Here is a 72089-nt window from a genome sequence, read left to right as displayed (position 1 = left end):
CTCTGTTCTAAATAGATGACCCTCTCACCTGAGGCTGTGTCCTCTGGTCCTAGACTCCCCCACTACAGGAACCATCCTCTCCACATCCACTCTATCCAGACTTTTTAATATTCGATAGGTTTCAATGAGATCCCCCCAACTTCATTTTTCTGAACTGCTACGATTACAGGCCCAGAGACATCAAACACTCCTCAATCATTAACCATTTCATTGCCAGAATCATTGTTGTGAACCTTCTCTGAACCCTCTCCAATGCTAGCACATCTTTTCTTCGATAAGGGGCCCAATACTGCTTTCAATACCCCATGTGGTCTGATCAATGCTTTATACAGCCTCAGCAATACATCCTTGCGTTTTCATTCTAGTTGTCTCAAACACAAGACCCTTTGTGATGTGATTGCAGTTACTGTGTATTTCAGTACGTCAGCGTGGGATCTCCAGCAACTTGTTCACTCGTAAATATCAAATAATCGCTAACTGGCTGACATTTACTGTGCTGAGAGCCTCATATCTCGCATGGCACAGTGCCTAATCTTTGCGTGAAGGTGGCCCATTGTGCATCAGGTCACAGGGGAGTCATGGAGTCAGGCCATTCTTCCCTTTATGCCATGCTGACCAGCGGGCAGGGGATGGCTGAAGTTGGACAATTCTAACAAAATGCACCAATGAAAAGGCCACTTTATTCGTTAAGAGTCCGGTCAATGCAGTATCGGTCTCGAATATACCCTCTGACCCAGCATCACCTATCCAATTCTCCCATTTACACCATTGAACAGAACAGTATCGGCAGAAGTTGTCATAGAGTCCCACAACACATAGGTCATAGGTCATAGAACATAGAACAGTATGTACGGGCCTTTGCTCCACAATATTGGGCAAACCTCCATGATAAACCTAACCCGTCCCTCCTACACAGCCCATAACCCTTCAATTTTCTATCATCCATGTGCCTGTCTAGAAGTCCCTTCAATGTCCCTAACGTATCTGTCTCTCCCACCACCCCGGCAGTGTGTTCCACACACCCACCACTCTCGGTGCCAAAGCCTACCTCTGGCATCTCCCTCTTAGACACCCCCCACTCACCTTAGACAGACTATCAACTGTTGGCTATTTGCAAAAAATGAACCTCAGGGTTGTAGATGGATACATTCGTGTACTTCGATAATAAATTTTCTTGTTTTTGAACTTTGTACATGTCTGAAGAATTTGCTGTGGTGTGCTGGCATGTACTTTGAGCTTTGGTGAAACTGGTAGCACAGAGGTTGGCGTAACACGACTGCGGGGCCAGAGATCTGTAATCGGGGAGCATGGACTTGTTGGGTTGGAAGGGTGCGTCTCTAAAATTAAAATAATAAATAGTCTCTTGCTAACAACAGGAATTCTGCAGATGCTGGAAATTCAAGCAACACACATAAAAGTTGCTGGTGAACGCAGCAGGCCAGGCAGCATCTCTTCCTAGAATAGTCTCTTGCTGTCCACTCTATCGCTGCCTCTTCAAAGTGCAAAGTACATTTATTATCAAAGTATGTGTACATTATACAACCTTGAGATTGGTCTCCTTACGGGCAGCCAAGAAACTAGAAACCTAAAAGAACCCATTTAAACAAAAAGACAAACAAACACCCAACGAAAGTGAGTCCTCAGACATGAAGCCCGGAGCAGCTGGGGCAGGCCTCAGCCTCACCTCAGCACAGAGCGCAGTAAACATCGCGGAGCAGCGAGCAGAACCAGCTCAACCCTCGTCTCTGGTCCTGACACTCTTCCTCTTCAATCCATCTCGCCCTGTGTGAACATCATCCACACATCGGGTCATTCCTCACACTGAGATCAGGCCCTGTCGTGTCGATACGCTCTGCGACCGGACCCTGCCGCCCTGTTTCGGCCCCTACCCTTCCTTTCCAAACTGGTCTGGCACTTGGATCGATCCAATCTCACTCTCGGTTTACTTGGATGGGCTCTGAAGCTCCTCCACTCTGACGTCTCTCCGCTTCACATGCCCCGACTCCATCCCGAACATGTCTAGACTTCGCTGCTACCACTTCTCCTTGAACTTGCCCCAATCTCTCTCTAACTGTGCATTACACCTGCACGCCTTGACCCTCGAGTCATCCTCACTGCTGGCCTTTCATCGTTTGCGATGGTGGTTTAGCACAATTCCCCACAGAAAATGTGTTATTAATAAGGTATTTATCATATTATGCACCTCTATCAAATCACCTCTCAGCCTCTTGAATGGAAAGTCCTACAAAAAGTAGAGGATATGGCCCTAGTCCATCACAGGTAAAGCCCTCCCCACCATTGAGCACACCTACATGAAGCATTGTTGCAGGAGAGCAGCATCCATCAGCAGGGACCCCCACCACCCAGGTCATGCCCTCTTCTCACTGCTGCCGTCAGGAAGAAGGTACAGGAGCCTCAGGACTCACAACACCAGGTTCAGGAACAGTTACTACCCCTCAACCATCAGGATCTTGAACCACTGGTGATATACAGTACTCACTCAACTTCACTCACCCCATCACTGGACGGCTCCCACAACCTATGGACTCACTTTCAAGGACTCTTCATCTCATGTTCTCAATATTTATTGCTTATTTATTTATTATTATTTGCTTATTTTTGTATTTGCACACTGGTTGACACCCAGGTTAGTGCCATCATTGATTCTATTACAGTTGTTACTCTGTTATGTATGCCCACAGGAAATGAATCTCAGGCTCGTATATGGTGACATGTATGCACTTTGATAATAAAATTACTTTGAATTGTGAAATATCCTCATAAGGTATGCTCTGTAATCTTGGTGAACTTCCTCTCCACTTTCTCACCTTTACTCAGCAGGATTGATCCTGATTACCGCTCGGAGCAGCTCGCGTCTGCTCAGCTGGAAGTCAATTACAGAGACAGCAGAGTAACCAGTCCTGCCAGCCCTGAACCCACAGCCATGTGCCCAATTAATCCACTGACCTGCACACCGTCAGGGTATCGGTTGGTTAACCTCAGACAGTTAACCCCTGCACACTGCCAGGGTATCGGTTGGTTAACCTCAGACAGTTAACCCCTGCACACTGCCAGGGTATCGGTTGGTTAACCTCAGACAGTTAACCCCTGCACACTGCCAGGGTATCGGTTGGTTAACCTCAGACGGTTAACCCCTGCACACCATTGGAGTATCGGTTGGTTAACCCCAGACGGTTGGTTGAGATGTCTTCCTCCGCGGAACAGGTGAGAGACTCGGCAACCATCTTTGGAAATGTAAATACCCGAGCAGGTTTTGGAAGGCACAACCCTGTGTTCTCTCCCTCATCCCCAGAACTCGTTCTCCCAGCAACACGCACAGAATGCAGGGGGAACTCAGCAGGTCAGGCAGCGTCGATAGAGGAGGATAAACAGTCAATGTTTCAGGCCAAGACCCTCCATCAGGACTGAGAAGGAAGGGGGCAGAAGCCAGGGTAAGAAGATGGGGGGGGGGAGTACAAGCTGGTAGGTGAAAGGTGGGACCATGTGAGGGGAAAAGTGGGTGTGTGGAGGAGAGGGGAGTGAAGGTAGAAGCTGGGAGGTGATAGGAGGGAAAGGTAAAGGGCTGAAGAAGGAATCTGATAGGAGAGGAGAGTGGACCATGGGCAAAAGGGAAGGAGGAGGGGAACCAGAGGGAGGTGATGGGCAGGTGAGTTGAAGGAATGAGAGGGAAACCAGAATAGAGAATGGAAAAATGTGAGGAGGGAGGAGAAATTACAAAAGTTGTAAAAATCGATGTACATGTCATCAGGTTGGAGTCTACTCAGACGGAGTATGAGGTGTTGCTCCTGCACCCTGAGGATGGCTTCATCCAGCCAACTCATATTTAACACGCTGGAAAGCTTGGGCAACGTGATGGAGGATCCCAGCAGGTCAGGCTGAAAAGCTGGGAGGTGATAGGTGGAAAAGGTAAAGGGCTGAAGGAGAAGGAATCTGATTGGAGAGGAGATTGGAGCATGGGAGAAAGGGAAGGAGGAGGGGAACTTCTCAGGTGAGTAATTCATTGGATTTAGAATCAGTATGAAGAGATAGACATTAAGACCCTGGCTGGCTAACCAGGTTAAAGTTACAAGGTGACCATATGAATCCTCATAATGTGGGATCTGGACGGCTGGGAATGAAATAATCTGGAGATTCATGAATTTGCAGACCTATTGCAGTCGTGACACAGCGGCTCAGTAAAACAATTGCCCTCGTTGTGACCCTTGCTGCTTACAGTCCACTGGCACTGTACGATCTCTGTAAAAAATAACACTCTTTTTAATATTTTTCCACTACATCGGTGTACTGGCGTGTGGATTGATGTGTCTGAAAGGCAAACAAACAAAAGCTTTTCACTGTATCTCAGTACATGGGACAATAATCCAATACCAATGTTAAAACCGATACTCAATCCTTTCCCATTCTACTGGTGCACAGTGGAGAGCACCTGACACGCTGCATCTCTGCTCGGTACAGAAACAGCACTGTGGCAGACGGGAAGACCCTACAACGGGTCGTCAAAACTGCCTAACACATCAACGGCATCAACCTCCCTGCCAGCAAGGATATGTACACAGAAAGGTGCTGGAAAAGGGCCAGTCACATCATGAAGGATCCCACCCACCCTGCTCATGGTCTGTGTGTCCCAGTTCCTTTCCCCAAGCAGTAAGGCTGATCAACACCTCCACCCACTAACGTCACCACTACTTTATTACTTCCTGTCAGTCACCTTGTGTACAGCCCAGCCTCACTCTATGGACAGACAATCGATCGATGTATAGAAGCTACTTTATGTATTTATATTTATTGTGATCACAGCAGAAAGCAGAAAGTGAGGGGAGGGGGGATTCCGTGCACATCTGCTCTCACCCCATCCTCCCACCACCCCACCAGGGATAGGGTTCACCTTGTCCTCACCTACCAGCCCCTCAGCCTCCGCATCCAGCACATAATTCTCCACAATTTCTGCCATTTCCAATGGGATCCCACCACCAAGCACATCTTTCCCTCCCCCCCCCACCCCAACTTTCTGCTTTCCACAGGGATCGCTCCCTACGTGACTCCCTTGTCCATTCGTCCCTCCCCACTGATCTCCCTCCTGGCACGTATCCTCGCAAGCAGAACGAGTGCTACACCTGCCCCTACACCTCCTCCCTCACCACCATTCAGGGCCCCAGACAGTCCTTCCAGGTTAGGCGACACTTCACCGATGAGTCTGTTGTGGTCCTCTACTGTGTCTGGTGCCCTTGGTGTGGGGTCTTGAAGATCAGTGAGACCTGACGTAGATCAGGAGACTCCCAGTGGGCACCCATTTTAATTCCACTTCCCATTCCCATTCCAACACATCAGTCCTTGGCCTCCTCTACTGCTGCTATGACACCACACTTAGGGTGCAGGAGCAACACTTTGTATTCCATCTGGTCAGCCTCCAACCTGATGGCATGACCATCGACCTCTCGAACTTCTGGTAATGCTGCCCCCCCCCCCCGGCTCTTCACCATTCCTCATTCACATTTCCCCCTCACCTTATCTCCTTCGCTGGCCATCACCTTCCTCCGGTGCTCCTCCCCTTTTCTGTCCTCTCCTGGTAGACTCCCCTTTCTCCAGTCCTGTATCCCTTTCACCAATCAACTTCCAGCTCTTTACTTCACCCCCCCCCCCAGTTTCACCATCACCTTGTTCTTCTCCCACCCCCCACCCCACCTTCTAACTCTAACTCCTCATCTCTCTCTCTCTCTCTCTCCAGTCCTGCTGAAGGGTCTCGGCCCAAAACGTCGACTGTACTCTTTTCCATAGATGCTGCCTGGCCTGCTGAGTTCCTCCAGCATTTTGTGTGTGTGTCATTTGGATTTCTCATATGTATCTAGGGAGAGGAATAAAGAATTGATGTTTTGGGCTGAGGACCTTTATCAGGACTGAAACGTCGACTGTTTATTCATTTCCATAGATGCAGCCTGGCCTGCTGAGTTCCTCCAGCATTGTGTGTGTGTTGCTCACATTCTATTCATCGGCCTGCAAAAGGAGGAATACTTGATCTTAGCCTGTTTTAGTACTGGTTCTGACAGGGGAATAAAAAGATGCCGTCTCTCCATTTCCTGTGAATCCCCTCTTGTGCCCTTTGCACCTCACCGGGTCACCACCCCGGGCTGTTAATTGAGCTGCTTTGTGCTGAGGTTAATAATTTATTAATATCTGTGTGGATCGGAGAATGGTAATGTTAAAGTGGTTAAGCTACAATAATGCCAGCACTTTCATTCTGCTTACTGACTGTCCATCACAGCACTGGCGCCTGGGGCAGCAGAGAAGGCCCTCCCTTCACCTCTGCTAGTGTTCACCCTTCCTTCATCGGCCAGTAGCTTCCTCATGCTTTTCACTACTGTCGGTCACACAAATCCCGGGTGGAGACTCAGGAACGCTGTCACACTGAGCTGTAGAAGGATTCTTCAGTGCTGTTTCTGTGACAATTTTGTTCGACCAGTCGGGGTGTGAGCCCGGAGCTGAACTCCCGAACATGGAGGACCGGTGGGCCTCGCTTGGTCTGGCTTCCAAAGCAGCCAGAACCAGAAGTGACGCTGGGGAGCTGGTGACATGCGCTGACGTTGGGCTGAATCCATTTACTGTAAATAACTATGTGCTGGCAGTTTACCCGCACTGCCTGTCTTTATTCAGAACAAACATAACATGGTTTGAGATAAGCAACACACATAAAAGTTGCTGGTGAACGCAGCAGGCCAGGCAGCATCTCTAGGAAGAGGAACAGTCAACGTTTCGGGCCGGGACCCTTTGTCAGGTCTCACGGGGAGAAGGCAAGAGAATGCGGTTCAGAGGGAAATGGGTCAGCCATGATGGAATGGTGGAGCAGATTCGAAGGGCTGAATGGCCGAATTTGGCTCCTATGATTTATGGTCATAGTCTCCCTGCAGATTGAGACGAAGGTTTATTCATCACGTGTACATACAGTGAAGTGTGTTGTTTCATTAACAGCAACACAATGGCAGTATGTGCTGGGGCTGCCCTCGAGTCATAGACAGTAGAGTCACAGGCTGTTCGGCCCATCGAGACCAGACAACAAAACGTGGACACAGGCCATTCGGCCCATTGAGTCACAGACAACGAAACACGGACGCAGGCCGTTCAGCCCATCAATACCATGCTGAGAGCTGAGAGATGATGTATCTCTGTAAAACCCTGGCTAGACTGGTTGGATACTGTGTTCAGTTCTGGTCGCCTCATTATAGGAAGGACGAGGAAGCTTTAGACTGGGTGCAAAGGAGATGCACCGGGCCGTTGCCTGGGCACAGAGCACATCTCTTGAAGATATTTGAGCGAGTGAGAGCCCCCACCACACAGTCCGGTTCCAACGTAGCATTCCCACGATGTTCGGCAGAGCAACCAAACAGAACATACCAACCAGCTCCAGCCCAACAAGACCTGTTCCTCCCTCTCACCCACACACAAACATGATACTCCAGTCCCAGGATCTGCCATCTGGGCTTCCAGCCCCAGTGGTCTCTCAGAGATTCGCAGGTTCAGCCTCTGGACATCAGGCCTGGGTTTCTGGACCTCTGATCGACCTCTGGCTCTCAATCTGTATTCCCAATTGACCTTTGGTTTTCGATCTGTATTACCGATTGACTTTTGGTTCTTTTTCCATACTTACGATGTCCTTTGGTTCTGGATCTGTATTACCGATCGACCTTTGGTTTTTGATCTGTATTACTGATCAACCTTTGCTAATCGATCTGTATTACCGATCGACCTTTGGTTTTTGATCTGTATTACTGATCGACCTTTGGTTCTCGATCTGTATTCCCGATCGACCTTTGGTTCTCGATCTGTATTACCGATCGACCTTTGGTTCTCGATCTGTATTACTAACCGACCTTTGGTTCTCGATCTGTATTACCGATTGACCTTAATCACTCAAATCCAGCTCTCTTCACTATGGCAGCCGCTTCTGGGGAAGTGATTAGGAAATAAGTCGACCAAAATCCTGTTTCATCCATGAGCATAAGTTGTAGGAGCTGAATCCAGCCGTTCTGCTGGAGTCTGCTCTGCTATTCCATCGTGGCTGTCTTACTCTCCATCCCTCTGCCTTCTCCCTGTAACCTTTGACGCCCTGGCTAATCCACCTCCACTTTAAATATACTCCACAGCTGCCTGTGGCAATAAATTCCACAGATTCACCACCCTCTGGCCTCCTCACTTCTGTTCTAAATGGATGTCCCTTTATTCTGTGACTGTGCCCTCTGGTCCTAGACTCCCCACTACAGGAAACATCCTCTCCACATCCACTCTATCTGTGCCCTCTGGTCCTAGACTCCTCCACCATAGGAAACATCCTCTCCACATCCACTCTATCTGTGTCCTCTGGTCCTAGATTCCCTACTATAGGAAACATCCTCTCCACATCCACTCTATCGAGGCCTTTCAACATTCGATAGGTTTCAATGAGATACCCTCACCCCCCAATTCTTCTGAACTCCAGTGAGTACAGGCCCAGAGCTATCAAACACTCCTCATACATTAACCCTTTCATTCCCGGGATCATCCTCGGGAACCTCCTATGGACGTTCTCCAAGCCAGCACGTCCTTTCTCAGACAAGGGCCTCAAAACTGCTCACAATACACCAAGTGACAATAAACCTGATTCAGGTTTTTTTTATTAACTGTTATTTCGTTATTAATTATTATGACAATGATTTTAGGCATTTCAACACTTGATGGGTTTCTGTGAGATCCCCCTCATTCTTCTAAACGACTCACAGAAGGAAATCTGATGGACGGCCTTGTGTTGATGCTGAATCTGAATCCTGTCACCATGAGTCAACATTTTTTTTTGTAAAATTAAAATGAGAAAATTTGCTGAAGGTTGGTATTTTCTTTATGCACTGTCATGTCGCCAGGGTTTTCATAATAATAAAAGATGTGGTTGTCATGTTGTAATATATAGAAATGACACAGAAAGCCTCAGCCTTGAACCGACTCACAATAGCTTTCAGCTTGAAAGATGTAACACTGGGAAGGAAGGCAGGAGAGAGGGGGAGAGAGCTGCTCACAGGTGATAGGACATTGAACAGGCCCTTCAGACCACAATATTCATCCAAGGTCAATTCAATCTCACCCTTCTCTCCCACAGATCCCTCCAGTTTTCTATCATCCATGTGCCTTGTACTGGAGCCCAAAGGATAAGCGGAGGTCTGCACTGAGGCCTGAAGGCCAATCAGAGGTCCAGGTCAAGGCCCACAGGTCGATCAAAGGTCTGCATCAAGGCCCAAAGTTCAACTGGAGGTCCAGACTGAGGCCCGGAGGTCAATTGAAGATCTGGATCAAGGCCTGAAGGTTGGTTGGAAGTCCAGATTGAAGCCTGAAGGTCAATCAGAGGTCTAGATTGAAAACTAAAGACCAATCGGAGGTCTGAATCAAGGCCCGAAGGTTGATTGGAGGGCTGGATCAAGGCCCAAAGGCCAACTGGAAGTCCAGAAGTTGAGGCCCAAAGGCTGGAGCCCTGAGTCTCTGCGAATCTCTGTGAGTCTGCTGGAGAAGTCGAAGCCCAGTGTCTGGAATACACAAGTCCACTGGAGGCTGGAGGCCGAAAATAGGCTGTGCTGGGGTTCGAGGACTGCGATGTTTGTGATGGCTGGATGGGAGGGAGGGAGGGGTGCGATTTGTTTTGCTGCTGCTGTGTTCTGTGCTGTTCTGCTGAACATTGTGGGTTAACATTTCAGTGTGCTCCCCCAGCACGAAGGGAGAGAATGGGCACGTTTTGCTGCTGTTGTTGATACTTGTGTTGTTCTGCTGAGCATTGTGGGTACACTGTGTCAGCACCGGAATGTGTGGCCACACTTGCCGGCTGCCCCCAGCACATCCCCTAGGTGTGTTGGTTGTTAACACGAATGACACAGTTCTCTGTACACTTCGATGTACTTACAAATAATAGAGTTTGCCTCTTATCATCCTGCAACCCTTCTGATCCTCCTTCAGTCCAATGAGAGAAGCCCGAGCTCACTCATGTTGTCCTCACCATGTGGGGGCCCTACATTTAAATTGGAGACAGATAGTTGTATGAAAGATCTAGGAATTGAGGGTGATGGGGAACTGGGGCAAGAGAGGAGTAGAGGGTGATGGGGAACTGGGGCAAGAGAGGAGTAGAGGCCAGCATAGATCAGCCATGATCATATTGAATGGTGGGGCAGGATAGAGGGGCCGAGTGGCCTGCTCCTGCTCCTATTGTTTTATGATCTTGAGTTCAAGATAAAAATGAGCTTTATTTGTCACATGCACATCGAAACATACAGTGAAGTGTGCCGTTTGTGTTAATGACCAACACAGTCCGAGGATGTGCTGGGGGCAGCCCGCAAGTGTCACCAGGCTTCCAGCACCAACACAACACACCCACCCCTGACCCTGACATGTAACACGGAAAACCCTACACATGGTCATCGATTCGGCCCAGTACACCACGGATAAAACCCTCCCAACCATTCAGCACATCTACATGAAACGCTGTCGTAGGAAAGCAGCATCCATCATCAGAGACCCCCACCACCCAGAACATGGTCTCTTCTCACTGCTGCCATCAGGTAGAAGGTACAGGAGCCTCAGGACTCTCACCACCAGGTTCAAGAACAGTTATTACCCCTCAACCATCAGGCTCTTGAATAGAAGGGGATGGCTACTCTCACTTGCCCCATCTCAGAGATGTTCCCCAACAAATGGTCTCACTTTAAGGATTCTTTATCTTGTTATTTCATGTTCTCATTACTTATTGCTATTTATTTATATGTGCATTTGCACATTTTGTTGTCTTCTGCCCTCTGGTTGATTTTTCATTGATCCTGTTATAGTTACTATTCGATAGATTTGCTGAGTATGCCCGCAGGAAAATTAATCTCTGGGTTGATAATACAATTTACTTTGAACTTTGAACATACATGCCTTTAGAATGTGTGAGGGGACTGGAGCACCCACAGGAAACCCAGACAGCCACGGAGAAAACGTACAAACTCGTTCCTGGCAGCAGCAGGATTTGAACCCTGCTCGGTGATCTCTGTCACTGTACAACACTGCAATAACAGCAACACTGGCCCCACTGAGGTACGGAATTCCTGTACGGAGGTACAGAAGGAGGCTTCTGTACCTCCCACCCAATGGCGGCAGTGAGAAGCCAGCACGGCCTGGATGATGGGGTCTTTAGTGATGGAAACTGCTTTCTTGTAGCAGCCCTCCTTGAAAAAGTGTTCAGCGCTGGTGAGGGTGTTTCCTGTGATGGACAGGACTGTATATTCACTATGTTCTGTAGACTTTTCCTTTCTTGGTCATTGGTGTTTCCAACCCAGTTCGGATACTCTCCACTGTGCAGCTATAAAAGTTTGTCAGAGCTTTAGGTGACATTCCAAATCGATGCAAACTCCTGAGAGAGTAGAGGTGTTGTTGTGACAGCACTGATGTGCTGATCCTGGGACATGATGGCAACAGCAGCAAACCACGGCCAGTGGACAACTTAGTCTCGTCACCAGATGTGGTAGATGTTCAAAAGAAAACTTATGAAATCTGGTAAATCAGACTGGCCACAAGGTCTTTTGTTCTGTGGCTCAGAACGGCTTTTGAAAATATTTTCTATATGTCATGGATATGAGAGGTCATTAACCTCTGTGCTACACCAACACATGAAAAATTAAACTCCTCACCCTGACCTTACCTTGTGCTGAAAGATGGTGAGCTGCTGGGAGAGTCGTCAGGCTGATGACACTGACTTATGTCTCAGTACGGTGTCCCAGCAGAGGGTGGTGAGCTGCTGGGGGAGTCGTCACACAGGGAGGAGGTAGAGACACTTGGCAACAACAACCTGAGTCTCAATGTGGACAAGACAAAAGAGACGATTGTGGGCTTCAGGAAGGAGAAATTAAAGAGCGCCAAGTTCCTTGGTATGAACATAGTAAACAATCTAACCCGGACTCACAACACCTCCTTATTATTCAAGAAGGCACAGCAGTGTCTCCACTTGCTGAAGATATTGAGGTGAGCAAAGCTCCCCACTCCCATTCTAACAACTTTCTACAGGAGCACCGTCGGGAGTGCCTGCTACAAATGAACCGTGGCATGCACTCTACTGGTTTCATCACTGCCTGGACTGGAGGGGCCACTACACAGGGTCAGAAAAATGCTGCAGAAAGTTGCAAACTCGACCAGCCCCATCATGGGTACTAGCATCTTCCGGCTGCATCATTGCATGTGTGGAGGCAGCAAACCATTAGACCACAAGACCCTACAGAGAACAGTAAAGCTCCCGAGAGAATCACCGGGTCTCTCTCCTCCGATCTGGGACATTTACCAGCATTATCCTCCGCAACTTCCCCCACCTTCAACAGAACCCCACCACTAAGCACATCTTTCCCTCTCCACCCCTCTCTACTTTCCACAGGGATCAGTCCCTCTGTGACTCCCTGATCCACACGTCCCTCCCCATGGATCTCCCACCTGGCACTTATCCCTGTAAACGCAAATGCTACACCTGTCCCTACACCTCCTCCCTTGCCACCATTCAGTTCCCCAAACAGTCCTTCCAGGTGAGGCAACACTTCACTTGTGAGTCTTTTGGGGTCATCTATTGCATCCGGTGCTCCCGGTGCAGCCTCCTCTACATCGGTGAAACCCGACACAGATTGGGGGACCACTTCGTCGAGCACCTCCGCTCCGTCCGCCACAACAGACAGGATCTCCCAGTAGCCACCCACTTCAACTCTGCTTCCCATTCCCATTCAGATATGTCCATACATGGCCTCCTCTACTGCCATGATGAGGCTAAACTCAGGTTGGAGGAGCAACACCTCATATACTGTCTAGGTAGTCTCCAGCCCCTCGGTATGAACATAGAATTCTCCAACTTCTGGTAATTCCCTCCCCCTCCCTTCCCCTATCCCTATGTCACTCTGCCCCCTCCCCCAGCTGCCTATCACCTCCCTCATGGTTCCACCTCCTTCTACTACCCATTGTGTTTCCCCTATTCCTTCTTCACCTTTCCTGCCTATCACCTCCCTGCTTCCCCCCCACCCCTTTATCTTTCCCCTTACTGGTTTTTCACCTGGAACCTACCAGCCTTCTCCTCCCCACCTTCCCCCCACCTTCTTTATAGGGCCTCTGACCCCTCCCTCTACAGTCCTGACGAAGGGTTCTGGCCCAAAACATCGACTCATCGTTTCCACGGATGCTGCCCGACCTGCTGAGGTCTCATTAGTGTAGAGGAGGCCGCATCAGGAACACCGGACACAATAGACAACCGCACGGGTGAAGTGTTGCCTCACCTGGAAGGACCGCTTGGGGCCAGAACGGAGGTGAGGGAGGAGGTGAATTTGGCTGCTTGCAGGGTTAAGTGCTGGGAGGGAAATTCGTGGAGAGGGACGAATGGACACAGAAATCACAAAGCGCGTGATCCCTGCAGCAAACGAAGAGAGACCATTAGACCATAACCATAAGGTAAAGGAGCTGAATTAAGCCATTTGGCCCATCAGGTCTGCTCTGCCATTTCATCATGGTTGATCCACTTTCCCTCTCAGCCCTGATTTCCTGCCTTCTCCCCGTAACCCCTCATGCCCTGACCAGTCAAGAATCTATCAACCTCTGCCCTAAATATACATAAAGACTTGGCCTCCACAGCTGCCTGTGGCAATGAACTCCACAGATTCACCACTCTGGAGGAGGAGGGGGGGTGAAGATTGGGTGAGTGTGGGTGTTCGGGAAATGGAAGGGATGTGGTTGATGGCAGTGTCGATAGTGGAGGGAGGGAAACCGTGTTCTTTGAAGAAAGAGAACACCTCTGATGTCCTGGAAAGAAAAGCCACACCTTTGAAGAAGGAGGCGGTAGATTGTCTCCAGGCCTGGCGATTGAGTCCCACTGATGCGCTGAGCTGTCCTAATCACCCGTTGGAGAGCTTTGTGATCTGTCCTGCTGTGGCTAGAGTCCCACACTGTCATCCCGTATGTCTGTCACACATCGATAAATACTTGGGGCAGATTAGCTCCCCCAAAGCTCCTCAGGAGGTATAGTCACTGTTGTGTCTTCCCTACTATCGAGGTCGTGTTGACGGACCAAGACAGCTCCTCGGTGACGTTCATCCCCAAAGTTCGAAACTGGAGACCCTGTCCACTGCCCCCTACCGATGAACAGTGGGGCTTGCCCGGGACCTCTCGCCTTCCCGAGGTCGATGATCATTTCTTGATGTTGAGAGGTAGCTGTGGTTCCTGCACTATCTGGACGGTTTTGGCACCTCCTCTCTATATGCAGATTCGTTATTGTTTATGCCTAGGCTGATCGCAGTTGGGTCGTTTGCAAATCAGATGATTTATTGATTTATTTATTTATTGTGATACATTGCAGAGTGGGACCTTCGAGCAGTGCCTCTCCATCCACCCCACGTCCAGACCTTTCCATGAGATCCCCGCCTCGTTCTTCTAAATTCCAGCAAGTACAGGCCCAGAGACATCAAGCGCTCCTCATATGTTAACCCTTTCACTCCCAGAATCATGTATGTGAACCTCCTTCTGACCCTCTCCATTGCCAGCACATCTTTTCTTAGATACGGGGCCGAAAACTGTTCACAATACTCCAAGTGCAGTCTGACCAATGCCTTATAAAGCCTCAGCATTACATTCTTGCTTTTATATTCAAGTCCTCTCGAAATGAATGCTGACATTGCATTTGCCTTCCTCACCACAGACCTAACCGGCAAAAATCCTCAAAGTTCAAAATAAATTTATCATCAAAGTACATATATGTCACCGTATACAACCTACGATTCATTTTCTTGTGAGCATACTCTTGTCTTGTCCATACTGCACCAACCACTGCTGCTGGGCTATAGGACACAACACGCTGCCTCAGCTGAGGCTCGAACTTGCGACCTTCAGATCACTAATCCAACGTACTAACCACTTGGCCACATGCCACATGCCAAGTGGTTATTTACTCAATCAATCCACTGACTATAATAGAATCAATGAAAGACCACCCTATCAGAGAGGACAACCAATGTGCAAAAGACAACGAACTGTGTGAATACAAAAAGAAAGAAATGATGATAATAAATAAATAAATAAGCAATAAATATCAAGAACATGAGATGAAGAGCCCTTGAAAGTGAGTCTATAGGTTGTGGGAACAGTTCAGTGATGGGGTGAGTGAAGTTGAGTATATCCCCACTGGTTCAAGAGCCTGATGGTTGAGGGGTAGTAACTTCCTGAACCTGGTGGTGTGAGTCCTGAAACTCCTGTACCTTCTTCCCGATGGCAGCAGTGAGAAATTGGCATGACCTGGGTGGTGGGAGTCCCTGGTGATGGATGTTGCCTTCTGGCAACAATGCTCCGTGTAGAAGTGCTCAGTGGTGGGAAGGGTTTACCCGTGATGGGCTGGGCTGTATCCATTACTTTTCGTGGGATTTTCCATTCAAGGGCATTGGTGTTTCCATACCAGACTGTGATGTTGCCAGTCAGTCTGCTCTCCACCACACATCTACAGTTGCTACACTGAATCTTTGCAAACTCCTCAGGAAGTAAAGGCACTGCTGTGCTTTCTTTGTGATTGCATTTACGTGTTGGGCCCAGGACAGATCCTCTGAAATGATAGCACTGAGGAATTTAACGTTGCTGACCCTCGCCACCTCTGATCCCCCAATGAGGATTAGCTCATGGACCTCTGGTTTCCTCCTCCTGAAGTCAATAATCAGCTCCTTGGTCTTGCTGACATGGAGTGAGAGGTTGTTGTTGTGGCACCACTCAGCCAGATTTCCAATCTCCCTCCTGTATGCTGATTCATCACCACCTTTGATTCAGCCTGTGACAGTGGGGTCATAAACAAACTTGAATATAGCACTGGAGCTGTGCTTAACATCACAGTCATAAGTGTAAAGTGAATAGAGCAGGGGGCTAAGCACACAGCCTTGTGGTGCACCTGTGCTGATGGAGATTGTGAGGAGACGTTGTTGCCAATCTGAAATGACTGGGGTCTACAAGTGAGGAAATCGAGGACCCAATTGCTCACAGAGGTATTGAGGCAAACATCTTGAAGCTTATTGATTAGCTTTGAGGGGATGGGAGTATTGAATCCTGCACAAGGTCCAGGTGATTTATCTACCTTCAGACTTATCAGTTTCCAAAGCCCCTTCTCCTCATTAACAGCAGTGACACTCACTTCTGCCTCCTGACATTCCTGCAGTTCTGGAATTCAGCTGTTGCTTCCGCAGTGAAGACTGACACAAAATACTTATTAAGTTTGTCTGATATTTCTTTGTCCCCCATTACTACCGCTCCAGCATCATTTTCCAGCAGTCCGATATCTTCTTCCTCTGGGAGAAGGCTCAGGAGCTTGAAGACTCGTACGGCCAGATTTGGGAACAGCTTCTTTCCAACTGTGATAAGACTGCTGAACGGATCCTGACCCGGATCTGGGCCGTACCCTCCAAATATCCGGACCTGCCTCTCGGTTTTTTTGCACTACCTTACTTCCCATTTTTCTATTTTCTATTTATGATTTAGAATTTAAATTTTTAATATTTACTAATTTTAACTATTTTTAATATCTTTAACATTTGTAATCCGGGAAGTGTGAAGCGTAGAACCAAATATCGCTGTGATGATTGTACGTTCTAGCACCAATTGTTTGGTGACAAAAAAGTATAAAGTATATCTACTCTAGGCCTCTCTTCTACGTTTTATTTATCTGGAAAAACTTTTGGTTTCCTCTTTAGTGCTATCGGCTAGCGTATCTTCATATTTCACCTTCTCTCTCTATGGCTTTTTTAATTGCCTCCTTTTGGTTTTTAAAAGCTTCTTAAACTTCTAACATCCCACTAATTTTTGCTATATGGCCTATCTTTTGTTTTTATGCTGTCTTTGACTTCCCTTGTCAGTCACAGTTGCATCAGGCTCCCTTTAGAAAATGTAGTCATCTTTGGGATGTATCTATTCTGCACTTTCTGAATTGCCCCCAGAAACTCCACCCTGTGCTTGCCCAAGCCTGTAATCGCCGAAGTCTGTTGAGCCAATGTCGGACCACTCTAACAACTGGTCCACTCTTACAATAGCTGTTCCGTTTACACTTCCCTTCCTTTCATCGGCTCAAATAGAACTCTCCTGATGAATCTTGTAGTTTTCAAGTGACTCCCACCTTACAACAACGTTGGTCTCTCATTTGTTACTTCAAACAATAATTCACTTCCAATGAGACTTACAGTTTTCGAATGGCTCTTTCTCTCTCCTCAAGAACTCCTTGAGGGACCGTGCTTTCATAACATCACTAGCTCCACTCTTCCACCCCAGCTGCTGAATTCAGGCATTTCCATTCCCTCACCAGGTCCAGATTTCTGAACCTGATCCCTTTCATTGGGCCCAGGATGTGTCCCATGCATCCAGTCCCAGCCACCAGCAACTGGGCTTCAGCTCCCTGGAAATCCTGGCTGTGACAGAATCTTGCATTGAGGTGGTTGAGGGACAAGTACTATAAACAAATGTTTAACACTTTCAAAGAATTTCTGAACTGCTTTGTTGAACTCAGGAAAGTTTTATTTTCTCAAGGCTGGTGTAGCAGCTTGGATCAGATGGGGTGAAGATAGAATTAGCATTGCTGAAATGCAGCACATTTTAAAATGGAATTCATTTTCATGAACAATTTTTTTAATGCAAGCGGTCAGCTTTATTTCCCAAGCGTCTAATTTCTGAAGAAACACTTGTAACATTAACTTCCTCAGCATCGCTTCATCTTTTGTCAACAACATAAATCACAACTCTGGTACTTCTGAAGCAGACAAACTAGGTAGATGCATGGAGCAAGATATTAATATTTATATACCGATATCTGGGAGTTCAAAACCACACTCTGGATTTGGAGGCCCAGAGGCAGTATGTCCTGGAGTTGGGGCCCAGAAGCAACCAGTCCTGCAGGTTGGAGGCCTAGAGGTGGCCTGTCCTGGAGTTGGAGGCCCAGAGGTGGCCTGTCCTGAAGATTAAAACCCTCAGAGGCAGCCTGTCCTGAAGTTGCGGCCCAGAAGCAACTAGTCCTGAATGTTGGAGGCTTAGAAGTGGCCTGTCCTGGAGGTAGAGGTCAAGAAGTGGCCTTATATGGAGTTGGAGGCACAGAGGCAGCCAATCCCAGAGTTGAAGGCCCAGAGTCGGCCTGTCCTGGAGTTGGAGGCCCAGAGGCAGCCTGTGCTGGAGCTGGAGGTCCAGAGGTGGCCTGTGCTGGAGTTGGAGGCCCAGAGGCAGCCTGTGCTGGAGCTGGAGGTCCAGAGGTGGCCTGTCCTGGAGTTGGGGGCCCAGAGGTGGCCTGTGCTGGAGTTGGAGGCCCAGAGGCGGCCTGTGCTAGAGTTGGAGGTCCATTCGTGTGCATGGGTGGCTGGGGGTGGTGGGTAGGAGCTGTTTGTTTTGCTCTTGTTACTTGTGTATTGTTCTGCTGAGCATTGTGGGTACATGGTGCTGGCGCTGGAAAGTGTGGCAACACTTACTGGCTTCTCCCAGCCCATCCTCAGTCTGTGCTGGTTGTTAATTCAAATGATGCAGTTCGCTGTGTGTATCGATGTACAGTATGTGATTACGTGGCACAGCACACTACTGCAGCGGCTAGTGTTATGATCAGCAGCAACATCTCTCGGGTTTCAATTCCTGATGCTGGCTCCATTGAGTTTGTATGTTCTCTCTGTGACGTGTGTGTTTCCTCCGGGTGCTCTGCTTTCCTCCCACATTCCCAAGACAGTATGGGTTAGGGTTAGTGAGCTGCGGGCATGGTCAGTTGGCATTGGAAGCTTGGCAACACCTGCAGGCTGCCCCCAGCACTTAGAACATTGAACATTACAGCACAATACAGGCCTGTGGCCCACCCTTACTCTCGTTAATTCTATTTGCCATGACTCATTTTTGTCCTCTCATTCTGTTTCTTTTCTCCGCTACCACCCGTAACCCTAAGTGACTCGTTCGATACGAATTTCCTGTAACTGACATACACTTCCTGACTAAACCTTTAACGTCTTACATTAACATAAACTCTAAACTTAGCCTCTACAAAATTGCAAATATTATCTCCTTGTAGAGAAAAGTCTGTGGGGAACACAACAAATACTCAACAACAGATACTGCTTGTGAGGAATGTTCTGGAAATAATAACCAGTGATGGAGTTGGCAGTTATTTGCACAAGTGTGGATTGATTAGAGAATGTCGGCCTGGATTAGTCAAGAGTAAATCAAGCCTGACTAAATTTATAGAGGTTATTGCTGAAGCACCAGAGGGACTCACTGGGAGAAATGTGGCTGATATGGTACGTAAGGATTTCCAAACACCTTCCCTGCTGTCTTCTGGTGTCTAAATCCATGGTTCTTTCAGGAATCAGGAAAGACACATAAAACTTGTTGCTTTACGATGGTTTTATTAAGTGTGGATAGAACAGAAGAAACTGAACAGACAGCGGCAGGGAAAGCCAAGGAAAAAGGTGGTGCTGCTTTATACCCAGAGAGAAGGAAAAATCTATTCATATCTATAGTTAAAAATCACCCAATTAGAAAGTACTTATTCAATACTGCAGTAGCAAGTTAACCAATGAGAAAGCACTTATTCACTTAATACCAAACAAAGAAGCTTCCAGAGCTTTCCAGAAATATACTTTAGAGGCAAAAGCCCATAAGTGGTTGGAGCAGAATTAGGGCTTTTGGCCCATGGAGTCTGTTCCGCTGTTTAATCATGGCTGATCCATTTCCCTCTGAAACCCCATTCTCCTTCCTTCTCCCCTTAACCTTGCACGCCTTGACTTATTAAGAACCTAGCAACCTCTGCCTTAAATACATTGAATGACGTACCCTCCACAGCCGTCCATGACAACGAATTCCACACATTCACTCCCTCGAACTAAAGAAACTCCTCCTCATCTCTATTCTAAATAGATGTCCCTCTATTCTGAGGTTGTGCCTCTGGCCTGAGACTCTCCCACCATAGGAATCATCCTCTCTACATCCATTCTATCTAGGTCTTTAAACATTCAATAGGTTTCAATGAGTTCCTCCCTCATTCTTCTAAACTCTGGCAAGTACAGGCCCACAGCCATTAAACTGTTATGTGCATACTACAGCCACTAGGAACCATTGTAGGCAGTTACTTGTATATAAGTAATTATGTAAAATACAAATAAATAATTAATTGTTAAACTGCAAAGAAAATAACAATTAAACAGTCGAATCTAAGAATTAAATGCTTGGATCCAACATTTGGAAATAATATGCTTCTTGCCGAGGTTGAAGTTCAGAGTACGAGTGGGCCTGTTGTAGCAAAGACAGAAGCTTAACCACAGAACAAGAACAGATTGTTACAGAATGGTTGCTTTTTGAACTGGGACAAGTGTACAGTGCAGATCCCTAGGTTTGGTACTAGGATCACTGTTTTCTTTAAAATATACTAATGAATGGAGCCTGCTCGCTGATCTGGTGCTGTATAGTCATTGTGCTGACCACCAGGATCCTGTGCTGTCCCACCTTAGCGCTTTAGCTAAGGCCACTCAGTGGCCAAACCTGCTTAGAATGTGGAAAAAATGTGAGCAAAGTGACCAACAATGGACTGCCTGTTGGTGCTAGACAGGGTGATTTGAGTAAACCACTGATCTCCTGGGATTTTCACGCACAGGTCTCTAGAGTTGACAGAGAACGGTGTGAAAAACAAAAAAAAAATCCAGTGAGTGGCAATTCTGTGGGTGAAAACACCTTGTTGATGAGAGAGGTCAGAGGAGAATGGCCAGACTGGTTCAATCCCCACCGCTGCCTGTAAGGAGTTTGTATGTTCTCCCTGTGACCGCGTGGGCTCCCTCCAAGCTCCGGTTTCATCCTACATTCCGAAAAGGTACCGGTTAGGAATGGTAAATTGTGGGCCTGCAATGTTGACGCTGGAAACAACGGCACGTACGGTACGTAGGGATTTCCGAACGGCTTTTGTGTTACATTCCAGTGTCTACCTCCGAGGTTCTTTTAGAAGTCAGGAAAGAAGCACGAAACTTGTTGCTTCACGATGGTTTTATCAAGAGTTGATAGAAGCAGAAGAAAACTGATCAGACCGTGACAAGGAAGGCTAAGATTAAAGATGGCGTTGCTTTGTGTGTAGCTGACAACACATGTCATTGTAATTCACGTTGTACACGTGACAAATAAAGCTCGTCTTTCTCTATTAAAGAACAAGCGATTCTGCAGATGCTGGAAATCTAGAGCAACGCACAAACACGCAAAATGCTGGAGGAACTCAGCAGGTCAGGCAGCATCTGTGGAGAGGAACAAGCGGTTGTCACTTCGGGCTGAGATTCTTCATCAATGCTGATTTTTTATTTATTAAAGAGCCTTATTTTCTATCCATTTTCATGATCTGGGACACGCTGGATTATTTGTGCAGAGAGAGTGGGGACTTGCTGGGCTAAATAGGTCTCCGTCTGTGCTCCAGCCATTCTGTGATTTGATAATAACACAGACCTTCGTGGGTTTGCCAGCCTCCATTAATACTGCACCCAGCTGGTTAAAAAGCTCTACAACAAATACACCAGCAACACCTGCTGCACTTATTCCTCGACTGAATCACAATTAGTGGGAAAACAAAGTCTGTTGTAGCTGCTAGTGATTGACCGTAAGCGGAGGCAGAGTTCTTCCCTGCAGGCTTGTTAATAGCGGAGTGGAGGCTTCTCACTTCAATCACCACGTCGCTTGACCAAAGCACATTTACACGTATAAGACATCCATCCAATCCAATCCAAAGCACATTTACATGTACAAGACATGGATCCAAATCTTTCTCTATCATAATCAGCCTCTCGGTAAAATACCCCAGAGCTGTGAAACATCCTGTCTCATCTCAGGAAGGATCGACTGACTTGATGGGACTCGTCAGTATTGTGGTTCAGCATAGACTAGATGGACCAAAGGGCCTGTTTCTGTGCTGTTGTGTGCAATGGACCAACCCATGAACACAACCTACACACAGACACACAAACACACAGACACAGACACACACATACACATACACAAACACACACAGACACACACAACCTACACACAGACAAAGACACGGACACACATAGACACACAAACGCACACAAACACAGACACACAAACACACAGACATAGACACACACAACCTACACACAGACACACAAACCCCTCCCACACACAGAGACAAACACACAGACATAGACACACACACACAACCTACACACAGACACAGATACAGACACACAGACACACACACAGACACACACACACACACACACACACACACACACATAGACACAGACACAGACACACACATACACACAGACACACACACACACACACACACACACACACACACACACACACACACACACATTGTTGGTCCACATCAGGTGGTCATAAAAAGAGCTACCTTTTAATCTGAATGGCGACTGAGATTTTGAAGCAGAGTTTCACGGCAGCTTCGGAATTGAGGAGTGACCAATCAGCAAGAAAAGACACTTGCTTGGTTTGGGATTACAGAGGAATCATCGTTTTGTGTTGAAGACCAACCGAGGAATCACAATGTTCACTGGCCATTTCATTCATCTGCGTTCACTGGTCACATCATTAGGTATCAGCTGTAGCTAACAGAGTGGTCACCGAGGGTATGTTCATGGTCTTCTGCTGCTGTAGCCCGTCCACTTCAAGGTTTGAGTATTGTGTGTTCAGAGATGTTCTTCTGAACACCACTGTTGTAACGTGTGGTTATTTGAGTTACTGTCGCCTTCCTGTCAGCTTGAACCAGTCTGACCATTCTCCTCTGACCTCTGTCATTAACAAGGTGTTTTCACCCACAGAACTGCCGCTCACTGGATGTGTTTTTTTGTTTTTCATACCGTTCTCTGTAAACTCTAGAGACCTGTGCATGAAAATCTGGAGATCAGTGGTTTTCTCAAATCACCCTGTCTAGCACCAACAAGCAGTCCATTGTCGGTCACTTTGCTCACATTTTTTTCCACATTCTGAGCAGGTTCACTGAGTGTCCTTAGCTAAAGCGCTAAGGTGGGGCAGCACAGTATCCTGGCAGTCAGCACAATGACAATACAGGACCAGATCAGCGAGCAGGCTCCATTCCTGCCGCTGTCGGTAAGGAGTTTGTTCCTCCCCCCATCACTGTGTGGCTTTCAAGGTTAGGAAATTGTGGGTGTGCTTGCTGGCTGCCCAGTACAATCTGCACTGATCTGATTTTGGAAAACAGTGCATTTTGCCATATCTTTCGATGTGCAAATAAAGCTAGTCCCTCATCTTTGATGTTTTATAGAGCAGGGCGGGTTTTCCTTGTCAGAGGCCTCTGCAGAGGTTGGGTCTGCTGTGACCTATTAACCCTTGTTGGTCACGGCTCCTGAGAACTGCTTGGACACATGGTGGTCTCAGTAAAATACCCCAGAGTGATTATAAGGACAGATATATTGACTGAGGGTTATGGGCCAAACAAGACCAGCTCGGGTGAGCTCCTTGCCTGACATGGATCCACAGGGCCAAGCGGCCTGTTTCTGTGTTGTACTGCTCTCTCACTCTATAGCTGGATGACCTGAAGTGTAAGAAGCCAACTCGTCTGCAACATGGAGCGCCATGGTAACGTGGCGGTTAGCCCGACGCTATTACAGCGTGAGGACTCAGAGTTCACCTCCGGTGCCCTGTGTAAGGGGTCTCTGTGGAACGTGTGTTTTTGTCCAGGTACTCCGGTGCCCTGTGTAAGGAGTCTCTGTGTCTCTACATTCTCCCTGTGGAATGTGTGTTTGTTTCCAGGTACTCCGGTGCCCTCCCACAGTCCAAAGTCATACTGCGTAGGATAATTGGTCACACCCTCTTCTCATTACTACCATCAGAGAGGAGGTACAGGAGCCTGAAGATACACTCCCAACATTTGAAGAACAGCTTCTTCTCCTCCGCCATCAGATTTCTGAATGGTCTGGTTGGGACCTCTATGTACTGATTAAGGAAGGTTTCCTGAATACATTTGACAAACTCTATCCCATGAACCAATGAACACTAACTTACAAATCTTCTTTTGATTGATTTATTTATTTTATTGTAATTTATTGTATTTTTTCTTGTGATGTATAGCTACCAGAAAAGAACAAATTTGATGACATGACAGTAAGTCAGTGATAAAAAACCAGATTCAGATTCTGAATCTGATTGATTGTGATTCTGATTGATTCTGATTCTGATTTTGAATCTGAATGATTCTGAATCTGATTGATTCTGATTCTGATTCTGACATGATTGGCCAGAAGCAAAGAACGGACACTGGGAAATGTGGTTCCTCGTGCTGGGTTTGCCGATTCACCAACCAGACTGGAAGCTAATTTGGTTGTCCTCTGATGGCAAACAGCAATGCTTTTCACAGTAATGAGTATCTGGTAAGGAAGTAGTTTCAGCGCGGAGACTGCTTTGTTTGCACATTATGAACACAAGCTGGGGTAATCATACCCTTCAAATTGTTTTGTTGCAGAAATAGCGTCTGCCGTACTAGAACCTTTGGCATCTTCACCCTGAATGTCTGCAGAGTGAAAACACACATCTCTGGTTTACTGAGACAACTCATTATAATCAGTTTGAATAGTGATTATTTAATTATATTTAAATATGTAATGACAGGATCAGAGAACTCTGGATAATTACTGACAATTGTCGCATCTACAAATGACAACATCTACACAGGAAGATATGTAGCAAACATAAAGCCAGAGAATTCTGAAAATACTCCGCAGATCAGACAATGTTTATGAGAGGTGATGCAGTCAGCCCTTCTAGTCCAAACACGAGGAATTCTGCAGATGGTGGAAATTCAAGCAACACACATCAAAGATGCTGGTGAACACAGCAGGCCAGGCAGCATCTCCAGGAAGAGGTACAGTCGACGTAAGGATCTCGGCCCGAAACGTCGACTGTACTTCTAGTCCAAGATGCTTTACCCGAGCTTTGTCAGAACAGAATGTGGTAAGGCCACACTTAGATCCCCTCCGGTTCGCCTACCAGCCCCGACTAGGAGTTGAGGATGCCATTGTCTACCTGCTGAACCATGTCTACGCCCACCTGGACAAGCCAGCGAGCACTGTGAGGGTCATGTTTTTTGACTTCTTCAGTGCGTTCAACACCATCCGCCCTGCTCTGCTGGGGGAGAAGCTGACAGCGATGCAGGTGGATGCTTTCCTGGTGTCATGGATTCTTGATTACCTGACTGGAAGACCACAATACGTGTGCTTGCAACACTGTGTGTCCGACAGAGTGATCAGCAGCACTGGGGCTCCACAGGGGACTGTCTTGTCTCCCTTTCTCTTCACCATTTATACCTCGGACTTCAACTACTACACAGAGTCTTGTCATCTTCAGAAGTTTTCGGATGACTCTGCCATAGTTGGATGCATCAGCAAGGGAGATGAGGCTGAGTACAGGGCTACGGTAGGAAACTTTGTCACATGGTGTGAGCAGAATTATCTGCAGCTTAATGTGAAAAAGACTAAGGAGCTCGTGGTAGACCTGAGGAGAGCTAAGGTACCGGTGATCCCTGCTTCCATCCAGGGGGTCAGTGTGGACATGATGGAGGATTACAAATACCTGGGGATACGAATTGACAATGAACTGGACTGGTCAAAGAACACTGAGGCTGTCTACAAGAAGGGTCAGAGCCGTCTCTATTTCCTGAGGAGACTGAGGTCCTTTAACATCTGCCGGACGATGCTGAGGATGTTCTACGAGTCTGTGGTGGCCAGTGTGATCATGTTTGCTGTTGTGTGCTGGGGCAGCAGGCTGAGGGTGGTAGACACCAAAAGAATCAACAAACTCATTCATAAGGCCAGTGATGTTGTGGGGATGGAACTGGACTCTCTGACGGTGGTGTCTGAAAAGAGGATGCTGTCCAAGTTACATGCCATCTTGGACAATGTCTCCCATCCACTACATAATGTACTGGTTGGGCACAGGAGTACATTCAGCCAGAGACTCATTCCACTGAGATGCAACACAGAGCGTCATAGGAAGTCATTCCTGCCTGTGGCCATCAAACTTTACAACTCCTCCCTGGGAGGGTCAGACACCCTGAGCCAATAGGCTGGTCCTGGATTTATTTCATAATTTACTGGCATAATTTACATATTACTATTTAACTATTTATGGTTCTATTACTATTTATTATTTATGGTGCAACTGTAACAAAAAACCAGTTTCCCCCGGGATCAATAAAGTATGACTATGACTATTACAGCACAATTTGGGCAATTCAGCCCATGACGAACAAGAGAAAATCTGCAGATGCTGGAAATCCAAAGCAACGCACACAAAATGCTGGAGGAGCTCAGCCGTTCAGGCAGCATCTGTGGAAATGAATAAACAGACAATGTCTCAGGCTGAGACCCTCCGTCAGAACTCTCTCCCCTCCCCCCACCTTTTTATCCTGGCGTCTTCCCACTTCCTTGTCAGTTGTGATGAAGAGTCTCGGCCTGAAATGTTGACTGTTTATTCTTTTCCAAAGATGCTGCCTGATCTGCTGAGTTCCTCCAACATTTTTGGTGTGTTGACTCAGCCCATAATGTGATGCTGACATTTTAACCTATTCTAAGATGAATCTAACTCTTCCCTCCCACAAAGCCCTCAATTATTATATCATCTCAGGGCCTCTTAGATACCTTTATGTATCTTCCTCCACCACCACCCCAGCTGCACATTCAACTCAATCACCACTCAGTGTTTAACAAACACTTCCCTCTGACATCCCCCCTGTACCTTCCTTCAATCACCTTAACATTATACCTCCTCAAAATAGCCCTTTGCACCCTGAGAAAAAGTCTCTCCTGTCTACTGCATCTGTGCCTCTTCTCATCTTGTACACCTCGATCAAGTCACCTCTTATCTTCTTTCACTCCAGAGAGAAAAGCCCTTGCCCTCATAAGACGTGCTCTCTAATCCAGGCAACATCCTGGTAAATCTCCTCTGAACCCTCTTTAAAGCTTCCACGCTCTCCCTCAAATGTGGGGATCAGAACTGAACACAATATTCCAAGTGTGATCTAACCAGGGTGTTACAGAGCTGCAACATTACCTCACAGCTCTTGAACTCAATCCTCCGACTAATAAAGGTCAACACACCATAAACCTTCTTAACCATCCTATCAATTTGTACAGCAACTTTGAGGGATCTTTGGCTGTGGACTCCAAGATCCCTCTGTTTCCCACACTGTGAAGATCCTTCCAATAATGTTGTACTCTACCTTCCAAAGTGTATCCCTATTCTTCGACTGGAAATGTCAACACAGTTTCCCTTCCAATGGAAACTTCCTGATCTGCGGAGTGTTATTGTATTCTCTGTTTTTAACTCGGGTTTCCAGCATCTGCGATTTTCATTTGCTGAAGTAAATGTTCTTACACTCGTCCTGTCACCCCCACAGTATTTGCCAAAAGTAGTGGGGGGGGGGGCTGAGACAGAAACACTTCCGCAGTGCGAAGTGAAAGAGAATTCTTTATCGAAGTACATGTGTGTCACTATATACTACCTCGAGATTCCTTTTCTTGCAGGCATTTATGGGAAAATAAAGAATTACAATGGAATTTATGAATAACTACACATAAACAAAGACTGATAATTGACCAATGTGCAAAAGAAAACAAACTGTGCAAGCAAACAAATCCCACCGGGAACAGGAGCCGTCGAGCGTGAGTCTGCAGGCTGTGTTCAGTGTGAAGTGAGTGAAGTTATCCACACTGCTTCAGGAGACTGATGGTTGAAGGGTAATAACTGTTCTTGAACCTGCTGGTATGAGATCTGAGGCTCCTGTACCTCCTGCCAGATGGTAGAAACATAGAAAGCCTACAGCACAATACAGGCCCTTCGGCCCACAAAGTTGTGCCGAACATGTCCCTACCTTACAAATTATTAGTCTTACCCATAGCCCTCTAGTTTTCTAAGCTCCATGTACCTATCCAAAAGTCTCTTAAAAAACCCTATTGTATCTGCCTCCACCACCCTTGCCGGCAGCCCATTCCACACAATCACCACTCTCTGCGTAAAAAAACGTACCCTTGACATCTCCTCTGTACTTACTCCCCAGCACCTTAAAACTGTGTCTTCTTGTAGCAACTATTTCAGCCCTGGGAAAAAGCCTCTGACTATCCACACGATTAATGCCTCTCATCATCTTATATACGTCCATCAGGTCACCTCCAACCTCCGTTGCTCCAAGGAGAAAGGGCCGAGTTCACTCAACCTATTCTCAGAAGGCATGCTCCCCAATCCAGGCAACATCCTTGTAAATCTCCTCTGCACCCTTTCTATGGTTTCCAAATCCTTCCTGTAGTGAGGCGACCAGAATTGAGCACAATACTCCAAGTGGGGTCTGACCAGGGTCCTATACATCTGCAACATTACCTCTCGGCTCCTAAATTCAATTCCACAATTGATGAAGGCCAATGCACCGTATGCCTTCTTAACCACAGAGTCAACCTGTGCAGCTGCTTTGAACGTCTTTTGGACTCGGACCCCAAGATCCCTCTGATCCTCCACACTGCCAAGAGTCTTACCATTAATACTATATTCTGCCATCATATTTGACCTACCAAAATGAACCACCTCACATTTACCTGGGTTGAACTCCATCTGCCACTTCTCAGCCCAGTTTTGTATCCTATCAATGTCCCACTGTAACCTCTGACAGCCCTCCACACTATCCACAACACCCTCAACCTTTATGTCATCAGCAAATTTACTAACCCATCCCTCCACTTCCTCATCCAGGTCATTTATAAAAATCACGAAGAGTAAGGGTCCCAGAACAGATCGCTGAGGCACACGACTGGTCACCGACCTCGATGCAGAATATGACCTGTCTACAACCACTCTTTCCCTTCTGTGGGCAAGCCAGTTCCGGATCCACAAAGCAATGTTCCCTTGGATCCCATGCCTCCTTACTTTCTCAAAAAGCCTTGTATGGTCTACCTTATCAAATGCCTTGCTGAAATCCATATACACTACATCTACTGCTCTTCCTTCATCAACGTGTTTAGTCATATCTTCAGAAAATTCAATCAGGCTCGTAAGGCACAACCTGCCTTTGACAAAGCCATGCTGACTATTCCTAATCATATTATACCTCTCCAAATGTTCAGAAATCCTGCCTCTCAGGATCTTCTCCATCAACTTACCAAGCACTGAAATAAGACTCACTGGTCTATAATTTCCTGAGCTATCTCTACTCCCTTTCTTGAATAAAGGAACAACATCCGCAAGCCTCCAATCCTCCGGAACCTCTCCCGTCCCCATTGATGATGCAAAGATCATCGCCAGAGGCTCAGCAATCTCCTTCCTCGCTTCCCACAGTAGCCTGGGGTACATCTCATCCGGTCCCGGCAACTTATCCAACTTGATACTTTCCAAAAGCTCCAGCACATCCTCTGTCTTAATATCTACATGCTCAAACTTTTCAGTCCGCTGTAAGTCATCACTACACTCACCAAGATCCTTTTCCATAGTGAATACTGAAGTAAAGTATTCATTAAGTACCTCTGCTATCTCCTCCGGTTCCATACACACTTTCCCACTGTCATACTTGATAGGTCCTATTCTTTCACGTATTATCCTCTTGCTCTTCACATACTTGTAGCACGCCTTGGGGTTTTCCTTAATCCTGCCCGCCAAGGCCTTCTCATGGCCCCTTCTGGCTCTCCTAATTTCCTTTTTAAACTCCTTCCTGTTAGCCTTATAATCTTCTAGATCTCTAACATTACCTAGCTCTCTGAACCTTTTGTAAGTTTTTCTTTTCTTCTTGACTAGATTTATTACAGTCTTTGTACACCACGGTTTCTGTACCCTACCATAACTTCCCTGTCTCATTGGAACGTACCTGTGCAGATATCCACACAAATATCCCCTGAACATTTGCCACATTTCTTCTGTACTTTTCCCTGGGAACATCTGTTCCCAGTCTAAGCTTCCAATTTCCTGCCTGATAGCCTCATAATTCCCCTTACTCCAATTAAACACTTTTCTAACTTGTCTGTTCCTATCTCTCTCCAATGCTATTGTAAAGGAGATAGAATTATCATCACTATCTCCAAAATGCTCTCCCACTGAGAGATCTGACACCTGACCAGGTTCATTTCCCAATACTAGATCAAGTACAGCCTCTCCTCTTGTAGGCTTATCCACATATCTACCCAGTGAGAAATGAGCTGGGTAGCCCTTGCTCTCAGCACCGATCACTTCCAAGCCTCCAAATAATACTGAGAAGATGAGTTGTCGAGACTTGAAAGTAAGTCTGTTGTTTGTAGAATCAGTTCAGTGTTGGGGTGAGTGAAGTTATCCACACTAGTTCAGGAACCTGATGGTTGAGGGGTGATAACTGTTCCTGAACCTGCAGGTCTGGGATCTAAGTCTCCTGTACCTGCTATTCATCGTGTGGAAGACACAAAGCTGGTCTAGGCAAAAGATCAGGTCAGCGTGGAGTAGGTTGGCTGTTTTTGTGCCGTGGAACTCTAAGCTCTGGGATAATTTGTTTCAGTGATGTTTGTTTAAAGTAAACAGGCCGGGACACGAGGGAGAATTCTGCTGAGCTTCTTTGGAATATGACCATAGATTGTTTCATGTCTACCTGATACAGACAAGCAGAGTGTCAGCATTCTGGATGGAAAAGTGCAGTAAAGTGAAAGCTAAAGCAAGGATAGCCTGGGGCAGTTGTAGTCAAGTGAGATCTAGGAAGTGAGACATCTCTGCTTAATACAGTGGGGGTGCGCTGTGGCTGTGCGTACTCAAGCAAGATGAGTGAGGCTCTGTAATGAGACTTTCCCAGAAAGGTCTCCCTGAATCATAGTGTCCTTTTACATCATAGTAGGTGCTGGGGACAGATGAGCTCACAGAATGATGAGAAACAGACCCATCAACTAAGACTTTATTATCTTCACTAACTTCAAAATATCATTGGCTTTCCACCTGACGTTTCAATTGACTTTAACGCCTCCACTGTGAATGGCAATAGATCTTGTGAATAAGAAATTCAAAGATATGCCATTTACAATGATCAATAACAGATTAGCCAATTCTGTGCAAAAATAGCAGTTTTCTGTTCGGACCCAGAACGGTGTGGGTGACTGGGGCCATGCTGCTCTCCTTGTGCACAAGAGTAATAAAAGGAATGTTTGAGTTGTAAGAGTGCGTGTGTTCTGGGCCCCGTTATTTCAGTTATTTTATTATTGGTGCTGACAGTTACTTTGACAGAGAGCACATCGGATGACAGAGCGATCCTTTGTTTTCAGACCACTAGAATAACAGTCCTTCCCACTGACGATACTGTGCTCACCTATACGTTGTCTGCGCCATTGGTAATATGGTGAATGTTTCCCAAGAGGCACGATTGACAATTTCTGTCCATCGCTGGTGCAAACCCTGCTGAGGCCACACTTGTAATATTGTGTTCAGTTCTGTTCGCCTCATCATAGGAAGCATGCCGAAACTTTAGAGAGGGTGCAGAGCAGGGTTACCGGGGTGCTGCCTGGATTTGAGAGCGTGTGTTACGGGGAAAGGCTGAGTGAGTGAGGTGTTTCCTCTTTGGAGTGAAGGAAGTTGAGAGGCGACTTGATAGAGGCGTACAGGATGACAAGAGGTGCAGGTCGAGTTGACAGCCACAAACACTTCTCAATAAGGAAATGACTACATCTACATCTACTGCTCTTCCTTCATCAATGTGTTTAGTCACATCCTCAAAAAAATTCAATCAGGCTCATAAGGTACAACCTGCCCTTGACAAAGCCATGCTGACTATTCCTAATCATATTATGCCTCTCCAAATGTTCATAAATCCTGCCTCTCAGGATCTTCTCCATCAACTTACCAACCACTGAAGTAAGACTCACTGGTCTATAATTTCCTGGGCTATCTCTACTCCCTTTCTTGAATAAAGGAACAACATCTGCAACCCTCCAATCCTCCAGAGCCTCTCTTGTCCCCATTAATGATGCAAAGATCATCGCCAGAGGCTCAGCAATCTCCTTCCTCGCTTCCCACAGTAGCCTGGGGTACATCTCATCCAGTCCGGTGACTTATCCAACTTGATGCTTTCCAAAAGCTCCAGCACATCCTCTTTCTTAATATCTACATGCTCAAGCTTTTCAGTCTGCTTCAAGTCATCCCTACAATCACCAAGATACTTTTCCATAGTGAATACTGAAGTAAAGTATTCATTAAGTACCTCTGCTATCTCCATAGAAGTTGTTTGGCCTGCTGAGTTCCTCCAGCATTTTGTGTGTGTTACTTGGATTTCCAGCATCTGCAAGATTTCTGTTTGTAATTGTTCAGCTTGTTCCCCAGTGGTCATGATATGTATATACAATTGTTCATAGTCATAGTCATAGTCATACTTCATTGATCCCGGGGGAAATTGGTTTTTGTTACAGTTGCACCATAATAATAAATAGTAATAGAACCATAAATAGTTAAATAATAATATGTAAATTATGCCAGAAAATTATGAAATAAGTCCAGGACCAGCCTATTGGCTCAGGGTGTCTGACCCTCCAAGGGAGGAGTTGTAAAGTTTGATGGCCACAGGCAGGAATGACTTCCTATGACGCTCTGTGCTGCATCTCGGTGGAATGAGTCTCTGGCTGAATGTACTCCTGTGCCCAACCAGTACATTATGTAGTGGATGGGAGACATTGTCCAAGGTGGCATGCAACTTAGACAGCATCCTCTTTTCAGACACCACTGTGAGAGAGTCCAGTTCCATCCCTACAACATCACTGGTCTTACGAATGAGTTTGTTGATTCTGTTGGTGTCTGCTACCCGCAGCCTGCTGCCCCAGCACACAACAGCAAACATGATAGCACTGGCCACCACAGACTCGTAGAACATCCTCAGCATCGTCCGACAGATATTAAAGGACCTCAGTCTCTTCAGGAAATAGAGACGGCTCTGACCCTTCTTGTAGACAGCCTCAGTGTTCTTTGACCAGTCCAGTTTATTGTCAGTTCGTATCCCCAGGTATTTGTAATCCTCCACCATGTCCACACTGACCCCCGGATGGAAACAGGGGTCACCGGTACCTTAGCTCTCCTCAGGTCTACCACCAGCTCCTTAGTCTTTTTCACATTAAGCTGCAGATAATTCCGCTCACACCATGTGACAAAGTTTCCTACCGTAGCCCTGTACTCAGCCTCATCTCCCTTGCTGATGCATCCAACTATGGCAGAGTCATCTGAAAACTTCTGAACATGACAAGACTCTGTGCAGTAGTTGAAGTCCGAGGTATAAATGGTGAAGAGAAAGGGAGACAAGACAGTCCCCTGTGGAGCCCCAGTGCTGCTGATCACTCTGTCGGACACACAGTGTTGCAAGCACACGTACTGAGGTCTGCCAGTCAGGTAATCAAGAATCCATGACACCAGGGAAGCATCCACCTGCATCGTTGTCAGCTTCTCCCCCAGCAGAGCAGGGCGGATGGTGTTGAACGCACTGGAGAAGTCAAAAAACATGACCATCACAGTGCTCGCTGGCTTGTCCAGGTGGGCGTAGACACGGTTCAGCAGGTAGACGATGGCATCCTCAACTCCTAGTCGGGGCTGGTAGGCGAACTGGAGGGGATCTAAGTGTGGCCTGACCATAGGCCGGAGCAGCTCCAGTTATATTTGTGTTGTGACACTGTTGTGAGGCGTCTGCTGCAGTGATCGATGCTGAGAGTCCATCTGGTCAGAATGTACAACATTGACGAGGATGAGGGCATCAAATACTGTCAGTGGATCCCCCAGTGGTTATGGTATGTGTATACAATTGTTCGGTGTGTCCGCCGGTTGTTACATCTGTATGATTCTGGAAAGTTTTGGAAGCATCTCTTGATATTGCTTTATTTGAATAGGGGCTATCTGATTGAGTAACTCTTATCAACAAGTTGGAATGAAATGTTTCTTGTCTGTGGGTGTAAAAAGAGCTGACCATGAAACTCCACCATCTTCAGCTCCTCTCACTGGACCCCTATCACTGTTCAGTTTTCAATTTTCTTCGATCCATTAAATCTTAGTAAAATGGTCGTGAAGCAGCAAGCTTTGTGGCTCTTTCCTGACTTCCAAAGGAAGCTTGGATTAAAGGAGTAGAGCCCAACAGTACCTCCTCCAAGTTCAATATCCTACTGAATGTATCGGATGGATGTACCACTGACAGTATTTGATGCCCTCATCCTCGTCAATGTTGTACATTCTGACCAGATGGACTCTCAGCATCGATCACTGCAGCAGACGCCTCCCAACAGTGTCACAACACAAATATAACTGGATTATTTCTGCACTTTCCTGTCTGTTAACTCAGTCCACACCAGCAGGTAACCCCCAACAGCATATGGTCTGGTTTCGTTTAACAATCTGCAGTGTGGCAGTTTATCAAAGGCCTTCTGAAAATCCAAAAACACGACACCAACTGACTCCCCTTTGCCTAATCTTCATGCTTTAAAGCTCTAACAGATTTGTCAAACATGATTTTCCCATGTTGTTTATGCCAAATCTCCAATCTGATGGCATGAGCATTGATTTCTCTAGCTTCAGCGATTTCTCCCTCCCTCCTCTTCTTGATTTTTCCATTCCCCATTCTGGCTCCACTCTTACCCCTTCTCCTTCTCACCTGCCCATTGCCTCCTTCTGATGCCCCCCTTCGCCTCTCCCATGGTCCACTCTCCTCCTTCTTCAACCCTTCACCTCTTCCACCTCCCACCTCCCAGATTCTCACTTCATTCCCACATATCACTAACCAGCTTGTGCTCCTTCAACTCCCCCACCTTCTTATTCTGGCTTCTTCCCCCTTCCTTTCCAATTTTGCTGACTGTTTATTCCCCTCCATAGGTGCTGCTTGACCTGCTGAGCTCCTAAACCTTCAACTGCAACGCCACAGTCAAATGAAGATTAAAGCAATAACAAAGTTCAAAGTAGATCTATGATCAAAATCCGTACTCGTGTCACCATATACAACCCCGAGATTCGCTTTCTTTTGGGCTTACTCAATAAATACAAGAAACACAATAGAACCAATGAAAGCCCACACACAGCAGGATGGACAAACAATCTGTGTGCAAAAAAAAACAAACCCGGTAAATACAGAAAGGAAAAAAGAAGTAATAATGTGATAAATATCTAGATCATGAGATGAAGAGTCCTTGAAAGTGAGTCCATCGTTTGTAGGTTGGGGGACATTTCAGTGATGGGGTGAGTGATTTTGAGTGGATTATCCCCTCTGGTTCAAGAGCCTGGTAGTCCAGGGGCAATAACTGCTCCTGAACCTGGTGGTGTGGGCCCCGAGGCTACTGAACCTGGTGGTGTGGGCCCCGAGGCTACTGAACCTGGTGGTATGGGCCCAGAGGCTCCTGAACCTGGTGGTGTGGGCCCAGAGGCTCCTGAACCTGGTGGTGTGGGCCCTGAGGCTCCTGAACCTGGTGGTGTGGGCCCTGAGGCTCCTGAACCTGGTGCTGTGGGCCCAGAGGCTCCTGAACCTGGTGGTGTGGGCCCTGAGGCTCCTGAACCTGGTGGTGTGGGCCCTGAGGCTCCTGAACCTGGTGCTGTGGGCCCAGAGGCTCCTGAACCTTCTTCCTAATGGCAGCAACAAGAAGAGAATATGGCCTGGGTGGTGATGGATGCTGTTTCCTGCAATAACGCTCCATGTAATTGTGTTCAATGGTGGAGAGTGTTTTACCTGCGATAGACTGGGCCATGTTCATGACTTTCTGCAGGCTCATATCTGGTCAGGGCAGTGTCCAACCTGACGGCATGAAGGGAGAATTCTCAGACTGCCAGGAACCACTCTGCCCTCAGTCTGTTTATTTCCTTTTCTCTCTCCTCCTGATCCAACTGGCCCCCATCAGCCTGTTCCTCTTCCATCCCATCCTTTCCATCTGCCCAACCCATGTACTCCTCTCACTGCTTCCCCTTCCCACCTCCTTCCCTCTATTCCATGTTCCACCATCCCCTCCAATCCACTTCCATCTTCAGCCACTTGTCCCTTCCAACTCCCAGATCTTAGTGATTTGCTTTACTTGTCAACGTGCATCGAAACATGAAAACACCAACAACCAGCAGAGTCCGAGCATGAGCTGGGGCTGCACTTCCGGCGCCAGCGGGCGCACAAATCACTAACCCTAACCCCTACGTCTTAAACCGGAGCACCCGGAGGAAATCCACACGGCCACGGGGAGAATGTACAAACTGCCCACAGACAGCGGTCGGAACTGAAGCTCGTTTGCTAGCACTGTAAAGTGTTATGCTAACCGTAATGCTACTGTGCTGGCTATCATTCCTGCCCTCACCCACCGATCAGCCCCTCACCTGGAGTCCCCATCACCTGCCCTCACTGGCCTATCAGCCCCTCACCTGGACCCCCCATCACCTGCCCTCACCGGCTGATCAGCCCCTCACCTAGCCCCCCCATCACCTGCCCTCACCGGCCGATCAGCCCCTCACCTGGAGTCCTCATCACCTGCCCTCACTGGCCTATCAGCCCCTCACCTGGAGCCCCCATCACCTGCCCTCACCGGCCGATCAGCCCCTCACCTGGAGCCCCCATCACCTGCCCTCACTGGCCTATCAGCCCATCACCTGGACCCCCCATCACCTGCCCTCACTGGCCTATCAGCCCATCACCTGGACCCCCCATCACCTGCCCTCACCGGCCGATCAGCCCCTCACCTAGCCCCCCCCATCACCTGCCCTCACTCGTTGATCAGCCCATCACCTGGATCCCCCATCACCTGCCCTCACCCGCTGATCAGCCCCTCACCTAGACCCCCCATCACCTGCCCTCACCCGCCGATCAGCCCATCACCTGGACCCCCCATCACCTGCCCTCACGGGCCGATCAGCCCATCACCTGGACCCTCCATCACCTGCCCTCACGGGCTGATCAGCCCATCACCTGGACCCCCCATCACCTGCCCTCACGGGCTGATCAGCCCATCACCTGGACCTCCCATCACCTGCCCTCACCCGCTGATCAGCGCATCACCTGGACCCCCCATCACCTGCCCTCACGGGCTGATCAGCCCATCACCTGGACCCCCCATCACCTGCCCTCACGGGCTGATCAGCCCATCACCTGGACCCCCCATCACCTGCCCTCACGGGCTGATCAGCCCATCACCTGGACCCCCCATCACCTGCCCTCACGGGCTGATCAGCGCATCACCTGGACCCCCCATCACCTGTCAGCTTCGGCTTCAGCTCTCACCCCCTCCCTTCACACCAGCTTTCTACTCCTTTCCAGTCCTGATGAGGGGTGTCAGCACAAAACATCAACTGTCCAAAGTTCAAAGTAAATTTATTGTTAAAGATCATATGTCACCACACACAACCCTGAGATCTTTGTTTTCTTGTGGACATACTCAGTAAATCCAAGAACCACAATGAAAGACCACACCCAGCAGGATGAACAAACGACCAATGTGCAAAAGACAACAAACTACGAAATAAAAACTCTGGAATTTAGAAGGATGAGAGGGGATCCGATTGAAACATATAAGATTATTAAGGGATTGGACATGCTAGAGGCAGGAAACATGTTCCCGATGTTGGGGGAGAACCAGAGGCCACAGTTTAAGAATAAGGGGTAGGCCATTTAGAACGGAGTTCAGGAAAAACTTTTTCAGCCAGAGAGTTGTGGATCTGTGGAATGCTCTGCCCCGGAAAGCAGTGGAGGCCAATTCTCTGGATGCTTTCAAGAAAGAGTTAGATAGAGCTCTTAAAGATAGCGGAGTCAAGGGATATGGGGAGAAAGCAGGAACGGGGTACTGGTTGTGGATAATCAGCTATGATCACAGTGAATGGCAGTGCTGGCTCGAAGGGCTGAATGGCCTACTCCTGCACCTATTGTCTATTGTCTAAAAAATAATAATCAATAAATCAGCAATAAATATCGAGAATATGAGATGACGAGTCCTTGAAAGTGAGTCCATAGGTTGTGGGAATATTTCAGTGATGGGGTGAGTGAAGTTGAGTGAAGTTGTCCTCTCTGGTTCAAGAGCTTGACGGTTGAGTGGTGATAACTGTTCCTGAACCTGGTGGTGTGGGACCTGATGGTTGAGGGATGATAACTGTTCCTGAATCTGGTGGTGTGGGTCCTGATGGTTGAGGGGTGATAACTGTTCCTGAACCTGGTGGTGTGGGACCTGATGGTTGAGGGGTGATAACTGTTCCTGAACCTGGTGGTGTGGGACCTGATGGTTGAGGGGTAATAACTGTTCCTGAACATGGTGGTGTGGGACCTGATGGTTGAGGGGTGATAACTGTTCCTGAACCTGGTGGTGTGGGACCTGATGGTTGAGGGGTGATAACTGTTCCTGAACCTGGTTGTCTGGGTCCTGATGGTTGAGGGGTAATAACTGTTCCTGAACCTGGTGGTGTGGGACCTGATGGTTGAGGGGTGATAACTGTTCCTGAACCTGGTGGTGTGGGACCTGATGGTTGAGGGGTGATAACTGTTCCTGAACCTGGTGGTGTGGGACCTGATGGTTGAGGGTAATAACTGTTCCTGAACCTGGCGGTGTGGGTCCTGATGTTTGAGGGGTAATAACTGTTCCTGAACCTGGTGGTGTGGGACCTGATGGTTGAGGGGTGATAACTGTTCCTGAACATGGTGGTGTGGGACCTGGTGGTTGAGGGGTAATAACTGTTCCTGAACCTGGTGTTGTGGGACCTGACGGTTGAGGGGTAATAACTGTTCCTGAACCTGGTGGTGTGGGACCTGACGGTTGAGGGGTAATAACTGTTCCTGAACCTGGTGGTGTGGGACCTGATGGTTGAGGGGTAATAACTGTTCCTGAACCTGGTGGTGTGGGACCTGATGGTTGAGGGGTAATAACTGTTCCTGAACCTGGTGGTGTGGGACCTGATGGTTGAGGGGTGATAACTGTTCCTGAACCTGGTGGTGTGGGACCTGATGGTTGAGGGGTGATAACTGTTCCTGAACCTGGTGGTGTGGGACCTGATGGTTGAGGGGTAATAACTGTTCCTGAACCTGGTGGTGTGGGACCTGATGGTTGAGGGGTAATAACTGTTCCTGAACCTGGTGGTGTGGGACCTGACAGTTGAGGGGTAATAACTGTTCCTGAACCTGGTGGTGTGGGACCTGATGGTTGAGGGGTGATAACTGTTCCTGAACCTGGTGGTGTGGGACCTGATGGTTGAGGGGTAATAACTGTTCCTGAACCTGGTGGTGTGGGACCTGATGGTTGAGGGGTAATAACTGTTCCTGAACCTGGTGGTGTAGGACCTGATGGTTGAGGGGTGATAACTGTTCCTGAACCTGGCGATGTGAGACTTGAGGCTCCTGTACCTTCCTGACGGCAGCAACGAGAAGAGGGCATGGCCTGGTTGATAATGAATGCTGCTTTCCTGTGACAGTGCTGAACGTAGATGTGCTCAGTTTGGGAATGGTTTACTGGCTGATGGACTGGGTTGTATCCGTTACTTTTGTAGGATTTTCTGTTTAAGGGCATTGGTATTCCCATAGCAGGCATTTCTATCTACAGATACTGCCTGAGTTTCTCCAATGCTTTGAGTTAATTGCAGCTACTAACTTGCTTGATGGGTGTGCAGTGGGCTAGATGGGCCAAATAGCCTAACTCCAGCTTTTGATAGTCACAGCTGGAACCCTTGCTATTTTATTAGCAAACCACAGGATAAAACTCACAAGCCATTGTTTGTTGACTCTCTTGTCTTTCAATGTCTGAACGAATTCACGCTTCGTGCTTTCTTAGATTCATGAATCCAATTTAAGATCCCTATGTCAGATTGAACTAAATCATTTTAAATTTGTGTTTAAATTAAACCACTGTGCTACGGTGGGTGCCACGGTAGTCTAGCGGCTAGCATGATCTGTTACAGATCGGGGCGTACTGGAATTTGGAGTTCAATTCCGGCATCATTTTGTAAGGAGTCTCTGTACACCTTCCCTTGGACTGCGTGGGTTGCCCCGGTTTCCTCCCACAGTCCAAAGACGTACCGGGTAGGCTAACTGGTCCATAAGACATAGGATGATAATTAGGCCATTTGGCCCATCGAGTCTACTCCGCCATGTGATCATGGCTGATCCATTTTCCTCTCAACCCCATTCCATTCTCCGGCCTTCTCCCCTAACCTTTCATGCCCTGACATATCAACAACCTATCCCCAGACTCCACAGCCACCCGTAGCAACAAATCCTACAGATTCACCACCCACTGGCTCCAAAAATTGCTTGTCACCTCTGTTATAAATGGATGTTTCTCTAACCTGAGGCTGTGTTCTCTGGTTCTAGGCTCCCCACTGTAGGAAACATTCTCTCCACATTGACTATCCAGCTCTTTCAGTATCTGATAAATTTCAATGAGATCTTCCTTCATTCTTCTAAATTCCAGTGTGTACAGGCCCAGAGCCATCAACCGCTCCTCATATGACAAGGTGTTCAATCCTGGAATCATTTTCATGAACCTCCTTTGAACCCTCTCCAGTTTCAGCACATCCTTTCTAAGATAAGGGGCCCAAACCTGCTCACAATACTCCAAATGAGGCCTCACCAGTGCTTTATAAAGTCGCAACATTACATCATTGTTTTCAATATTCAAGTCGCTGTAAATTGTCAAAAAAAACACAAAGGTGAAGAACACAATAATAATACGAAGAATACAGAGTAAATACAAATACATACTATAGCTTATACACATACAGTATACTGATTGTCTGTCCATAAAGAGACGCTGCGCTGTACTTGCAGCAAGGTGACTGACAGGAGATAATAAAGTAGTGGTGGAGTTAGTGGGTGGGGGTGTTGATCAGCCTTACTGCTTGGGGAAAGGAACTGATTTTGACTCTGGGGACTGAGACGAAGTTTTCCTGTTGCAGAAACACTAAGAAGATTCTCGAAAAATACAGAAACTGCTATGGTTACAATTACTGGAAAATTCATTGAACACTGACACATATTTCAATGATTAAAATTATAAAAGCAAGCATTGGAAAATTCAACCTATGAGGAAAATAAAATTTTAAACACGAATTGAACAATTAGCATTAATTCAGAATGGTAAGTAGATCTACCTGTCACCTGAATACCGTTGTCATCACCAGGGCAGATTCCCAGACTAATTAAACTCTGGGTCTATGCATATGTTGATGGGGTAAAGCTACTATGTTCAGCCTAGGGCTGGTTTACAGAGTTCAATCTAAGCACAGCTCAGTTAAAGGGGATCCTGCATTGAAGACAAGGCTCAGGAATCTGATATAAAGGACCAGGATCTGAGAGCAAAACGACAGATAACCACCAACATGGCAGATAGAATCAGGGCCTAAATTGTCATTTTCCTTGTAGTTTACGTATCTGCTTGTAGAGGGAGAAAGTTACAGTTCCGATTTATTTATCACTGGTACATTGAAATACACAGTGGAATGCATCGTTTGCTTTAACAACCAACACTTCCGAGAGAGCACTGTCGGCAGCCCACAAATGATGCTGTACACTTTGGTGCCAACATAGCATACCCACAATGCCCAGTAGAACCACACAGCGCACACACAATGCTCAGCATCAGAACTACATAGCATACCCATAATACTCGACAGAACCACACAGCACCCACAATACTCAACAGACCAACACAGCACCCACAATGCCCAGCAGAACAACACAGCACCCACAATACTCAACAGACCAACACAGAACCCACAATATTCAGCATCAGAATAACATAGCATACCCACAATACTCGACAGAACCACACAGCACCCACAATACTCAACAGAACAACATAGCATACCCACAATGCACAGCAGAACCACACAGCACCCACAACTCAGCAGCACAACACAAATCACAACAGCAAAAGAACAAGACTGTGGTGATATCACGTGTAAGAACGTGATTGGAGAGAGTTCTGAGCATGCGCAGAAATGATAGAATGATCTGGAACATGGCTTGGTAAAAACGTGGTTTGGTTTTGTTGCTGTAAATAAAAGTTCTAATTCTTCCAGAATATAATTCTTTATTGCTAACCCATGGTATGTATAAATATAAGAACACAACAGGGTGTCAGAAGTCAGTCTGGAAGAATAATACATTTGCTAACACAGGAGAAGCGAATATTATCGAAGAAAAAAGAGTTTGAACTGTTTTGGTGTTTGCTAACAGTTTTAAAGATGGAACGTTTGCAAACTCCACTGACACTTCAGCTGACTGGAAACGTAGCTGAGAACTGGAGAAAATTCAAGCAACGTTTTGAAATTTATTTATCGGTAATTGAAGTGGATAAAAAAACTGGAAAAAACAAAAGCTGTGTTTCTACTCCACATAATAGGTGACGATGTAATTGAGGTATATAATCACTTTATTTTTGAAAATGGAGATAATTTAAATTTGAAATTGATAATGGACAAATTCGAAGCATTTTGTATACCGAAGCGCAATTTGACGTATGAAAGGCATAAATTTTTTACACGTGCGCAGAGAGCTAGTGAAACAATTAATCAATATGTTACTGAATTGAGACACCAGAGCAAAACATGCAAGTTTGCAGAATTGACAGATTCTCTCATTAAAGACAGAATTGTTTGTGGCATTTGGGATAATGGCCTGAGAGAAAGACTGTTAAGAGAACAAGAGTTAGACTTGGAAGAAGCTTTGTTGCTCTGCAAAGCTTCAGAAACAGTGATGTCACAGGCTAAAGAACTTTTCACTGAGAGCTGCCACGTAGACGCTGTGTAAAACCGCAAACATATTAGAAATAATAATAAAACGACAACAGAGCTGACAGAGAGCAAGATGTCATCTGAGCCAGAAAAGCTACGTGATTGCTGTGGACGGCAGCACTGGCCTAAACAGTGTCCAGTGTATGGAAAAATGTGCAAAGACTGTGGTAAGAGAATCATTTTTCTCACTGTTGCAGAAGTAGAAAGAAAATAAAACAAGTAAATGCAGTGCTTGAAAATGAACTGGAGGAGTTTTATATAGATGTGCTTTGTGAAAACAAACAAAGTAAGAATGACTGGACAATTCCATTGCAAATGAACCAAAACAATGTTCTATTTAAACTTGATACTGGAGCACAAGTAAATGCTCTTGCAGAATCTGAGTTTAACACATTAAAGCCAAGACCAAAGTTACATAAGACAAATGTAAAAGTGACTGGGTATTCAGGTGCAGACATTCCAGTTAAAGGAACATGTGTGGCAAAAGTATCACACAAAAATAGTGTGCACACACTTTCATTTGTGGTGGTGCCAAAGAATGTACAGTCAATACTGGGTTTATCTGCCTGTGAGAGACTGAATTTGGTGAAAAGAGTATTAGTCCTGGACAGTGACACAGAGTCAGAATACAGTGACAGAATGGAACGGCTAGAAGTCATAAAGAAAGCTCCCAGACCCATCCCTTTGTTACCAGCATCTGACAAAGCATTGCCACCAAAACCAGGAGTTGCAATTTTGCCCTCTGGAAGTAACGCACATGCATCAATGGGCCATGCATTCCATCACAATCTCACCTCTGCAGGAGGACAGAGGCCAAACTTCCCGGTACAGTACAATACTGATCTGAAGCCAAAGAGTGACAAGAATCAGGATCCAATTGAAGAAGTGAAAGCACAAGTGACGGAATTGAGAAGTTTTATTGAAACGATGAAGTCTCAGCATAAAAAAGAGATTACACGGTTTATGAATGAATTAGATGAAGAAAAGAAGATTTGTATTTCATTACAAGTGGAAGTGGAAGGAATTAAGAAAGCTACAGTACTTGAAGTACAACTCAGATCATACATGGTCCAAACAGAAGAAGGAGCAGTGTTAAAAAGAAATTGCAAAGACCTCAAGAAAGAGCCAGCTTCAGAGTTTCAGTTAACTGATGCAGACCAGGCAACACATGGAAATAACAATGAAAGCATTTGTCACAGAAAGAGACCATTCAGTTTCTCACACAAAACTGCTCTTTGGAAGTGTTTCCCACTTATTCCAGAAATTCTGCTCCCACACCCTTTCCTCAGATTCCTCCTCATCAAGCACTAATCCGGTTCTCAATGGGAGCCATTACTGGATCTATTTCCTTTCCGAAATTACATTCCAGACCATAGCAATTTGCCACATAAAACATTTTCAGCTCATCTCTGCCAATTGTCGAAACATTTATGAGTTCTGGCGTCTGTCCTGTTTGCTAGTGAAAATGTTTTCTCTCCATCTATCCTCATAATCTGACAATTACACACTGCACTTTGCCAGTGATTACCCCCTGTACGTTCCACATTGGGAACATTAACAGGAGACAGGCGAAGTCCACTGTGGGTCACGTGTCAAGGCGGGATAGGGTGATGACTAAATACCAGGTATCCAGCAGTGAGAAATGTTATATCTCCCTCTACACAGCCCATTTATTACCTGTTTCTGAGCCATGTAACTAACATAGAGAGCACTGGCATCGGTGAATCTGGCCTGTCGGTCAATGGCAATCCCTGACACACACACAGCTAATAGATATTTCCAGCTCCATTAAGGAGCAAGACAGAGTATGTGGAGCTGCGTTGCAAATGTGCTGTGTGCTTCCTGTGTCCAACAAAGTCACCCACCAGACACAAAATATGAAACCGTTTCTCCTGAACTCAGACATATCCTGCTAGCTATACTGCGCTCACTGATAACACAGGACTGTGCAAATATATATATATTTGTACATACATATAGCTGGGCTGCCTAAGAGTTTTGCACAGTACTGTAGTAATTTTATGTATTGCACTGTACTGCTTCCACAATAAAAAAAAAGATTTCATGACATATGTGAGTGATGATAAACCTGATTCTGATCTGGGTCTCTATTGTGGACCGAGATTGGGAAGGGGGCAGGGAGAGGGTAATCATGGTTGGGAAAAGGGGAAGGGAGAGGGGAGGGTGCGGGAAGCACCAGAGGGATATTCTGTAATGATCAATAAACTAATTGTTTGGAATCAAATAACCTTGCCTGGTGTCTCAGGGTTGGGTGAGTCTGTACCTGTGCCATCCCCCGCCCCTGGCACTCCTTCTCTGCCACCTGTCACATCTGGAAGCTCCTCACAGCCAATGAAATGCCCCTGAAGCAGTGACTCTGATCACGGCCAATGAAATACCCCTGAAGCTCCTCACAGCCAATGAAATGCCCCTGAAGCAGTGACTCTGATCACGGCCAATGAAATACCCCTGAAGCTCCTCACAGCCAATGAAATGCCCCTGAAGCAGTGACTCTGATCACAGCCAATGAAATACCCCGGAAGCTCCTCACAGCCAATGAAATGCCCCTGAAGCAGTGACTCTGATCACAGCCAATGAAATACCCCGGAAGCTCCTCACAGCCAATGAAATGCCCCTGAAGCAGTGACTCTGATCACAGCCAATGAAATACCCCTGAAGCTCCTCACAGCCAATGAAATACCCCTGAAGCAGTGTCTCTGATCACAGCCAATAAAATACCCCTAAAGATCCTCACAGCCAATGAAATGCTCCTGAAGCAGTGACTCTGATCACGGCCAATGAAATACCCCTAAAGATCCTCACAGCCAATGAAATACCCCTGAAGCTCCTCACAACCAATGAAATACCCCTGAAGCTCCTCACAGCCAATGAAATACCCCTGAAGCGGTGTCTCTGATCACAGCCAATGAAATACCCCTAAAGATCCTCACAGCCAATGAAATACCCCTGAAGCTCCTCACAACCAATGAAATACCCCTGAAGCAGTGACTCTGATCACAGTGCAAGGAACTCCATCGCCAATCGTCACACAGCAAGATCCCATAATTGCAAGGCGGAAATCAGAATCATGCTCAATATCACTGAAGTGTCAAAGTTCAAAAGTTCAGAGTAAATTTATTATCAAAGTACATATATGTCACCATATACAACCCTGAGATTCATTTTCTTGTGGGCGTACTCAGTAAATCCAAGAACGATAAGCGAATCCAACCCAACAGGACAGACAAACAGAGTGCAAAAGACAGCAAACTGTGTCAGTACAAAAATAAAGAAATAATAATATCAAATAAATAAGCAATAAATATCGAGAACATGAGATGAAGAGTCCTTGACAGTGAGTCCATTGGTTGTGGGAACATTTTAGCGATGGGGCAAGAGAAGCTATTGTGGCAGCAGTACAGTGCAGTACATAAAATTACCATAAATTACAGTAACAAATATTCATAAAACATTTAATTTAATAAGTAATGCAAAAAGAGAGTTTCTGGTGAAACTGACCACCTCTGATAGTTGGTCAGGGCTCTATCAAGCTACATAAACAGGTTTGACTTGAACAAATTCCCTAATGGAATTCTCGAATCAATCTAGAGTTGTCCAAATGATTGCCCATTCTCTTTCTGGATATTTTTCTAGAACCTTCATAGATTCCCCTCCACCGTTATCACGAGCCTTTACCTGCGACCCTGACAACTGTTCTCATCCCTTCTTCTATCCCTCAGAACGAGGATGGATAGCGTCCCTTTTATTTAATATTTTATATAATAATTTATTTAGTATTTTAATAATTTATATTAGAGGTGTATAAGATGAAACGAGGCATTGATAGAATGGTTCTTTTCCCAGGGCAGAAATAACTAATGCAAGGGGGCATGGCTTTAAGATGACTGGAGGAAAGGTCAGGGGGATGCTAGATGGAGATTGGTTACACAGAGAGTGGTGGGCGTGTGGAACACCCTGAAAGGGGTGGTGCTAGAGGCAGATACATTAGGGACATTTAAGAGACTCTTAGGTACATGAATGATAGGAAAGCGGAGGGGCGTGTGGGAGGGAAGGGTTAGATTGATGTCTGAGTGATCTGGATCCTGCAGTCTCTGAGGGGTGTCAGTGGAACTGACATTGACCTGAAGAGAATATCAATCAGACACATGGAAAGCTTTAACAGTCTGAAACACACATTTGACACTGAGAATAGCCATCTTTTAGAACATAGAACATGGAGCAGTACAGCACAGTAAAGGCCCTTCAGCCCACAATGTTGTGCATACCCTACAGTCAATCCAACCCCTCCCTCCCACAGAGCCCCCCTTGTCTATCATCCACCTATCTGTCGAAGAGTCTCATAAATGTCCATCAAGTATCTGCCTTGACCACCAGCCCGGACTCTTTGTCGGCCTTTAACCCGGCCAGGAAAGGGGGAACGTGTGGTCATCAGGAATTTCAGCTTTCTGCCACTTGCTCCTGCACTGAATGCACTTTTAGAAATGACCCATCTCAATCTCAGCCGGAGCTGGGAATTTCCCTGGAATCTCCAGGGAGTCGAGAGTCAGTAGTTCCAGATATTGATCAGTTTGCACTCAGTTCAATTTATCGATCAACAAGATCAACTTTGGCCATTGTCATTTATGTAAAGGGAATCAATGGGAATGAGGGTCAGGTTTACAGTCACTGACCTACTGTACAGTGTGTTGTGAACTGTGCTGCTTTGTGGCAGCAGTGCAGAACAACTAACACTATAAATTTAAGAATATACGTGCAAGTTGAGTACCCCTTATCTGAGATTCCAAAACCCAATTGTTTTTGAGTGCTGACAAGACGTCACAAATGGACAATTTCACAATCCGCTGGGAAGGTTCCCAGGCGATGCTCAGGTCTCTGTGCACTACAGACGGGTCTGAGAAGTGACCTCACGTTTGTAATGAAGAGAAGTTAATGAAAAGTAGAAAAACACTGCATAAAGAGAGAAATGAAGATCTCGATTGTGTATTGAAAGAGTGGATTCATCCGCATCAGAGCCCCCAGCACATCCTCGGACTGGGCTGGTCTTTGTTGCAAATGACACGTTTCACTGTGTCTTTTAAAGTTTCGATGTACGTGTGATAAATAGAACTAAACGATAAAAGATACAGGTCGACTGGGCAGCCAGAAGCTTTCGCCCCCGAGTGGAAATGGCTGATTCAAGGAGGCAGGTTCCTCCAGCATTCTGTGTGTGTTGCTGGCAGAACGTTACGATGTTTGGAGGAAAGTATAGGGTCGATCTAAGAGGTAAGTTTTTTTACACTCTGCCAGGGGTGGTGGTGGCAGCAGATAGATTAGGGGCATTTAAGAGACTTTTAGATAGGCACATGGATGGTAGAAAAATGGAGGCTGTGTGGGAGGAAGGGTTAGATTGAACTTGGAGTAAGTTAAGAGGCTAACACAGTGTTGTGGGCCGGAGGGCCTGTTTGTGCTGTACGGTTCCACGTTTTATCTTTTGCTGCCCCAGTGGAACCCTGAAACTCATACCCTGAAAATCTCAAGGGTACTTGTGCCCACGTACAAACACTACCAATGAGAGACAGGTCTGGTAACTTTATACCAATACCAACAGTTACTGGTGCCCTGCCTCTGCTCTGCGATCAGCTACATCAGGAATATAGGTTTGAAATAATATTTGAAGGCTTATAATTAACAGCCACTAACTGGGAAATAATGAGACAGAAAACATCAAACTGCTTAGCAGATGGAATTTTTAAACTGAACTGAAGGAGATGGCTGTGGGAAAAGTAAAAGGACTATGATGAGGAGTGAAACTCATCACTGCACAGCCAACAGCAACAGCCTGATTTCATTCAGAAAATTTACATATTATAGACATAATTGTTTCTGCTTTAGGATGGGCAGTAGATGCAGTTTTGTTTCATAATAATCCTCCTGCTCGTTTCCACTTCACTCTAAAACATAGAAGACTGAGGGGAGATTTGATAGAGGTATACAAAATTATTAGACCATGAGACTACAAAAGATATAGGAGCAGAATTAGGCCATTTGGCCCATCGAGTCTGCTCTGCCATTTCATCATGGCTGATCCATTTTCCCCTCAGCCCCAGTCTCCAGCCTTCTCACCGTATCCCTTCATGCCCCGACCGATCAACAATCTATCAACTTCTGCCTTAAATATTCCCTATGGCTTGGCCTCCATGAGTTCCACAGATTCTCCACTCTCTGGCTAAAGGAACTCTTCCTCATCTCCGTTGTAAATGGACAACAGAGATGAATGGCTTGGCATGGACTAGAGAGGCTGAAGGGCATATTTCAGTGTTGTGGTGTTCTATAACTCTTAAAAATACTGCCGCTCTTACCGCCCGCTTGCCGATACACCACATGTAGGGGAATCAATGCATTTGAGCTTGTTTCAGTGAATTTAATTACCCAGTTACTCAAAGGACATTAAATAGAAAATGTGCCCACTTGGAGTCCAGTGCTGTCACATACTGATGACATTAACGGAGAGGGGGAGAGCGAACTCACCATTAAGCTGTTATGGTTCAATGTCCCACAATATACTAGTTCAATACTTTTAATTTATCCCACAAAATTGCTTCCACTGCCATTGACAGGCCTATAACCAGCTTCAGTCTAATGCAATAGCCCGCAAGGCACTCTCTGCAAGCAGAAGCCAGGTTTGGAAGCAGAGGGTCTCCAGTGGACTGCCCCCACCACCCCACCCCCCAGCACAAGCTCAGGTGTGTGGCATGTTATAGCGGAAGCTGATAGGTTCTGCAGGCTTAGATATGTACATGGATGGTAGGTGCAGAATAATAGTTTAGTATGTTCTAGATGGGCTGAGGGGCCTGTTTCTGTGTTGTAGTGCTCTATGTCTCTAGGACTCTATCTTTAAGGAGTTTGTACATCCTCCCTGTGACCGCATGGATTTCCTCCGGGTGTTCTGGTTTCCTCCCACATTCCAAATGCGTACGGTTTAGGACTAGTGAATTGTGAACATGCAATGTTGGTGCTGGAAGTGTGGAGACACTCGCAGGCTGCCCCCAGCACAACCTCAGACTGTGTCGGTTGTTGATACAATTGACATATTTCACTGTGTGTTTTGAAAGATATCATATCTACTTCAAAACATCAAAACACACAGTGAAATATGTCATTTGCATCAACAACCAGATAGATAGATACGTCCTTTCAAAGATGAAGATTTTCACCCACAACTTGCAACAACTCACCCCCAAAATTTAAATTTATGATGATTTGTTGTAACACGAAGAGAAGCGAGTGATTGATTATTTTATAGAAGCGTCTGAAGAAGTGATAAACACAGAAGATTTTGCACTTGCTGTAAGCCCAGAGCAGCAAACAATGGGGGAAGTTAGCATGTCAGGCAGCGCCTGCGGAGGGAAATAAATTGTCAACGCTTCTGGCTGAAATGTTGTCCTGATGAAGGGTCTTGACCCAAAACAATCCGGAAATAGTGAGCTTGGTCAACGTTAGAGGAACAGAGTAGAAGGTTCTTTGCCAGCTGAATTTTGTCTGCGAGACCCACGTGTCCGAGATGTGACGTCTCATCGATGGATCAGTAGTGGAACATATGAGTAGTGTCAAGTTCCAGGGTGTCAACATCTCTGAAGATCTATCCTGGGCCCAACACATTGGCACAATAATGAAGAGGGCACATCAGATCTCTATTTCATTAGGAGTTTGGGGAGATCTTGTACGTCAACAAAGACTCTGGAAAATTGCTACAGATGATGAAGTTTTCTGTTTTCTAAGGATGTAGCCCGGAGAGCATTCTGACCAGTTGCATCATGTCTGGTATAGAACGGCCACTTCCGGGCAGGATTGGGAAAAAGCTGCAGAGGGTTGTAAGTTCGGTCAGCTCCATCATGGACACCAGCCTCCCCACCACCGAGGACATCTTCAAAAGGCCAGCGTCCATCACGAGGACCCTCATCCCGCACAACACGCTCTCTTCTCAAAGCTACCATCAGGGAGGAGGTACGGGAGCCTGAAGGCACACACTCAGTGTGTTGGGATTGGTTTCTTCCCCTCCACCATAACACATCTTAACGGACAATGAGCCCATGAACACTGCTATTTATTTGTTATTTTATTTTTCTTATTGTATTTTGAGTGTTGCACTGTACCGCTGCCGCAGAACAACACATTTCACAACAAACATACCCTGTGTCAGTGATGATGACCTGATTCGGGAGATGCTGTGGGGGCTGAGTGACGGGAATGCAGGACGGGTCAAATCCAGCTCGGCTAGAACCTTGCGTGAGCTCTTGCTGCCAGGCCGGAAGTGGAGAATGCTGATGAGTTGATTTAAAATTCAATGCCATTAAATATTTGAAGCACAAGAGATTCTGCAGCTGTTGGAGATCTAAGCAACACACACAAAGCACCGGAGGAACTCAGCAGGTCAGGCAGCTCCTATGCAGGGGAATAAACAGTTGATGTTTCAGGCTGACGGTGGTGAAGGGCCTCGGCCCGAAACATTGACTGTTCATTTCCCTCCATAGAGGCTGACTAACGTGTTAAGTATTTAACAATTGTAAGTGCAAGCAAGCTTTTTCCACTGAAGATGAGTGAGACTAGAACTAGAGGTCACAGGTTAAAGGTGAAAGCTGAAACATTGAAGGGGAACCTTAGAGGGAGCTTCTTCACTCAGAGGGTGGTAAACACAGGAGTCTCTGCAGATTCTGGAAATCTAGAGCCACACACACAAAATGCTGGAGGAACTCAGCAGGTCAGGCAGCGTCTATGAAGAGGAATAAACAGTCGATGTTTTCCACTGAGGTTGGGTTAAAGGTGAAAGGTGAAATGCTTAAGGGCACCATGAGGGAGAGCTTCTTCACTCAGAGGGTGGCATGAGTTTGGAACACAGCGGAAGTGCAGGATGTGGGCTTGATTGCAACATTTGAGAGAAATTTGTTTAGGTACATGGATGGGAGGGGTATGGGGGGGCTATGGTCCGGGTGTGGGTCAGAAAAACGAGGCAGAATAAGTTTGGCATGGGCTAGATGGGCATGTTTTTGTGGTGTAGTGCAATATGATTCTGTCACTCTAATTGAAGAACATGAGGTTATTAAGTGGATAACAGATTAAAAGTCAAACATAGCTGAGCAGACCAGCAGCCAATCATGGAGCAGAAACTCTAGTTCTGCAACGGTAAGATGTCAGAGGTAAAAGGTATAAGGAATGTGGATGAGGCTGATCATAAGCCATGCTCTGTGATAATTTGTTCATGTAGGTGGTACAGAAGTGTAATGCTTTACAGTGCCAACAACCCGGGTTCAAATCCCACTGCGGTCTGCAATGGGTGTGCATGTTCTCCCTGTGACTGCATGGGTTTCCTCCCGGTTCAAATCTCACTGAGGTCTGCAATGGGCTTGCATGTTCTCCCTGTGACTGTGTGGGTTTCCTCCCGGTTCTCCAGCTTCCTGTCTGACTTACTAAATATGGAACAATTGTAAATGCAAGCTGACTTCCCAGATTCACATCCCAAGTTCCATTCCCACGTTTCAAAGACGGACGGGTTAGAGTTGGTAAGCCGTGGGTTAATTGTGAGTTGCTGCTGGATGCTTGACGTCGTTGTGGACTGTTCCTAGCACATCCTCAGATTGTGCTGTCAAAGTTCAGAGTAAATTTGTTATCAAGGTACAGATACGTCACAATATACAACCCTGAGATTTGTTTGCTAGTGAACATATTCAATAATTCCGTAATAGAATAAAAATCATAATAGAATCATTTGAATCAAAACAAAAAACCGCTCTAACTTGGCTGTTCAACCAGAGTGCAAAAGGCAACAAACTGCGCAAATATAAAAAGAAAGAAATAATAACAATAAATTAACAAACAATAAATACTGAGAACATGAGATGAAGAGTCTTTGAAAGTGAGTCCATAGGTTGTGGGAACAGGTCAGTGATGGGGTGAGTGAAGTTGAATGAAGTTATCCCCAAAGCAAGTTAAGGACTGCATAAAAGCTAAGGAAAGGGTATACAGTATAAGGTAGCAAAAGTGAGTGGGAAGTTTGATGATTGGGAAGCTTTTAAAATCCAACAAAAGACAGCTAAAAAAGCTCTAAGAAGGGAAAAGATGAAATATGAGGGCAGACTAGCCAATAATATAAAGTGGGATACCAAAAGTTTTATCAGTTATATAAAGGGTAAAAGGGAGGTTAGAGTTGAAATCAGACCACTGGAAAATGATGCTGGTGAGGTAGTAATGGGGGACAAAGAAATGGCAAAGTGCTAGGCAAACTCCAAGGTCTTAAGGTGGATAAGTCATCTGGACCAGATGGTCCACATCCCAGAGTCCTGAGAGGTAATGGATGCATTGGTCATGATCTTTCAAGAATCACTTCATTCTGCCATGGTCCCGGAGGACCGGAAGATTGCAAATGTCACTCCACTCTTTAAGAAGGGAGGAAGGCAAAAGAAAGGAAATTATAGGCCAGTTAGCTTAACCTCAGTGGTTGGGAAAGTGTTGGAGTCTATTATTAAGGATGAGGTTTCAAGGTACTTGGAGACTATTGATAAAATAAGCCAAAGTCAGCACGGTTTCTGTAAAGGGAAATCTTACCTGATACATCTGTTGGAGCTCTTTGAGGAAGTAACAAGAAAGATAGACAAAGGAGAGGCAGTGGATGTCATTTAATTGGATTTTCAGAGGCATTTGACAAGGTGCCACACATGAGGCTGCTTAACAAGATAAAATCCTGTGACATTACAGGAGAGATACTGACATGGATAGAGGAATGGCTGACAGGCAGGAGGCAGCGAGTGGGAATCAAGGGGGCCTTTTCTGTTTGGCTGCCAGTGACTAGTGGTGTTCCTCAGGGGTCAGTATTGGGACCGCTACTTTTCACATTGATTTGGATAATGGAATTGATGGCTTTGTGGCAAAGTTTGTGAATGATACAAAGGTAGGTGGAGGGGTAGGTAGTGCTGAGGAAGCAATGCGATTGCAGCAGGACTTAGACAAATTGGAAGAACGGGCAAAAAAGTGGCAGATGGAATACAGTGTTAGGAAATGTATGACAATGCATTTTGGTAAAAGGAACAATAGTGCGGTCTATTATCTAAATGGGCAGAAGGTTCAAACATCAGAGGTGCAGAGGGACTTAGGAGTCCTTGTGCAAGACTCCTAGAAGGTTAATTTATAGGTTTAGTCTATAGTAAAGAAGGCAAATGCAATGTTGGCATTTATTTCAGTGGAAATTGAATATTAAAGCAAGGAGATGATGCTGAGCCTTTATAAGACACTAGTCAGACTGCACTTGGAGTATTGTCAACAGTTTTGGGCTTCATATCTCAGAAAGGATGTATTGTCATTGGAGAGAGCCCAGAGGAGGTTCTTGAGGATGATTCTGGGAATGAAGGGGTTAACAGATGAGGAGCGTTTGGCAGCTTTGGGCCTGTACTCATTGGAATTTAGTAGAATGTGTGGGGATTTCATTGAAACCTGCCAAATGTTGAAAGGACTAAATAAGGTGGATGTGGAGAGGATGTTTTCTCTGGTGGGGTATCCAGAACTAGAGGGCACAGCCTCAAAATTGAGGGGGAAACCCTTTAGAACAGAGGTAAGGAGGAAGTTTTTTAGCCAAAGACTGGTGAACCTGTGGAATGCTCTGCCACAGACTGCGGTGGAGACCAAGTCCATGGGTATATTTAAGGTGGAAGTTGATAGATTCCTGAATGGTCAGGACATCAGAGGATATGGCGAGAAGGCAGGTGTATTGGGTTGAGTGGGATCTGGGATCAGCCATGATGGCATGGTGGAGCAGACTTGATGGGCTGAATGGCCTAATTCTGCTCCTATGTCTTATGGTCTTTGGTTCAAGAGTCTGTTGGTTGAGGGGTAATAACTGCTCCTGAACTTGGTGTGCAAGTCCTGAGGCCCCTGCACATTTTTCCCGATGGCAGCAGCAAGAAAAGTGTCACGGTCTGGTCCGGTCCGGTCCGGTCCGTTGATTACTCATTTCCCTTTAATTTCCTTTTCCCCGTGTTCCACTGGACTCCTTGATTAGGGCACCTGATCCTCATTCGAACCGCCAGCATAAAGACTCTGGCTTACATCTACTCGTGGCTGGTTCGTCACCGTAGCCAGTGCGGTTATGCTCGTCCCAGGGCAGCCGAGAATCGTGGACTCTAAGTTGCTTCTGTGCCTGTGGCTGCTTAGTGAATTCAGTCGTTTTCGTGTCCAGCTGAGTTGCCAGCCGCTTTGCCGCTACTCCGAGACAAGATGCGAATTCTGTCGTTTTCCTGTGCGGCTGAGATTTGCTGGCCGATTGTCGCCACTCCGAGCCGCAAAGAATATGGGACCGTCTTCATGATCTTCTCCGTGTCTAGATACAAATGGACTGTCATTGTTTGGTTTATGTCGTCTTGTTTCCAGCTGTTTAGGTCTGGCCGTTTGCTGCTACTCTGAGTTGGGAATTCTGTCTCTTCATGTCTAGCTGAGGATCGCTGGCCGTTTGCCGCTCCTCCGAGCCAAGATATGAATCATCTGTGTCTGTTTGGTGTTGTTGTCTCCGTGTTCCAGTTCCAGGCTCTGTGTTCCAGGTCCAGGCTCCGAGTCCAAATCAAGTATCTGTGTCCAAGCCAAGTCCAAGTCCAGGATCTGTGTCCAAGCCAAGTCCAAGTCCAGGATCTGTGTCCAAGTCAAGTCAAAGTCCAGGCTCCGAGTCGATGTGCTCAATGGTGGGGAGGGCTTTACCTGTAATGGACTGGGCCAACTCCAATAGTTTTTGTTGGATTTTCTGTTCGGGGCATTGGTGTTTCCATGCCAGTCAATATACACATCCATAGAAGTTTGTCAAAGTTTTAGGTGTCATGCTGAATCTTTGCACACTCCTTAGGAAGTAGAGACACTGCAATGCTTTTTTGTAATTGCAGTTACACTCTGGGCCCAGATCAGGTCCTCTGAAATGATAATACTGAGGAATTTAAAGTTGCTGACCCTCTCCATCTCTGATTTGCTGATAAGGACTGGCTCATAGACCTCTGATTTCCTCCTCCTGAAGTCAATAATCAGCTCTTTGGTCTTGCTGGCATTGAGCAAGAGGTTGTTGTTGATATGAATGATGTAGTCCGTTTTATGTTCTGATGTTCTGATATACATGTGACAAATAAAGCTAATCTTTATCTCTTCATTCACTGGTGAGAGGAGAAGTAGGAGGAAATCCTTTCATAATTGGTAATAATTCGGAGCAGATGAATAAATCCCGCATCAAAACTGGAAGATCCTAAACAGACTAACAGGGCTCAAAACAAATTCATCGCCAGGATCAATGATATCGATCCCAGGGTAAGAAAGAAGCAAGGTGAGATTGGAGGGGGACTCGATGGATATTACAAAAATCCTCCTACATTGGTAACTATTTGTCAAGGGGATAACAAACTGACACAACACAAAACCATTAGGATTAGATCAATCCACAGGCAACATAATTCAGTCATTTATACGAAGCTGAGATGATGATTCCTTCTTTGAGATTAACCTGGTTGACCTCAGAGGCCAATTTGGCTTTGAAAAGGGAAGGTATTGCCAAACTCGTCTGGCTGACATTGATCTTTTAATTAGTAAAGCAAGGCCATGTTGCATAATCCACATGAGATTTCAGGAAGCCTTGTACGAAGTTTCATTACAACACAAGGTGTCAAAGTTAAGCCTGCCTCGTCACCTCTTGGTCTGGTACCAGAACTTTCTCCTCAGAACCAGATTCAGGTTTATTAACACTGACATGTCTCGTGAGATCTGATTTGCAGCCGCAGCACATAAAATATTTTACTGTAAGTTACAATTAGAAAGATTAAAAAATAAATAAATCGAGCGAAAAAGAGAAAAATAGTCCTCATGGGTTCATGAAACGTTCAAAGATATGATGACGGAGCTGAAGAAGCTGTGCTAAGATGCTGAGTGTGTGTCGCTGGTCCTTCATTGTTGCTGGGTCAAAATCATGGAATCCCCTCGCTAACATCACTGTGGGTGCACCTACACCTCAGGGACTGCAGCGGTTCAAGAAGACAGATCATCACCACCTTCTCAAGGGGCAACTAGGGATGGGCAATGAATGCTGGTTTAGCCAACGATGCCCACATCCCGTAAGTGAATAAATTAAGAAACCATAGAAAAACTACAGCACAGAAACAGGCCTTTTGGTCCTTCTTGGCTGTGCCGAACCATCTTCTGTTTAGTCCCACTGACCTGCACACAGACCATATCCCTCCATACACCTCCCATCCATGTATCTGTCCAATTTATCCTTAAATGTTAAAAAAGAACCCGCATTTACCACCTCGTCTGGCAGCTCATTCCATACTCCCACCACTCTCTGTGTGAAGAAGCCCCCCTCGAATGTTCCCTTTAAACTTTTCCCCCTTCACCCTTAACCCATGTCCTCTGGTTTTTTTTCTCCGCTTGCCTCAGTGGAAAAAGCCTGCTTGCATTCACTCTATCTATACCCATCATAATTTTATATACCTCTATCAAATCTCCCCTCATTCTTCTACGCTCCAGGGAATAAAGTCCTAACCTATTCAACCTTTCTCTGTAACTGAGTTTCTCAAGTCCCATCAACATCCTTGTAAACCTTCTCTGCACTCTTTCAACCTTATTTATATCCTTCCTGTAATTTGGTGACCAAAACTGAACACAATACTCCAGATTCGGCCTCACCAATGCCTTATACAACCTCCTCATAACATTCCAGCTCTTATACTCAATACTTTGATTAATAAAGGCCAATGTACCAAAAGCTCTCTTTATGACCCTATCTACCTGTGACGCCACTTTTAGGGAATTTTGTATCTGTATTCCCAGATCCCTCTGTTCCACTGCACTCCTTAGTGCCTTACCATTAACCCTGTATGTTCTACCTTGGTTTGTCCTTCCAAAGTGCAATACCTCACACTTGTCTGTATTAAGCTCCATCTGCCATTTTTCAGCCCATTTTTCCAGCTGGTCCAAGTCCCTCTGCAGGCTCTGAAAACCTTCCTCACTGTCTACTACACCTCCAATCTTTGTATCATCAGCAAATTTGCTGATCCAATTTACCACATTATCATCCAGATCATTGATATAGATGACAAATAACAATGGACCCAGCACTGATCCCTGTGGCACACCACTAGTCACAGGCCTCCACTCGGAGAAGCAATTCTCTACTACCACTCTTTGGCTTCTTCCATTGAGCCAATGTCTAATCCAATTTACCACCTCTCCATGTATACCTAGCGACTGAATTTTCCTAACTAACCTCCCATGCGGGACCTTGTCAAAGGCCTTACTGAAGTCCATGTAGACAATATCCATTGCCTTCCCTTCATCTACTTTCCTGGTAACCTCCTCGAAAAACTCCAATAGATTGGTCAAACATGACCTACCACGCACAAAGCTATGTTGACTCTCCCTAATAAGTCCCTGTCTATCCAAATGCTTGTAGATTCTGTCTCTTAGTACTCCCTCCAATAATTTACCTACTACCGACATTAAACTTACTGGCCTATAATTTCCCGGATTACTTTTCGATCCTTTTTTAAACAACGGAACAACATGAGCCACTCTCCAATCCTCCAGCACCTCACTGCAGACAGCGACATTTTAAATATTTCTGCCAGGGCCCCTGCAATTTCAACACTAGTCTCCTTCAAGGTCCGAGGGAACACCCTGTCAGGTCCTGGGGATTTATCCACTTTAATTTTCCTCAAGACAGCAAGGACCTCCTCCTTTTTGATCTGTACAGTTTCCATGATCTCACTACTTGTTTCCCTTAATTCCATAGACTTCATGCCAGTTTCCTTAGTAAATACAGATGCAAAAAACCTGTTTAGGATCTCCCCCATTTTTTTGGTTCCGCACATAGCCGACCACTCTGATCTTCACGAGGACCAATTTTATCCTTACAATCCTTTTGCTCTTAATATACCTGTAAAAGCTCTTTGGATTATCCTTCACTTTGACTGCCAAGGCAACCTCATGTCTTCTTTTAGCACTCCTGATTTCTTTCTTAAGTATTTTCTTGCACTTCTTATACTCAAGCACTTTATTTACTCCCTGCTTCCTATACATGTCATACAACTCCCTCTTCTTCTTTATCGGAGTTGCAATATCCCTTGAGAACCAAGGTTCCTTATTCCTATTCACTTTGCCTTTAATCCTGACAGGAACATACAAATTCTGCACTCTCAAAATTTCTCCTTTCAAGGCTTCCCACCTACCGATCACATCCTTGCCAGAGAACAACCTGTCCCAATCCACGCTTTTTAGATCCTTTCTCATTTCTTCAAATTTGGCCTTCTTCCAGTTCAGAACCTCAACCCTAGGACCAGATCTATCCTTGTCTATGATCAAGTTGAAAGACTGCTGAACCTCCTCCCTGATATTAGTAATGAGAAGAGGGCACGCTGTGGACAGTGAGGGTCCTCAGTGATGGATACCGTCTCCTTAAGGCATTGCTTCCTGAGGACGTCCTGGGCGCTGGGGCCGCGATCAGGGTTAATACCACCGGCGCACAGTATGTCATGAAATGCATTGCTTTGCCGCATCAGTACAGGGCAATACATAACAATGTTGTTGTTGTTTGTTGTTTGTCCATCGTACGTCGATGAGGACCTCAACACCATTATGATGGTGTCGAGACTAGCGCGTGACTTGGATTTAAGTGAGGGAGAGTTGTGCAGCGTCAGCCTCACTCTCTCTTCCCAATTCCCATCTGGATCCAGTGGCAAGACAGAGTCTAGACGGCTGGAGATGGGACTAGGCGCAGTGGATGACCAGGACGTCTTCTGTGTCTTGTCCTGCTCTACATGTTCCACGATGCTTGCAGGAACCGCCTTCTTGACCGTTGGACCTTCCATTGGTCTCGTCCGCTCAATCCGCCGGAGTCTGTCTTCACATGCTGGGATAGACAACTCCCTATCACACCAAGGGTTTGAGACCCGTCGGCTACCCTCACCTGGTTCAGCTGGCTTGTCGAAGCCGTTGCCCGGGGTGTTGCCGCTGTCGCAGGCAAACAGCTACGGGGAGCCACAGGTGAGAGCTGAGTGCCAGGTGAGGACCAAAGGTGGACTAACCGCCTTGAAAAGGACGCGACATGTTACCCCACCAGAGGTGCTACCCCTCCCTGACACCCCATACACCCCAATAAAACACTATAAATTACAATAAGAAATAATTTTTTTGAAAAATTAATGAAGTAAGCTCTGGGCCACGATGAGCTGCGTCTACACCCCTTTGCTGTTTTCCCTGATACTGTACATCGCCCAGCTCTGCACTTTGTTCTGCCGCGCTAACTACACTCACCCCTGTGGATCATTGCAATGAATTATTGCTGTTGTAAGTGTTTTCATAAGATGACTTAAACATTGCTTTTCATCAACTTGAAATTGACATTCAGTAGCTTTGGTTGGATCCTGTTTCACCTCGCCTCGGGCCACTCAAGTCAGTAAAATATTTAACTGAAACATTAAATGTGGGAAAGCAGAAGTGAGTTTGCCCAAGTTACAGGGGGAGGATGGGCAGGCTTAGAATTCATAGGTTAAAGATTGGCTTTCTTTGTCACATGTACGTCAGAATATCGACACACGCAGTGGAATGCGTCAAGTCACATCAGCAAGGACTGAGCAGAGCGACCCGCACGTGACACCACGCTTCCTGCAGCAACATAGCATGCCCACACCTCACAGACCCTTACTAATGCTGGTGTGCAGAGGCTAGTGAGACACTATTTCAGCTCGGGGAGTGGGAGTTCGGAGTTTAATTTCAACATCCCCTCGAGGGAGTCTGAACATCCTCCCCATGGAATGCATGGGTTTTCCCTGGGCCCCTGGTTTCCACCCACAGCCCAAGAGTCCATGGGCAAGCCAGGCAGGTCAATTGGTCATTGTAAACTGTGCTTTGGTTAGGTTCGGCTTAAGCTGAGGCGTCGTGACTCAGGGCCAGAAGGACCTCTTCTGCAGTGTATCAATAAATAAATAAATAGAATTTCCTATCTGTCTTTGGCATGTGGGAGGGAAGTGGAGCACATACAGACTCCTTACAGGCAGTGGCAGGATTTGAACCCTGATCAATGATTGCTGGTATCGAAAGTGAATACGCTAACTGGTACGCTCACGCCTTGCAGCGTAGTAGAGTGAGGGGTAACCTTTGAAAGGTGTATAAAGTCATAAAGGACATAGATAGGTGAAAGGGAAAGATAATCATAAACAGAGGGTATCGAGTATTGTAGCAAGGTCTTGGGCACATATCTATAGCAAGGGCGCCTAAGACTTTTGCACAGTACTGTAGTAATTTGATGCATTGAACTGTACTGCCACAAAAACAAACACATTTTATGTCTTATGTGAGTGATGGTTAACCTGATACTGAAATAAGTCTCTACTGTGCATTGAGAGTGGGAAGGGGGCAGGGTGAGGGGAATCATGGTTGGGAAAAGGGACAGGGAGAATGGGAACAAGGATAAGTCAGGAAGCTACAGACCCTTGAGCCTTTAATCAGTGGTAGGGAGGTTTTATAAGAGATAGGATACAACTGATTTAGAAAGGCAGGGCCCAGAGATAGGTAGCATGGCTTTGTGTGTGGAAAACTCTGCCTCAATAATCTGACTGAGTTTTTTGAGGATGTACCTGTGCCAAAGAGATGATTCTTGATTACAGGAGGAAGAAGCCCAAGTTAATGAGCCAGTGCTCTTTAGCGGATTGGAGGCGGAGAGGGTCAGAAACTTTAAATTCCTTGGCATTATCATCGCAGAGTACCTGCCTCGAGACCTGCAGCACCTCTGCTTTCTTCCAAGTTTAAGTAGATTTCACATGTGACCAAAAACTTAGACAAAGTTCTATATACGGTGTGCACAGTTGAGCGCACCTGCAGAGGGTGTATCACGGTCTGTCAGGAAAGTCTACAGTAAGTGATGGATACAGTCCCGTCCATCACAGAAAAACACCTTCCCCATCACTGAACACATCAGACAGTGATGGATACAGTCCGTCCATCACAGGAAACACCCTCCCCATCACTGAACACATCAGACAGTGATGGATACAGTCCCGTCCATCACAGAAAAACACCTTCCCCATCACTGAACACATCAGACAGTGATGGATACAGTCCGTCCATCACAGGAAACACCCTCCCCATCACTGAACACATCAGACAGTGATGGATACAGTCCCGTCCATCACAGGAAACACCCTCCCCATCACTGAACACATCAGACAGTGATGAATACAGTCCGTCCATCACAGGAAACACACTCCCCATCACTGAACACATCAGACAGTGATGGATACAGTCCATCCATCAGAGGAAACACCCTCCCCATCACTGAACACATCAGACAGTGATGGATACAGTCCGTCCATCAGAGGAAACACCCTCCCCATCACTGAACACATCAGACAGTGATGGATACAGTCCGTCCATCACAGGAAACACCTTCCCCATCACTGAACACATCAGACAGTGATGGATACAGTCCCGTCCATCACAGGAAACACCCTCCCCATCACTGAACACATCAGACAGTGATGAATACAGTCCGTCCATTACAGGAAACACCCTCCCCATCACTGAACACATCAGACAGTGATGAATACAGTCCCGTCCATCACAGGAAAACCCTCCCCATCACTGAACACTTCAGACAGTGATGGATACAGTCCGTCCATCACAGGAAACACCCTCCCCATCACTGAACACATCAGAAAGTGATGAATACAGTCCCGTCCATCACAGGAAACACCCTCCCCATCACTGAACACATCAGACAGTGATGGATACAGTCCCGTCCATCACAGGAAACACCCTCCCCATCACTGAACACATCAGACAGTGATGAATACAGTCCCGTCCATCACAGGAAAACACCCTCCCCATCACTGAACACATCAGACAGTGATGGATACAGTCCGTCCATCACAGCAAACACCCTCCCCATCACTGAACACATCAGACAGTGATGAATACAGTCCGTCTATCACAGGAAACACCCTCCCCATCACTGAACACATCAGAGAGTGATGGATACAGTCCATCCATCACAGGAAACACCCTCCTCATCACTGAACACATCAGACAGTGATGAATACAGTCCGTCCATCACAGGAAAACACCCTCCCCATCACTGAACACATCAGACAGTGATGGATACAGTCCCGTCCATCACAGGAAACACCCTCCCCATCACTGAACACATCAGAAAGTGATGAATACAGTCCGTCCATCACAGGAAACACCCTCCCCATCACTGAACACATCAGATAGTGATGAATACAGTCCGTCCATCACAGGAAACACCCTCCCCATCACTGAACACATCAGACAGTGATGGATACAGTCCGTCTGTCACAGGAAACATCCTCCCCATCACTGAACACATCAGACAGTGATGAATACAGTCCGTCCATCACAGGAAACACACTCCCCATCACTGAACACATCAGACAGTGATGGATACAGTCCGTCCATCACAGGAAACACCCTCCCCATCACTGAACACATCAGACAGTGATGAATACAGTCCGTCCATTACAGGAAACACCCTCCCCATCACTGAACACATCAGACAGTGATGAATACAGTCCCGTCCATCACAGGAAAACCCTCCCCATCACTGAACACTTCAGACAGTGATGGATACAGTCCGTCCATCACAGGAAACACCCTCCCCATCACTGAACACATCAGAAAGTGATGAATACAGTCCCGTCCATCACAGGAAACACCCTCCCCATCACTGAACACATCAGACAGTGATGGATACAGTCCCGTCCATCACAGGAAACACCCTCCCCATCACTGAACACATCAGACAGTGATGAATACAGTCCCGTCCATCACAGGAAAACACCCTCCCCATCACTGAACACATCAGACAGTGATGGATACAGTCCGTCCATCACAGCAAACACCCTCCCCATCACTGAACACATCAGACAGTGATGAATACAGTCCGTCCATCACAGGAAACACCCTCCCCATCACTGAACACATCAGAGAGTGATGGATACAGTCCATCCATCACAGGAAACACCCTCCTCATCACTGAACACATCAGACAGTGATGAATACAGTCCGTCCATCACAGGAAAACACCCTCCCCATCACTGAACACATCAGACAGTGATGGATACAGTCCCGTCCATCACAGGAAACACCCTCCCCATCACTGAACACATCAGAAAGTGATGAATACAGTCCGTCCATCACAGGAAACACCCTCCCCATCACTGAACACATCAGATAGTGATGAATACAGTCCGTCCATCACAGGAAACACCCTCCCCATCACTGAACACATCAGACAGTGATGGATACAGTCCGTCTGTCACAGGAAACATCCTCCCCATCACTGAACACATCAGACAGTGATGAATACAGTCCCGTCCATCACAGGAAACACCCTCCCCATCACTAAACACATCAGACAGTGATGAATACAGTCCGTCCATCACAGGAAACACCCTCCCGATCACTAAACACATCAGACAGTGATGAATACAGTCCGTCCATCACAGGAAACACCCTCCCCATCACTGAACACATCAGACAGTGATGAATACAGTCCCGTCCATCACAGGAAAACCCCTCCCCATCACTGAACACATCAGACAGTGATGAATACAGTCCGTCCATCACAGGAAACACCCTCCCCATCACTGAACACATCAGACAGTGATGGATACAGTCCATCCATCACAGGAAACACCCTCCTCATCACTGAACACATCAGACAGTGATGAATACAGTCCGTCCATCACAAGAAACACCCTCCCCATCACGGAACACATCAGACAGTGATGGATACAGTCCGTCTGTCACAGGAAACACCCTCCCCATCACTGAACACATCAGACAGTGATGAATACAGTCCCGTCCATCACAGGAAACACCCTCCCCATCACTAAACACATCAGACAGTGATGAATACAGTCCGTCCATCACAGGAAACACCCTCCCGATCACTAAACACATCAGACAGTGATGAATACAGTCCGTCCATCACAGGAAACACCCTCCCCATCACTGAACACATCAGACAGTGATGAATACAGTCCCGTCCATCACAGGAAACACCCTCCCCATCACTGAACACATCAGACAGTGATGGATACAGTCCCGTCCATCACAGGAAACACCCTCCCCATCACTGAACACATCAGACAGTGATGAATACAGTCCCGTCCATCACAGGAAACACCCTCCCCATCACTGAACACATCAGACAGTGATGGATACAGTCCATCCGTCACAGGAAACACCCTCCCCATCACTGAACACATCAGACAGTGATGGATACAGTCCATCCATCACAGGAAACACCCTCCCCATCACTGAACACATCAGACAGTGATGGATACAGTCCGTCCATCACAGGAAACACCCTCCCCATCACTGAACACATCAGACAGTGATGAATACAATCCCGTCCATCACAGGAAAACCCCTCCCCATCACTGAACACATCAGACAGTGATGAATACAGTCCGTCCATCACAGGAAACACCCTCCCCATCACTGAACACATCAGACAGTGATGGATACAGTCCATCCGTCACAGGAAACACCCTCCCCATCACTGAACACATCAGACAGTGATGAATACAGTCCGTCCATCACAGAAAACACCCTCCCCATCACTGAACACATCAGACAGTGATGAATACAGTCCGTCCATCACAGGAAACACCCTCCCCATCACTGAACAGATCAGACAGTGATGGATACAGTCCCGTCCATCACAGGAAACACCCTCCCCATCACTGAACACATCAGACAGTGATGAATACAGTCCCGTCCATCACAGGAAACACCCTCCCCATCACTGAACACATCAGACAGTGATGGATACAGTCCATCCGTCACAGGAAACACCCTCCTCATCACTGAACACATCAGACAGTGATGAATACAGTCCGTCCATCACAGAAAACACCCTCCCCATCACTGAACACATCAGACAGTGATGAATACAGTCCTTCCATCACAGGAAACACCCTCCCCATCACTAAACACATCAGACAGTGATGGATACAGTCCGTCCATCACAGGAAACACCCTCCCCATCACTGAACACATCAGACAGTGATGAATACAGTCCGTCCATCACAGGAAACACCCTCCCCATCACTAAACACATCAGACAGTGATGGATACAGTCCGTCCATCACAGCAAACACCCTCCCCATCACTGAACACATCAGACAGTGATGAATACAGTCCATCCATCACAGGAAACACCCTCCCCATCACTGAACACATCAGACAGTGATGGATACAGTCCATCCATCACAGGAAACACCCTCCCCATTACTGAACACATCAGACAGTGATGGATACAGTCCGCCCATCACAGGAAAACCCTCCCCATCACTGAACACATCAGACAGTGATGGATACAGTCCCGTCCATCACAGGAAACACCCTCCTCATCACTGAGTACAAGGAGTGTTTGCACACCTTCATAACAACCCTATCAACTCGCACAGCATCTTTGAGAGATCTGTGGACCCCAGGATCCCCCTGTTCCTCCACACAACCATTAACCCTGTCCTCTGCCTTCACGTCTGACCTTCCAAAGTGCTTCAATTCACAAACTGTTGGAGCATGGAATTTATTTTTGTGAGTCATTGACGGGAGTGGACATGATTGCATCGGTTAAGGCAAAGGCAGGTAAACACTGGAACAGAGGAAGGCATTGATCCTTACTGAGAGAGGGCAAAGTTCAAAGTGAATACATCATCAGAGTACGTACACTGTGTATCACCTGATACAAGCCTGAGATTAATTGTCCTGTGGGCAGTCACAGTAGATACAAAGGAACACATTAGAGTCAAAGGGCTAGCACAGGATTGACAGGGCTGATCGGTCCACTCCTTTGTGATGAGTCTCAATGCTTTGCCAAAGGTTGCAGCCCGCTTTCTCTCGCAGAACTGAATAGACTCTGAAGGGAGAGCGCAATCTGGAGTCACACCAGATTGTAATTCTTTAATGCATAAGGATAACATACAGATCTCCTTCAGCCTAAGTACTGAGGTCCCCAGACTGCTGAGCAGCTCAGAGTTATTAAACTTCCCTGCAAAGCTCAGAGGCTTACTACCACAGCCTTTTGTTCCCAGTCAAGTATTAATTGATCTGCTGTGCTGAGTTGAGATTTCTGGGCCGTGTGGCTCACTGTTCATGTAATAGTCTGGGAACTCTACCACAGCCAACACTTATTAAAGGAGAGAAAACACAAATTGCAAGTCAAGGAGATTTATTGGGGACAGTTTTAATGTTAACACCAGATGATGACTGAAACTCTAAGGTGGCGAGGTTCCTGCGTGACACTGCGTCGGGCAGGAGGTAGGGTTGGAATAAGAGCTGCTTGGATGAGAAACCCCCTCTTCCCCCGGGCTGTGAGAGTACTGAGTTTACTAGCACCCCCGCTCAGGGCTCATCAGGCATGAAGCCCCAGTAGTGTTTACCTCTTCACCTGTGCCGTAAACGCACCTCATTATTCGTTAATTTATTTCTGGCAATAATACTTTATGTGTCGTGTGTGAGTTATATGTACTGTGTTGTGCACCTTGGTTTGGAGGAACGTTGTCTTATTTGGCTGTATACATGTGTACGGTTGAATGGCAATAAACTGAACTTCAACCTCTGCCTGTTGTCTTGTTTATTATTTATTGTAATGCCTGCACTGTTCTGTGTGCTTTGTGTAGTTCTGGGTAGGTCAGTAGTCTAGTGTAGTTTTTGTGTTGTTTTATGTAGTTCAGTGTAGTTTTTGTGTTGTTTTATGTAGCACCATGGTCCTGAAAAACGTTGCCTCGTTTTTACTGTGTACTGTACCAGCAGTTATGGTCAAAATGACGATAAAAAGTGACTTGACTTGACTTGAATCGTCCGTTCCAGCATTTTCTTCGGAGTCAGAAAGTTTTCTGTAATATATGGATCTATTTCTTTTTGTGCAGTGACATGACCCCTCCCTTGGAACTACGTATTGTTGACCTGTTGTCTACGCATGCGTATTGTTCCCTCTCGCTCTTTCTCTCGTTGCAATGTGAATACGTCAGTTAAAGCCATCTCCCACGTGCATGCTTTTATTTAATTGATATTTAGTTCTGCACAGACACAACAAGTTGGCATTGAACGTCAGAGGATATTACAAACTACACTGACAGTTAGGGGACGAAACAGTAAGAGTTAAACAGCATGAGAAAGCTGTCATGGACACTAACAAAGGTGTGACTACAGAGCATTGTAACAGTGACAGACACGCTGAATTTAAAGTGAAAATAACACGGCAATGGCTTCAGTAGGGAAATTTGACAAATTTGATAACACAAATGGAGGCTGGGAATCATATATCAAGAGGGTTGAACTGTATCGTAATGTGAACAACGTGGAGCAGCAAAAGAAAGCTCCTGTACTTCATAGCTTAACGGCTGCAAGAACTTACAGTCTCGTACGCAACGTAGTAACCCCTGAAAAGCCAGCAAGCAAGATGTTCGATGAAATTGTTAGAAGTTTACAAAATCACTTGCGCTTTACCGTTGGTAATAGCTGGGTAATTTAGATTTTACAAAGGGAACCAGTCAAAAGATAAAAGCATTTCTGAATGCATTGCAGAACTGCGCAAACTTTCCCAGTACTATGACTTTCTGATACATTAAGGATCAGGCTTGTATATGGCATGCACAGTCAAAGCACTCAAACGAGGCTTCTATGTGAAGGAGTCCTAACCTTAGAGCGGGCATTGACCATTGCAATATCATTAGAGACTGCAGCGAAGGATGCAGCTGAACTACAGAAAAGGAGTTGAGAATGAGAAATGCACAAAATGTCCCTGAATGGAGCAAAAAGCCAAAAATTTTATCAACGTGGCAAATGGTCTCATGATACAAGGGACTGTTGCTTCAAAGAAAAAGTCTGCAGAAAATGTCACAGACAAGGTCACGTAGAGGGAGTGTGCAAGGCAGACAAAAAGCAGAACCGAGTGAAAAGTCTCAAACACAAAACTAAGCAAATGCATAAAGTTACTGAATGTAAAACAGAATCAGACAACATAGAGTCTGACAAAGGTGAACTGTCATGCCTGGAACTGCATGGTAGTACTGAAGCAGATCACAAGATCATATTGATCACAATAGATGTGTCCAGTGTAAAACTGAAAATGGAGCTGGATACAGGGCCAGCTTCGTCCATAATTCCAGAGCTTGACGACATCAGACTGTTTCCCAAGATACCATTAGAGAAGACCTCAGTGATACCAGAGACTTACACAGGTGAAAAAGTGTCTCCCAAAGGCAAACTGAAAGGGAAGTTGATGTATGGAGGCCAAACATAACAGTTAGAGCTTTGTGGAGGGGCAGCATTTTTCAGATGTGAATGGTTGAGAAAAATCCAACTAGACTGGCACTCAATTAAAGCTCTCAGTGTGGCATCAACAGGCAACTGCTGTCCAAATGGTAGCACCAACCAGAGACTGGCACAGCAGCTAATGCTGATGAGAAGACGTTTGCAAAGGGAATAGATAAACAGATCGAAGACTTGGCCAAAAGCTGTTCAGGATGCCAAAAAGATCGAAATACACCCCCACAGGCAGTGTTACACCCGTGGAGTGGCAGTCTTCACCATGGCAAAGAGTACATATTGACTTTGCTGGGTCATTCATGGCCTCCATGTTTCTGATTGCTGTGGATGCTCATCTGAAGTGGCTGGAGGTTGTACCAATGAAGTCAACCACCTCAGCAAAGACTGTCTCTGATCTGAAGACTAACTTCATCACAAATGGCTTAGCAGAACAAATTGTGAGTGACAACAGACCATAATACACATCAGAAGAATTTCGACTGTTCATGAAGAAAAATGGCATCAGACATTTCAACTCAGCTCCTCACCACCCAGCAATGAATGGGTTAGCTGAAAGGCTTACCTAAACCTTCAGGAAGTCTATTAAAGTGATGGACAAGGGGGACATTCCTCTACAGCACCAGGAGGACAACTTTTTTAGTGTATTGGAACACTGTTCATCCGATGACAAATCAAAAACCTGCAATGTTGTTCATGAGCAGAAATCTGAGATCTTGCAAAGACCTCCTGAAACTAGATCTACAGAGGGAAGTGCAGAATAAACAGTTCAACCAAGTGAAGCAGTAAGGACCTTCGAGATTGGACAGGAACTCCTAGTGCGTGATTACCAAGAAGCCAAGTAGACACCCGGTAGGACAGCTACAAGAACTGGACAACTGATGTACATGGTGGATGTTGGAGATCAGGCATGGAGACGTCATGTAGATCAGATACAAGTCGCTTGCATCCATCAAGATGGACACATTACAGTCACCAGACTTACTTCTCAGTGATGATCATGTCACTAACAGAAACCAAGAACGTTGTCTTTGACAAGACGCCCTCAAAACCCGATGCCCCTCCATGGGTCCAGAGGCACGATGAGAAAGTTATCACTGACGGGACACCTGCCAAACCTGATGCCACTGGGTTACGCTTTGCGTTGTATCAGACAGAGCAAGGCAGCAGAGGTGTTGCTTCACCAGATATTCCTGGTAGCGTAAACTAAAGGTGCTTAAAACACTGTTGGGTCTACTTTCAGGAGAAAAGCTATTGTAACTAAAAGACACAGGAGATTCTGTAGATGCTGGAAGTTCAGAACAACACACACAAAATGCTGTGGAAACTCACCAGGACAGGCAGCATCTATGGAGAGGGTGAGACCATTAACATTTCGGGCTGAGTCTCTTCATCAGGACTGGATAGGAAGAGCTCTGTGTTCAGTTCCAGCGGCTGTCTGTAAGGATTTTGTACGTTCCCCCTGAGACTGCTCTGGTTTCCTCCCACATTCCAAAGCCAAATCAATTAGTACCTTAATTGGTCAGATCAGCGTAATTGGACAATGTGGCTCATAGGGCTCGTTGGGCCTGTTACTGTGTTGTGTCTGATTGGACAGTGTGGGCTCGTTGGGCCTGTTACGGCGTTGTGTCTCTGATTGGACAGTGTGGGGTCGTTGGGCCTGTTACTGTGTCTCTGATTGGACAGTGTGGGCTCGTTGGGCCTGTTATTGTGTCTCTGATTGGACAGTGTGGGCTCGTTGGGCCTGTTACTGTGTTGTCTCTGATTGGACAGTGTGGGCTTGTTGGGCCTGTTACTGTGTTGTCTCTGATTGGACGGTGTGGGCTCGTTGGGCCTGTTACTGTGTTGTGTCTGATTGGACAGTATGGGCTTGTTGGGCCTGTTACTGCGTTGTGTCTCTGATTGGACAGTGTGGGCTCGTTGGGCCCGTTACTGTGTCTCTGATTGGACAGTGTGGGCTCGTTAGGCCTGTTATTGTGTCTCTGATTGGACAGCGTGGGCTCGTTGGGCCTGTTACTGTGTTGTGTCTGATTGGACAGTGTGGGCTCGTTGGGCCTGTTACTGTGTTGTGTCTCTGATTGGACAGTGCGGGCTCGTTGGGCCTGTTACTGTGTTGCGCCTGATTGGACAGTGCGGGCTCGTTGGGCCTGTTACTGTGTTGCGCCTGATTGGACAGTGCGGGCTCGTTGGGCCTGTTACTGTGTTGCGCCTGATTGGACAGTGCGGGCTCGTTGGGCCTGTTACTGTGTTGCGCCTGATTGGACAGTGCGGGCTCGTTGGGCCTGTTACTGTGTTGCGCCTGATTGGACAGTGCGGGCTCGTTGGGCCTGTTACTGTGTTGCCTCTGATTGGACAGTGCGGGCTCGTTGGGCCTGTTACTGTGTTGCCTCTGATTGGACAGTGCGGGCTCGTTGGGCCTGTTACTGTGTTGTCTCTGATTGGACAGTGCGGGCTCGTTGGGCCTGTTACTGTGTTGCGTCTGATTGGACAGTGCGGGCTCGTTGGGCCTGTTACTGTGTTGCGTCTGATTGGACAGTGCGGGCTCGTTGGGCCTGTTACTGTGTTGCGTCTGATTGGACAGTGTGGGCTCGTTGGGCCTGTTACTGCGTTGTGTCTCTGATTGGACAGTGTGGGCTCGTTGGGCCTGTTACTGTGTCTCTGATTGGACAGTGTGGGCTCGTTGGGCCTGTTATTGTGTCTCTGATTGGACAGCGCGGGCTCGTTGGGCCTGTTACTGCGTTGTGTCTCTGATTGGACAGTGTGGGCTCGTTGGGCCTGTTACTGTGTCTCTGATTGGACAGTGTGGGCTCGTTGGGCCTGTTATTGTGTCTCTGATTGGACAGTGTGGGCTCGTTGGGCCTGTTACTGTGTTGTGTCTGATTGGACAGTGTGGGCTTGTTGGGCCTGTTACTGCGTTGTGTCTCTGATTGGACAGTGTGGGCTCGTTGGGCCTGTTACTGCGTTGTGTCTCTGATTGGACAGTATGGGCTCGTTGGGCCTGTTATTGT

Source organism: Mobula birostris, chromosome 24, assembly GCF_030028105.1.
Source record: "Mobula birostris isolate sMobBir1 chromosome 24, sMobBir1.hap1, whole genome shotgun sequence".
NCBI classification, from domain to species: domain Eukaryota; kingdom Metazoa; phylum Chordata; class Chondrichthyes; order Myliobatiformes; family Myliobatidae; genus Mobula; species Mobula birostris.
The sequence above is the reverse complement of the archived record's forward strand: the minus strand, read 5'-3'. Positions refer to the sequence as shown.